Source organism: Zosterops lateralis (genome assembly GCF_965231275.1).
Source record: "Zosterops lateralis genome assembly, chromosome: 2".
NCBI classification, from domain to species: Eukaryota; Metazoa; Chordata; class Aves; order Passeriformes; family Zosteropidae; genus Zosterops; species Zosterops lateralis.
Window position 1 is genome coordinate 64,424,186 of NC_139763.1, and position 72,089 is coordinate 64,496,274.

The 72,089-nt window shown below is 39.7% G+C and overlaps 1 protein-coding gene across 3 annotated transcripts; it reads left to right on the forward strand.

The window, feature by feature from the left end:
• The first annotated feature begins 6,410 nt into the window (after positions 1-6,410).
• On the forward strand, positions 6,411-49,570 carry RNASEH2B (ribonuclease H2 subunit B). 3 transcript variants are annotated; one of them, XM_083855708.1, is made up of 11 exons: positions 6,411-6,499; positions 17,437-17,508; positions 20,419-20,526; positions 22,798-22,874; positions 25,469-25,589; positions 31,545-31,609; positions 32,821-32,926; positions 36,066-36,144; positions 36,938-36,980; positions 42,010-42,090; positions 44,043-44,169. In XM_083855708.1, the coding sequence occupies exons 1-11, from the start codon at positions 6,439-6,441 to the stop codon at positions 44,148-44,150; spliced, it is 921 nt and encodes a 306-aa protein (XP_083711834.1). In that variant the 5' UTR covers positions 6,411-6,438; the 3' UTR covers positions 44,151-44,169. The 3 variants fall into 3 exon arrangements, with proteins under 3 accessions (XP_083711834.1, XP_083711835.1, XP_083711836.1); XM_083855709.1 differs by having other exon boundaries at positions 25,472-25,589; XM_083855710.1 differs by lacking the exons at positions 42,010-42,090; positions 44,043-44,169 and adding an exon at positions 47,367-49,570.
• The last annotated feature ends 22,519 nt before the right edge of the window (positions 49,571-72,089 follow it).

The window sequence follows — 72,089 nt, forward strand, 5'->3', positions numbered from 1 at the left end:
CCTCTCTGAAGACAGCATTATAAACAGTTCTCTTCTTTGAGATTCCACCTGGTGGGTTTTCTGCAAGAGCATAAATGTGTTGGTTTAGACTTGTATGTCTGAAATCAGAAGTTAACTATTTGAAATTCCTTAATTAACCATAAGGGACCTCTGTAATGCTGTCTTAGTTGTTGCTGGATAAAAGAATTATGAATGTGTTGCTTTAATAATAGAATTGCTGTTAGTATACATCAGGGAGGGGGAAAATAAAACCCTTAATCACACAGTGGTTGTTCAGAGAGAATTCCTCAGTGAGAAGAAATAGGAACATCACGGATCAACAGAAATTATAGATGTTTAAAGATGTTTGAGGAGAAGGGCAAGTGGTATTTTCTGAACTATATGGATAGTATCCTAGGATTAACAGTACTTTAGGATGCACTAGGATACTCTAGAATAAATATTCTCACAAACGTCTGAAAATTTTAGACTTCTGTTCCTCAGTATCAAAGGGATGAAGCCTCAATAGAACAACACACAAACATATGCATTTGCATATTTTATATGAAATATATATATGTAAATGGCTGTGTCAGTATACACAGATATATGTACACTGTATGTATCCATTTATATAACCTGTGGTAGAAAGGTATTGTTAACATTTTTTTTATCTTACAGATATTACATTTCTAGCCATCGATACTCTGGAAAGAAAATTGCAGCATAAAGACTGTCAAAGTACTTTAATAACAACAACAACAACAACGATAACACCAGCAAAAATAACAATAATAATGCCAACACACAGCACTTACAAGGTTTACTGTAACATTCAATCTCAAGTGTTACCTTCTTTCTTACCATCACGGACAGTTTATTTCAGAGCTTTCATGCTCTGGTTTTCAAGTGAATACCCACTTTCTGAGAGTGTCCCAATGGGGCTGAGAAATCTGTTGAAATTTTGGTAAGGAAAGGCAGGCAGGGTTAATATGGCTGCTATAATGCTTTTGATGAAGCAACTTTTAATCTGAAAATATTAGAAAAGTCTCATATGTTTAGCTTTTTTTAAAAAAAAATATTTGCTTCGTAGGTTTTTTGGTGGTTTTTGTGGGTTTTTGTTGTTGTTGTTGTTGTTGTTGGTTGGTTAGTTTTGGGTTTTTTTCGGGGGTGTGAGGGTTTTTCTGTTTTGTTTTGTTGTTGGGTTGGTTGGTTTTGGAGGGGTGTTGTTTTTGGTTTGGGGATTTTGTGTGTGTGTGTTTTGGGTTTGTTTCCCAGTGTCTAAGTCATAATAAGCATATTTTGCAGTAAGTTACTGCTGTGGATAAATGTATCAAGCACATTAAACAAGTGTTGCTACTGTTCATTTCAAGCCAGCTCACAATCTGTATACTCATTCAACATTTTTCTCTAAACAGTATACATCATTCTGAGCAGCTTCTATAAACAGTCCAAGGCCTGCTTGCTATAGCAACACACCTCCAATAAGTGAATTTTCTGGTTGATTAAACAGAGGAACAAGAACATTTCTTATATCCAGCAAACTTGTGTCAATAAATATCTGCTTGTGCTAACCCCACAGTAAGGTCCTCATCCATTGTTAGGGTGTGATGGATGCACCAGAAACAGGGGGAAGGGGAGATGATCACAACTGTATGCAAACTAGGGCCTATCCCAATGCAGGGGGAAAAAAAAAATAAAAAAAAAATAAATAAAATAAAAAAAAAAGTGGAGAAAAGTTCAAAGTTCTTACCTTTCATCTGAAGGTATCTTCTATTTGGATATCTGGATATCTACCTCTAGATAGGTGAGCTCACTCTGACATAAACTTATGAAGTAGGTCAGATGGAATGGATGCTGTTTCTCTCCCTTTACTATAAAAAGACACTATATAATCACATTGAAACTACATATTTACAGTATAAAATTAGGCAATAAGAATCTCATGATTTCTGTGGGTGTGCCTACATTTTCCTATCTAATTCTGCTTTCTTCCTTTTCTCTCTCTTAGTGCTATTTGACCTGATATACGGGCAAACTCTGGAACTCAGTAGGTTATTTCTATTAAGGCCAAAACCCATAATTGTTACCTACAGGTGCACAAGGTGATGCAACCTTGTTTAGTGCAAAGGACAAAATGATTTCTGCTCAGAGCTGGTTGAAATATTTTTCACCATTGCCTGTATGGTTTTAAATGAATACTGTTTTTTTCCTTAAAATGGACTACTTTCAATAAGAGAAGTACTTGCTTAGACAAATGCTGTCATGAACAACTACTGAAAATAATTATTTTTCATCTTGACAGATTGACTTGAAATTTCAGTCAGAAATTCAAATGAGGTTTGCAATGCCAGTATGTGTTCTTTCAGGTCAATGCCATCTCTGTGTCTGGCCCCATATTTTCAATTTGTTTCAATGCCACACATGCTTTGTTTTTAATAAAGCCAAACAAAGCAATAATTTGGCCTGTGATTAACTTAGAACAGTATTTTAAACTAGATAACTTAAAATGAATCATAATTATCGTAGTACATCAGCTAAAGTTACATGTATATTAGGTCTTTTACTGGGATTAAATGTAACCCTTGCATCCCTAAATACAAGTGACCCCTAAATGTGTAGAGCAATGGATTTAAAGCCATGCATGTAAATGCTTGAACCACTGAAGCATAAAGTCAATACACTTGGCTCATATTTGTTGAAACAGTGTAAAATGAATCATTATTATGTGGAAATATTTTTGTCTTTTAAACAACAACCTTTACTTAAGAATGAATCATACTTCTTTCTGTACGGTCTTTTGTTTCTTGCTCCGAGCAAAGTTTAAAAATGCCTTCACTTAAAACTAGTGTAGGGGAGGAGGAAGGACTACGTTCTGCAGCTGAAGGTGAACAAGAGGTAGCATTTCTTTGGCACCAAAACTAAGTAATTTTATTTTTTGGCAAAAAAGGATGCTTGCGTTTGCACAAATATTCAAATTATAAGAAGCAGGCCTAGCAGAAAATGAATGAACAGACAGCATGCAGGTGAAGTCTGAATGCAAATCAAATGGCTCTGAAATGTGGAAAACAACTGTGCTCAGACTGGGTTAGGGTTAGTCTCATATTGGATGCATTTAACTTTCTGGACTTAATGAGTCATATGGACCCAAATGAGACTACCCATGTGCATGAAATTAAGATTTGAGTATTTAAAATGATATCACTGCAGCAGTTCAGATCAGTCTAGTGTTTTAAACGTCAGCATTTCCTTTCAGGGAGACACCACTACGGTTTAAGTGTTGGCAAGCCTGAAGGTAAAGTATTTAATTCTTAAGCAAATAAGATTTTAGTATCATCAGCTCTTGACACAAATCCCTAATTAGTTTATCTTTTGCTTATAATGATATAGTATATCCTCTGTTTATAAAGGGGAACAGTATATATCAAGTGTGCATGAGCAACAACAGAAAGTTTTAAACATTTAATATGCATAAATTACTGCATTATTTTTATTCCAAAACTGATGTCATTCTAGAGCCTTGTCCAGGCCTATTTGAGAATTTCCGTTTGGGGCATTTCAAAGTATCTGAGAAAAACATTTCTATCTGAAAGTTCCTGGAAAAGGACATTAGAGATCCCAGGGCCAATATACATCTAGAGATTGTGGAGATGCTCATAAATCAAAAGAAATCAACAGCTGAAATGTCCATTCCGCTCAGTTAATGGTAGGAGTACTTAGCACCTCTGAAAATTAGCTTGCTTACCAGGTGTCTAAATAAGGATGGATTGGTGCTTTGAAAAATGTTAGCTTAATAAGTCAGTTTTGTAAATATACAGCAAGGTTTGCTACAACATTTCCATCATGCTAGTTAGGTGTTGCTCTGATCTTTTTCAATCTTCTGATGTTTGTATTTTTGTAGTGGACTTTCTCACAGATTGTTACATAAACAAAATGATTGTTTATCATTCCTCTCTGGAGGAGGGACAATTGATGGACTTTCAGTTTGACCAGTGTGGTGGAAAAGGTGGCAACCTTATCCTCCAATCTCTAGTCATTGTCCAGAATCTATATATATAGAAGTCAAAAATAAATTGCCCCTCTTTTTGCTCTGACAACTGACTGCGTGCGTGTCCTTCATTCCGTGTCCTCTTGTGACAGATAGGGATGAAATAGGAGCTCTGGAACAACAGCAGCTTATGCTTCTAGACTTGATCCTGACACACGTTGCATGTAGAGGCTTGCAGACTTGGATTCCTGGCTCTTCCAGAGCTTTGTTAAGCTCAGTGGTGTACAGCATGCTGAGACTCATCATTTTCAGGATTAGAAGCCAAATCTCATGGAGAACTCTTTTTTTCCAAATGGAAGGCTTTCCTTCCAGGAAGGTTTCAAACACATCAATCAGCTCTGTTCTTCTCTTCCGGTGGTAATGTACAAATTACAGTGGAACTGGTAACCTTCTTTTTCTCTTTGCTAACACAAAGTGAGGAGAGTTTTACAAGACCCATCAGTGAGCGTTGCAATCCAGGCATACACCACAGCAAATTGCAATCACTCTGAGAGCAAGTGATTTCTCCAGGGACTTCCAAACACATGGTGCAGTGCGGTCTTTGGCACTTAAATCTTGCCTTACTTCAATCAGTGGAAAAAAAGTCAGAAAAAATTAAAATAAAACAAATTTAGATTAATGTAATCTCAGTGATGAAGGTATATGCTCAAACTTCAGGAAATTAATTTTTTTCAGCCTTACATCAGCTCAGCTGTTTTGCATATGCTGGCCTTGGTTGGTTCTGCTCTGTTTTGGGGAATAGATGTTAGTATGTTTTTAATATTTGCTTCATATCTCTGAGATTTACAAAAGATATGCATACTTTAATGCTTTTGATAACATAATATTTATTCCTAAATCTCTGGGAAGGTGGCCATCAATCCAGTCTTGTGTGGGTAAGGCAAAGTTCATATATATGTGCATGAAAATAGGCATTTTGTGTTGTGGCTGTGGCTCCTCAGGGCGATCTGGAGGCAAAGAACCTGTTTACCAGGATCATGTTGTACACTGGGTAGGATGGCAGCTATGAGAGAACTGTGGCTCTGCCCTCGACCAGCCTTGTACGACTGAGGTTCCACTGAACGGCCAAGGCTGGCAGGCACCTCTGGAGAGGGATGAGTCCAGCCCCTTCTCAGGGCTGGGCCAGCTACAGTGGCTCCTCAGAGCAACACCCAGTCTGGTTTTTAATACCTCCACTGACAGAGAGGGTCATTCAGAACAACCTGCTCCACTAAAGATGCATTTTGTTACGTTTAAGTGGAATTTCCTTCACTTTGTGCCGCTTGTGTCAAGCCCTGTCACACTGTCAGAAAGAACTAACTACTACAGTACTGACATGTCATGACACAGAACAGGGTGTGGCTGGAGAAGCGGGCCATGCAGAGGGAGGGCATGGACAAACACCCTTGCTCCAGTTTCTGGAGATGAGCTTAACACGGCCCAGGGAATAAGCACAGGAATATTGAAGTCGAGAAGTGGGCACAGACTGTAGAGGGGGATCAAGATCACCCAAGCCCCTCAGAGCCCTCCAACCCATTTCCAGAAAGATCGGACTCCACTTGGTAACTAATTTACAAGGAAAATGGGAAATCTGTCTTCAGGGTGGAGAAAACCTACCCATAAAAAGGTACCCTTCCCAAGCCTGGGCAGCGGCCCTGAGGACCATGAGCTGGATCACTGCTGGAATCAGGACTAGCGAGCTCTTTTCCTTTCTTCCTCTCTCATTCTCTCTTCCCCTCTTTAACTCATCTCTTCCTTTCTCTCTTCCCTTTCACCCTACCCCTTTATCAAAAACCCAGTGCCGTGTCCTTACATAGTAGGGACTAACAAAACAATCCCCCCGCCAAGTGTGCAATTCGCTAAGAAAACTTTCTGATTGTTTGCGGACCCTGTGACTTCTGTCGCTCCTTTGGACCTTGAGTGTTTAAGAACCTGGGGCGCTGCTTTCTCCCTGCGGGTGGGACATTCCGCCGGCCCGAGTCACGCCAGGGGACAAGAGAGACTTCCCGGCCGGCCCCCGCCTGCCCCGGGAAGGGAAGAAGCGGAGTGGCGGCCCGGCCCGCCTCATGGCCGTGCCCCTTCCCTTCCCTTCCCAGCCCGCCTCATGGCCGCGCCCGGCCCCGCCCGGCCTTTTCCCTTCCCGGCCCGCCTCATGGCCGCGCCCGGCCCCGCCCGGCCTTTTCCCTTCCCAGCCCGCCTCATGGCCGCGCCCGGCCCCGCCCGGCCTTTTCCCTTCCCGGCCCGCCTCATGGCCGCGCCCCTTCCCTTCCCGGCCCGCCTCATGGCCGCGCCCCTTCTCTTCCCGGCCCGCCTCATGGCCGCGCCCTGCTGCGCCCGGCCCCTTCCCCTCCCGGCCCGCCCCCCCGCCATGTTGTCGCGGCGGCGGCGGGAACGGGAGCGGCGGGATTGCGGGATCGCGGGGCGCCCGGAGCATGCGGGGCGCACGGAGCGGGCAGGGCGCGCCCCCCGCGCAGTGGGTGCTCATTGCCCCAGGTAACCCGGCGGGGTCGCTCCGCGGACGGGCGGCTGTGCCGCAGCGCCCAGCTCGCCCTGCCCCCGGTGGCTCGGGGAGGAGGAGGGCGCTCGGCGCCGGGCCTGGGGCAGCTGCCAGGGCTGCTGTGGGCCCGCCCGGTGTGCTGAGGCCGGCTGGAGACACGGCCCCTACACCAGGCCCCGCACGTTTCCCGCCCTCCCCTCTCCAGGGACCCCGTTCCCCTCGCTGGATCAGTGCGTTTAATTTATGCGTGTCATGAGGGTTTGGCCGAGGGCTCTTGTCCCGATGGGGTGTCGCTGTCCCCTGCCCGGAGCTGGCGGCCCGCCTCGCCCCCGTCCCCGCAGTCCCTTCCTGCATTTCTTCAAGGAAACGGTTTGGTGCCCTAAACCACAGCTGTCAAACAGATTTCAGTCCTAAGCCAGATTAGATCTCCTCAACTCTTTATTGTGAAGCAGCAGAGCTCCACATGGCAGCTCTGCAGGTGCAATATCCGCTCTGATGTGGAGGCTCCCTCTCTCCCCTGAAGCCTTGCATCAATGGGAGGATGCCTTTGCTCCTTTACGTGTATTTCTGCCTGGTATTAGGTTTAAACAAACAGATGACAAAATGTTTTGCAGTTAAAGAGGATGAGTGAAACAGGATGTGTTCAAATGTCAAGGCATTAAGAGGAAGGAGACATAACTGTCTTTTTCTAGTTTCGTTTTTAAAGAAATGGGACTTCCCATGATTATCTGTGGGCCAGCTTTGTACTGTGGCTATTTCTTAGCTCGCCCATAACTGAAAAGTGTTAATAACCAAACCTGATAAAAAGGAGGAGTTCTTTGGAGTAATTTTCTGAGCTTTGTCTGTGATGATGTGAGAAAATGTAAATGGCACAACTGAAGGAAAGGTATAGCAAGAGCTTTGTTCAGCAAAGGTTGAAAATAAGGCAGGAGCTCAATCTTGAGACATGCACCCGTAAGAAACCAGGCTTCTCTAGTTACATAAGAAACAGAACCAGTTGTTATGATTTCACTGATTCTTCCTCTAGTTGTAACTTTTCAGTGCCACCCTTTGGTATCTGACATCCTTGATGCCTAAGAAAGTAATTCATAAAGTGAGGAATTCCTTTTTTTAATATTGACTCCAGGCAGACTAGGATTTAAAGCCGAATCTTGTATTAGATGACTGACTATGCCAACAGATGTCCATACTGTGCAAATATTTACAAATATGCTTAGCTTATGCATGAGAAGTCAGTTCTGTGCAGTACGTTAAATTCTTCAGTAAGTGTTTGCAGGATTGGAGCCAGAGCTTGTAACTTTCATGAAGCCAGACAGTTTGTATTACCAGTTATGCCAGCACAGCTCTGACAAAATTTATATAGTACTCCAGACCTGTAAGAAAGTTTATTAAGCCTTAGTTGAACTTCAAAGCACATAGTGATTTTTTTAAAAAAAGTGTGTGGCTGATAAATTCAGAACTCCACAGCTGATGAGACTTGCCAGCCAAACGAAACATTGCATGATTTTAGCTTTGTTTTAGCGTTATTTTCAGAAAAGCTTTTTTAAGTTAACACGTTGCCACTTTTCAGAATTCTGCATTTCATAACTGCTCTGTTGAATGAATCACAGGAATTTTTCATTGGCTGTTTAGCAGAATGTGTAGTAGGAAGACCTGATTGCTTTCAGGAATGAGGATGGTTGCAGTTGGATTTAGAACAAAAATGTCCTTTGACAGTAAAATTCTGTTCATACGACAAATCTCTATCTTCATAATACCTGTATGGTATTATGATACATGCATACCTAAAACCAGCTGGTGCAAGTAAGTGCAGTATCTCTTTCTGGGTGTGAGTTCAATGCCATTTGTTCCCGAGTCTACTAAAAAAAGCTTGTCTGATTTAGTATTGAAGGTTATGAAATTACTATTAATTTCCTTGTTTAAGTACACATTTATATGCTGTTATATTGCATGGACAATAAATTGCTGCTCTGCCATTCAGAGCATGTGTGATGACTGAGGAGACAAATTTCAGTTTTATTTCTGATTTTGTAGTTTTTATATCGGTTTCAGTGTTCTGGAAACAGTTCAGAAACAAGAAATCTCCTGTCAGGTAGAACTGCACATCTTCTTTGTTGAAGTCGTGATTCTGGCTAGAGGAATGCAGTCAGAGTGGATTTTTTTTTACTGATGGTGTGAACTGGTTTTAGAGGGACAGGCTGTCACTTTCTGTAGCAAGTGATTAATTCTGTCATATTTCCAGTACTGTAGAAGTTTGGTAATTAGTGGTCCTCTCATGCCTGCACATCAGAGCTACAAACCGTATGCTCAGCAGTTACTTTGCATGGTTTGTAGAGGTGGATGAAGGCAGGAGGGGAAGCACAGTTGGCTGAGGCAGTCTTTGCCCTCACCAGCCCTTCTGGCACACCAAGACACTTGGGCTCTTTGGCATGGGAGAATCCCACAAAGCAAAGTTCAAGTAGAAAAGGAAAAGGAGACCCTCAGACAGCCATATCTTAGATGACTGCTAAGCAACTTCTGGGTGAAATAGCAAATTTTACCTTTAGAGATGGTAGCCTGCCCTTGGCCTGGCAAGAGGTCTTGTGGTGGTGTTTCTGCTGATATTTGCTTTTTTTGCCAATAAAGGTGGGGCAATTTGACATGCAAATACAATCATATTTTTGTTTTTATCAGTGTAATGGTTTCTTGGTTAGGGATTGAACCACGAAAGACAGGACAAAGAGGGAAGCCAGAAGTAGTGGGAGGGGAGTTACGAAGTGCTGCTCAGGCAGGGTGAGAAGAGGGTGGTAACCATGGTTAATCACTCTGGAAAGGCTGGAAGCTGCTGATGTACATTGTGCAGCCTTATGTAGTGAGAGCTTGAGAAATGGATGTGAGTGGGCAAGAGAGAAAACAATGAACAAACAGGAAGAGGGTAGACGGAGGGATTGGATGTTGTGGAGAAAGGATAGAAAACTTGGTCATGTTGGTGGTAGTGGAAGAGCCGTGCATGCTGGGCTTGAAACAGAGTCAACTCTTTGGGCCATTTCTGCAGTTGCAGATTAACTGTGCAGTGGATATACAGGCACCAGATTTAGCCTGGGGCAGACTCTGCTCAGAGCTAGCAGTTTATTAGTTCAAGTGCTGTGCCATGTTAACACATCTCTGCTCTTTCCAGAACCAGCTTTGCAGTGCAGCTGCTTTCAGACAGTGTTTGAACTAATAAGTCCTGATGGACCAAGCTGGCTCTGTGTAGACCCACTTGGGTGTTTCTGTGCTGTGCTCCATGTTCCAGGGGATTTTATTAGCTTGGCTGGGAATCTGGATCTGAGATTGCTTTGTGCAAAGTCGTTGACGTCGATGGTTAAGAAGACCTCCCGAATCTGGAGTTCTGGAGGAATCATGGTGCGGAGACACCAAAGTGCTAACGAGTCCTGAAGGACCACACAGGTTTCGTTGGTGGATGGCTGAGTTTCCAGATAGTGCTTTCCTGCATTTCTAGTGGTAGCTGGGTAATCAAGGCTGTTACATTACCCATGTATCCAAACTCTTTACCCCTGAGAATGTAGAAATTCCTGTACTGGTGTTCTGTTGTTGGTCTAGCTACTGAACAGGTACAAGAGAAAAGTAGTAGCTCCTGGGGATTAAACTGTGGCTCTCTCACGGCTACAAAGTTACTAATGATGTGCTTTAATAGAGCAGATTCTGTCTGTATTTACTGAGTATCCATGTACTTTAAAAAAAAAAAAAAAACAAAACTGCTTTTAATGTGAATGTAGGAAATTTCTACCTACCTTTTGAGCTGGGCCCATGGAGCTACATTTTTTATGTGTTCTCTGAAAATCATGAGAGCTAGAAGTTATTTTCTAGACTGAGAAATACTGCTGAGACCCTGTATTGTAGGGCTATCAAAATCTAAAGATTTTTAATTTTAGGACTATTTAAATCTAAAGGCAGGGCTTTGGAAAACTCTCAATTACTGTGGTAAAGTCACTATATCTGACATAGATGTGATCTGGGCTCTGTATAACAAATAAACATTCTTACATAATGACCTCAAACTAGTCTTCTGAAAATCACACTAGCTGTTTAACAGGATTGGTGTGAAGGACAGTCTCTTTTTCAGTACTCCTCAGGGATAGGTGTTATGTCAGAACTGGAACTATTTATATCCTTCACCGGTTTTAGCAAAGAGGTCAGGAATTGAAGGCAGTTTTCTAAGTGTGGTCCATTCTACACCCAAAGTTCAGACTGATGTATTTAATATGTTCTGTCTTTGTCTGTATTAGGAAAATAAGTAGGGGTTAGCTGCATGCTGAAAATTATTCTCAACCTTTAATTTTCTGCACTAGACAAGTTTAGCTGAGCACATTTTTTCAGTCTGCTGTTTTCTGACACAGTAAATTGATTAGCTCTTTTATTGTTTTATGGGAACTACCATATGAATAGAACTGGAAGGGTTGCAGTGGAGGAGGGAAGTTTAACAATTCTATTATTTTTAGGAATTACTTATTCAAAAATAAAAGGAACAGTTTCACATTAGACTTGGCAAATTGTTTGAACAAATCTCATATATGCCAAAAGACAAATGGAGGCAGAAATAAATGGACCGTGATGGCAAACCATGGGGCATCAGCACACATTAAATTAATCCTCCATCCATTCAATTGAGACTAAGGAACTTTTGTCTCCATGCAGTAACCAAAGAAGTATTTGACTTGAAAATTTTGAGTCATAGTGAGAGAACATGTCAAAGTAAAAGAAGCTGTAGAATACTTAATTTGTGAAAGTAGTTGGTTTTAAAAACAGAAGTAGACAGGGTTTGCATTAATTTTTTTTCCATCCTTGCACTTTGATACATGCTTTCATTTATTGTTTTAAAAAAAGTTCAGTTTATCTGCTATGAAATAGATCACACTGCTGGGCTATCAGGGTGCTTGAATCAAAAATTGTAATGAGTGTCAAAATTGAGCAGAATAATTGAACATTAATACTTTCCAGAATAATCTAGGTAAAGAACTTGGAAATAATGTTTGCAATAAACAAATATGTATTTTTTTAACAGCTGAGTGAAAACATCAGAAAGCCTATATAAAATATGTGCGCATGTTTATATACCTTTTTAATAAGGTGAATGTGAATATGCTTATTTTAGAAGTTAGCACTCTGTGGGTATATTTTACTATACCTCTCCCTAAACTGGCATTTGCATCTCCTGAACAAAGCCTCTTGCCTGCAGGTAATTTGCACTATTTCTTACATGTCATCTCCTAAAAGGCATACTGAGCTCTGCTGTGAATAAAGCAGATATAACTGGCAAGCTAAGAAGCCAGAAGGAAGTGTAGCAAATAAAATAACTGAAAAGAGATGTTTTAATGTGTAACACCATCTCCCACTTCTGCTTTCTGCCATCTGGCTTGGAAGAGACCATATTATGCCAACTTAGGCCTCTCTGCATATGGGAATAGGGCTGATTCAGCCAGTAATACAGCTGCACCAGTGCTGACCCTATAAATATTGAGAAGGGAAGTCTGTAGTTTTTATCCTTTCAAGTGATAACCAGTTCTTGAACTTCTCAAGATTGACCTCTCCTTTATTCAGCTGAAACTCTGCACGTTCTGCCAAGCATCTAGACTTCAGTAATGGATGAATTAGTACTGTCCATTGCTGCTAGCAAGTCCATGAACGTGGGGGGAGGGTTTGGCTAAGAAATGAATTGTGCCAGCATAAGAGGAAGCCAAAAGATGCTCTCAGGCTTAAGTCTTAAAATTTAGCTGTATTGCCTAGCTATGTTCTGGAGCAAAAGACCATTCAAACTGTCAAGTAGCATTTTTTTATGAAGTTGTGGTCAAGATAGAAAACAGTGCAATTTTTAGATACTGTGTTGTATTGTAGAATGTTCTAAATTGTGTCACGCTGAACGTGGTTTCCTTAGGGCACCAAATAATAAATGCCATGATTACCAAACTGACAATCATTCTGTCTTTTACGATAGGCCTGGCAAAAGTCCCCTTACTGAAGTGAGTACTATGTACAGTCAAAGAAGGAGTAAAGTGGTGAGGTAACATCAAGTCTACATAAATGAATAACGATTAAGATTATTTCCAAAAATCAAGTGTGGGCATGTACAAATCCATACTCTCTATGTAAGCACCTGCAAAATACTGGCTGTTTGTGGAGGTGAATCGAGCTGTGTTCTGTTTAATGCTCACCAGAGTATTGCGAGTCAAGGAAGCAACAGTGTAGACCTATAGCTCATCTCCTGCTTTCTCAACTCTGTAAATTCTTTTTTTTTTCTAGTTCATGTGCACTGGTCCAAGACACCTGTGTCACTTGTGGAGAGGATCTATTCCATATGATCTGCTCCTGCTGTGGATTCTGTCTTTTGTTCCAATAAGCTTACTGGTACGATTGAGAGTTTTTTACTTCTTCGTAAAGCCACTTCTTGTGGCTGGTTACTTTTCAGCTGGATCAGTGAACTGAGCTGCCTTGCTGTGAGGCTGTGTGATTGTGTTTTGGTGGAAAAAAGCGGCAGAGATGCAAAACAAGAAGGGAGCAGAGTTGGGGACCCCAGGACTGCACTTATCTATCGCCTGTGATCTTTGGTCATTTAAAGCCATTTATGAAACTGAATTCAAAAATGCCTATGCATACCTGAATTCATTTATTATGTTTGCAGTTAATGACCTTGTAACTTAGATAAATTATGAAAAATTTGAGTGATACAAAGTACCGAATTTATTAGTTATTTTTCACTGGGCTTTTTTCAGGGCATGATGCACAACAAAGGACATGGACACTGAATTAAAGCCATTTTCATGAGGGTTAAGATTCTAAAATGAATGCAAACAAAATGTTTATTAGATCTAACCTATCTGTACCCTTAGGCTACATAGTTTAAAGTCTTCCATAAAATGTCTATTTAATGGGCTCCATCATAATGTCTCCATCTGACACACCTTTCATGCAGTTAGAAGTTAAGAAGGGAATGGAAAAGACTGGTGTAGGTGACGTATGGTTTAATATCTGTTTTTAAATGAAATCTTAACTTTATATTTCCAGACTTAAATAGTCCTTTTTCTTTGCAGGATGGTGGTGGTTGGGAAATTTGTGCTCTCTGAGGTTTTTTTCCTCTTACGCATTTGACAGATATTTACAGCCTCTTTGCTTGCTTGACTGGCAGCTTTTTGCATGGGAATTCCATATAACTTGATATTTGTCTGTTATATAGAGTATTCTATAAGCACTTTTTTTAAAAAAGAAGGTGAATAGACTTTGCATCATCCATAACAGTTTCATAGCTCTTAGTGGGAATTTTACACTGTTTTTCAGTTTATTTATGTTGCTATGCTAGGTAACACTTTTTTGTTTTAATGATGAGATTCATTAGTGCCTCATATCTATCCATTGTGGAAGAAATTATTGCCAGAAATCCTTTGAAAGCTGGTTCATTTTTACTTCGTTGTGTTTATGTATCTTTTATAGAATTTGCCTGATTGTATGTCTGTGCTCCATGAAACACAGTAATCTTTTCTCCTTTTCTTCAGCTGCCTCCTGGAATTATCTGCCTTCTGTCTTTCCAGACAGTTTAAAGAGTGACTGAGTAGTCAGTAGCTGGCTGAGATGCCTCCTTGAGACAGGATTAGTTGAGCCTATACCTTCTATCAGTTTTCTATATCACTGTTGTGTGTATTGTCCTAGGAGAAAAACATGCTGTAATGACACATGTTAGTAAGCTGACCTGACTGTGGGTCACTGTTGGTAGAGAATGTACTGTTCAGAAAGGTCTTGCCTCTCTCCCTCCAAGTATTCTTGTAGATGAACAAGTTTCTCAGGGCAGAGCTATGGGAACTGTTACAATAAGCATGGTGGAAATCATCTGATATTTTCCTTTAGAATTTAACGAAACAGCTCTTCTTGTAATGTTACTTTTTTTTCTGTTTATTTTCTGTAAGGTGATTTCTTATCTGGAGGTGAACCTTAAAATTGAAAAAAAAAAAATCCCAACCTAGTTAAACTCTCAGTTTTGCTAGAAAATGGCTACAGTACTGCTTTCTAAGAAGTCTGTGTTTACTTAGCTATAAGAGATCCTTGCTGAAATACAAGGACTGATAAATGTAATGGCATTAAAGAAATCCAGTTACCTTTCCTGGCTAAAGTCCAGAACTCAAATAAGTTAGGTTTGGACACCTAACATCAAAAATCCCTTGCTCAGCATTTTCCTAGTCCTGAAGTATTTAAATTCAGATAAACAGGGCCTTCTTTGCCCTTAAGGCCATATTAATCCTGCATCCAGTTTTCCAAGCAGGCATTCTCCCAATTGCCTCTTTTTTTTGTCTGCCAACTTGACATATAGTAAAGCCAATCTATAACAAAAATATACTTCAGATGCCCCTGGAAATGGAGTGGAATATTGCCTACATTCGAGGAAACTGAAAGAAACTCAAATAAACCACTTTTGCCTTTGCCCAGTCCTTCCCTTTTCCTTGTGCATGTCCCTTCAGGCAAACTATTTTCCGTGGCAGCTGTGTGGAGAGTGTTGTGTACACTCTGATCCCATTGTCATGAGATACTGGGACAAGCCTGCAACTTGGACTGTTTGTTAGGGTTTGATGCCCTCTGTGCAGAGGTGAACCTCTTGGAGCCAGTGGAGCATCAAAGCTCTCTGTGGGCAGAGCTGTGCTGCTCTTGGCATGGGGAAGAGCTCCTGGCAGGGCCAGAGGGGCAGAGGAGAGTGTGGGGCAGGCCTGGGTGAGGGAGGGTGGTTTTCTGGGTTGGGAAGGGAGAGGATTGTTGAGGAAGAGTTGGGACACTGTATCCCTTGGGTTTGTTACACTTAGTGCTCCCTACCTATAGGTGTCTCCCGGGCGTAGCAGAGATGGATAAATTCGGTGCGCTACTAGCAGGTTAGGAAGAGAACGTCTCAACCCAGTAAAGATGCAAATGTCAATAAAAACAGCAAAAATTGAGGAAGGATTGTTGATTTAATTGCTGACAAGATGCAACTTCAGGCTCAGCTGGACTCATTCCCAGGGTTCATCAATCTATGCACGAAGAAAGCAGAGCAAGTGAGCGCTGAAAGTTCCTTTGGGGTTTTTTTTGTTTTGCTTTTTGTTTTAAATTTTGAAACTCACATTTACTGTGTATATTTTAACATGTTCATGTGAAACACATCAAAGTAAACACATGCAGTGTGTTTCTTTCACTATCATTAATCACTTCAGTGTTTTAAAAAGTAACAAAAAATACACTAATGTTAAACTGTGGTCAAGAATTGAAATATACACAGCTCTAGAAACTGGAAAGTTGCCTTTGCCAGGGCAAATGTAGCTTGACAACCTTGCGTTTATGTATCAGCATATGAAGCAAATCTGGTTAGCAAATACGGACCTTTTCCATTTAAGGCCCTCAACTTATATTGAAACTTTTTGAAGCACTTTTTCTAGCCGCCTGAAGACTCAGTTAAGTATTGAGGGGAAGAAAATTACTTTAAATTACCTGAATAACTGAGAATTATTGCCCTCTCACACTTTTATCACTAAACACAGTTGTTTTTTGTGTCCTGTATATGTCTTTATCTGGGCAACTTCTATTGGTGACACAATTGAATAACAAGTAGTGGATATGAAGGCTGAGAGTTATTTGGGCCTTTTTTATTTTTTTCTTGCCCATGAGGTGTTAGTGAATAGCCAAGTGTGAGAAATCCACTTGTCCTTTAAAGGTATGTTGGGGCTTTCAGCTAGGGTGGAGGACAGCTACTTTTGGTTGTTCCTACTTCCTTTTTTGCCAAAGAATTTTGCCAGCTCCCTCTTCCCAAACCTGCTGGATGTTATTGAAAGGGGAAGGACAATGTGGCACTTCTGTTTCTTTGAATAATCATGCAGTCTGCCTCTACTGCTCCTCTCTGCTTTCCTCAGCAGCACCATAACACAAACATTAGCCTGATCTCTGTCAGCCCATTCTCTGGGGTCTGGATACTCATTATATATGTGAAATGTTGTAGTAATTTTCCTTGCTCTGATGAATGCCTGTATGAAAGGAATTGGGGCAGAACTGGCAGTGTGCAGGCTAAGAAAGATGATGCTGTCATGGTGCTCTTTACTGAGATGTGGGAAGTTGTTTTCATAAATATAAGTTAGACTTTCCCTACAAAGAGAACTTGGCTAGAATATAATTAACTGGGGATACTTATAGATGTGGTTTTTTGTACTTGAGTCAGCGTCCTTGTGGTAGCTGTTTCCTTCTTTTTGCAGTTTCACAGAAAAAAATATACTTTTGTGGCTCTGCTTTTTGTCTTCTGTTTGTTCAAAGATACAGGAAAGAGAATAACTGTAAGGGGCTTCAGCCAGAAGTGCTGCATTCTCTCAGTGTCTTTTTCTTATGGGGGGAATTAAATGCAGTCTTTATTTTTGAAGTTTATACATAACAGATAAATAAGTGTGCATGTTTTTCACAGAAGTAACAACCAGAGTAGGCTAATTCCTGCATAATCTGACTTTGCGAAAGCTTTAAAGGATAGTTTCTTCCCGTGTGTATTTTACCTTTTGCAATTTTTTAATGTCCACATTGTGCTTGGCCTAGCTAACCAAAGCATTCTCATTGTCTTTGTGACTAATCAGGGCAGCATATCAGTTCATCTTACTTAACTGGGATGTCAAATTTAGGAGCTCTCTTGCCTGAAGGCTCTCTAGAGGGAAGTGGTTTTCAAAATCTAAATCATCCCCAGGTGCGTATCTTTCCTGTGACAGATAGAGAGTGCCAGGAAGTCTGGAATCATAATTAAGTGCCTTGATCAGGTAGGATGAATTTGGGCTGAGGCATATAATTTTTAGGCAGATGTGTGTGTGTGTTTTCAAAAAGTGTCAATCCAATTAATTCTGAATATCTTGGAGAAGCAGATGTGAAATGCTTCACAATTTACAAGTTCATAACTTTTTTTCCTCTCTCTCTACAGAGGCTGCCATTGATCCCCCCAAGACACCTGAGAGTGAGCCCTTGTTTACAAAACTGCGCAACCCAAGCACAGGCAAGTTCTGGAACTGTGACATGAGCCTCTAAAAATTCTGGTTGATTTTCTCCACCACCAGAAGATTCATATTTCACAAAGCTGAAATAATGATGATAGGTACAAGTCTTAAGTGCCAAAGATACTGCTGGTTATGCCAGATGGTTAATGCTGTGCAAACATTTAGGATTTCTTTTATAATTTTAATTGGTTGAACTGTTTATTCATCAGGAATATTGGCAGCACAAAAAACAGGGTGTAATTTAAGTTCTGTTTTTAAGTGCATTAGTTTTGGGGAGCTTACAGTGTTGGGTGTTGAGTCCAAGTTTTTTTTTTAAATCCAAATATAGGCTTCTTAGCATTCATCTTATGCTATAAAATAAATAGAGTTAGAAGTGATTCAGTTGTACTTACCAAGCTTTTTGGGTCTTTTCATTTTTAAATCTGATTTTCTTTTCCTGGCCCAGGTCATGGTGTCTCTTTTCTCCTTAACAGAGGATGAGGCATTTTGAATTCAAAACACAATGGAAAGAGCAGCAAATGCAGGCAATACAATGGTGCCACAATCCCACGGTTATTTTCTTCCAGTCAGATTGTTCTTTTTGTCAAGGATTTGTAATTATTCTGTGATTAATTAATAATTGGAGTATGTGGTACTGCAACAGAAACTTGCAGTAAGCCTTTATTAGGGTTAACATTCTGTTTGACAAACATTTTTCATGCTGCTTTTTTTTTTTTTTTTCTTTGCTTAAAGCTCGTTTCTTTTCCGTAGATTAAAGTTTTATGGTTTTGGTCTGAAATTGTCTGCTTGTATTTATATGTATTTACATATATATGTGTCTTCAGATACATTTTAGTGTCACAATATAGGAACCATACTTGTTCTTAAAAGAGGAAAATTGTCAAAAATAATAATACAGAGTGTAAAATCACTTACTCATCATGTTATGTGTTTCTCAATTGCTCAGATTTACAGTGGGAATATAAAGCCACATATATTTTCCACCTGTGTTATTATTTCCTGCTGTAGCATATTGGCTTTGTAATTTGTTATGTTTTTAAAAGCATAGATGTTAATTTGTTTTTCTCTGTGTAAAAAGAGAATCTGTTTACCTTGCAGAATCAGAGATCTTGGGAATGTTTTCTGGGGAAAACCTAAAGTGCAATGATTGCCTGGGTGTGTTCCTTCAGAATTTACAGGACCTTATTTATAGGCCTGCATAGACTTTCAGTTATGTAGCCTGTTATAAATACAAAGTCTGAAAATGGAAGAACTGAGAACACACTATTAATGTATTTTCCTTACCTTTGGGTATAGCAGATGGATTGTTGATGCCAGATACTGTGTAAGTGGGCACTGAAGGATTCGGCACACTATAGAATTCATGCTAATCACTTTATTAAGTAAAAGCATGCTTTGTCCTTTATATGGATAGGTTAAAAGGGCAAAATTTCTAGCCTTATAAAGACTCTGAAGCAAGATCAGACTGCAATTCAGAAGTACCACAAGAAACATCAGTGAAGCTGTGAGCAAAACTGCCTGGGTTCTCTCTCCACCCCCTGGAGTTCCTGTCTAACAATACTGTAGGGAACCTGTGGTGACTGTCCTTTTATAATGACATAAATTAAGGAGCTGTACTTAAGTAATAAGAAGGGTCCTTTTCCCAAGATTTTGTAGCTCACCACTGGATTTGGCTAGCATACTCACTGGTAGGAGTTTTAAGTTGTTCAGTCAGCACTTCTGTGAGTAGTTTGATATGGTGCTGATCAAACTGTGGTGTAGACCCATGTTGAGGGTGCACATGGTAATGGTTTAAACCTTTGCTCCCCCTTATGACTACTTGTTGCTCCTCTCCTCCCCTACCCAAAAGAAAAATTATCATAGTACTGAAATTATATCCTTAAGTGAGGTTAAACATCTGGTCAGCCTTTTGGATAAAGGGAAAAAAATGCTTTATCAGTAATTTTGGGGAATTCATGTATCTGCCCATTTTTGCTGAGCTGCCTCCACACCTGGGGGTGTCTGCAGACTGAGAAGAGCAGTGCTGATGTCAGCTTTCAGGGCTTACATTGAGGCTTCTCTGAGCCAGCCCGTAATCTGCAAGTCACTGCAGCTTTGCAATTTATGTGCTCTGAGCAGGACAGCCCTGCTGTAGTTGCTCCTGTTTCTTGAAGACGGATTGATAACCAAGATAGAAGCAGTCCAGCCAACAGACTCAGCTGACCACATTTCAGTGGCCCCTTCTGTAGTTGTGGCAACTTCCTATTTCAGATATGGAAAATGCCACTCCTGTTTGCAATGCGTTGTCACTCTTTCATTGTAACCCAAAACTGATGTGAAATGGTAGAGCTGTGTTATGGGATCACCTAAAATAAAGCTTTCCTTTTCCAACTATTAAGGTTCTGATGGGCACTTCAAACCAACTTCTTCTACCTTCCTTATTTACTTCATATGTCTACCTATACAGAGTCATCACAATCCATTTTGGTGCACAAAAGAAAGAGTATTTCATATTGTCCATGAAAGGTTTGAGACTTTTGTTCCCCTAACCCAGAGTCCAATATCCTCAAGACAAACAAGATGGAAGGAGATGGAATTCTCTTGTTTTCCACCTTTCCCCTTCACTGCAGAAAAAAAGCTGATTCCTTAAGTGATTTTGATTTGCGTTTGGATCAAAGGCTTTGTGTTGTAAGATGAACTATTCACACATCTTATTTATTGATTCAAATTTAGTTTCGTTTACAGAGCTGGTAAATGAACATCTGTATATAATAGTGTTTTTTGTCTGAGCTCTCTTTGTAGTGAGTTTATGTAGACTGTGTGTATGTTTGTGTGTCTGTATGTATATAAGGCACATTCTTCAAACATATTGGGTATTCTTTTGATTTTTCTGAAAGCTTACAAACACAAACCAGATTTCTTTTCAACAGGGGAAGCAACCCTTTACTTATTCAATAGTGGTGCACAGCAGCTGTTTGAAGTAAAAGCTTTTCACGAGGAACGTCGTTCCTGGTTTATAGGTCAGACTGTTCAGCAAGGTGAGTTGGATAATGTGTCTTTCCCCCATCTTTAACCAATGTTTGTACGCAGACCTTCCCTCTCTCTCCTAGTAAATTTACAGGTGTTTTTCCTAGTTGTTTGAGACATGCTGCATCATATCCCCATCTTCTGATAGACTCATTTGCCATGTGGATTTAACCAGGGCTGGGGGCTTTGTCATTTCTCTTTAAAAGGTTGCCTTTGGCAGCCTCAATTAGATGGATGTTCATTTATCATTTTTTGAAGGAGGAGTAAGTAATTCAATTGTGTTTAAACTGAAGTGCCATAAAATAGTTAGCTTTCCTTGTCAATCACACTAGCAAGTCCTCTGTGTAAGTTAATAGGACTTATCCTATGGGAAGGAAAAGAAAGGGCTGGAGGGCCTTAGCTAGCTGAGCAAAGTGGTGTGGTAGAGTTCAAAGCACTGGAATATATGGTCTTGCAATCTTTAAATTACCTCTGCAGTCTCCAGCCTAAGTGCTGGGTTCTCAGGAGAGGCCTGCTGTCTGAAGCTGCTATTCCAGTGTTCTCTCTGAAAGGAGCTGGTCTGTACTGCCCCTGGACATTTTCTGATCCTGCTCACCTTTCAGATAATGAGGGGAAAACTTGTGTAAGTTGTTTGTGGCAGCTTTCACAATCCTTTTTCAGTAAGGATGTTATTGTAGCAGTGTTTCTCTGCCAGCATGTCCACAGACCAGCATGTCCATAAGTATTAATTCTGGAGATTAAGGTATATTTATTTTATTCCTTTTCATTAGAGAAAAGTCCGTTTATAGCAATAAATAAAAGCAACCCTTCCAGACATATGCCTTCTTTAACAGTAATATCCCAAAGTGTGTGCTAACTTTTAAACATCCTCTGCAGGCACATAAAGCTATGCAAGCAGTATGTCTCTGAGCTTTTCCTTGCTCTGTCTTGGGAGTGAGCCAGCAGCCTGGGTCTGCTCCTTGCTCTCAATTAGGTCCATGTTGTATTCTCTCTCTCCCTTTCTAACCTTTATTTTGGCCCTTGGGAAACAGTTGCCTTAAGAAATCATGCCCTCAGTTTTCTTTAAAAAATACAGTGGAAAACTTGTTCCTGAATGTTAGGGCTGCTGTATCTCTGAAATGGTCAGGAGAATAACAACACAAAAAAAATCTTGTGTGTTTGCAGTTAAAACAAATTATCTGGTTATCCACAGAGAGGGTCAGAGGTTTTTATGCACCTATAGTGAGTCTGAATCTTTAGAACAAACCAAAATAACTCTTCCTGGAGGTTTGGTGGAAAGCATTTAAATGGAAGCTTTCAGAAAGTGGCTGGTGGGTTTTTTTCCTTCCAATTTCAATTTCAAAGCTTTCGTGTTTGTAAGTAGTCCTGATGCTTGCTTTGCCTCACATGGAGCATCAAGTTGGTAACACACGGTAGGTTGGATATCAGCTTTGCCTAAACCACATTCTTCCCACATGATCTTTTGTTAGTTTTAGGGCCATCATAATAGGATTTCCTTTCCTTTAATTATCTTAATCATGTGATTTAAAACAAAAAAAAAAAAATACATTTATTTGCTTTTCATTTGCTAATTACTGTCAAATTGTCATCAATTATTTGGTCTCATTAGTGAATTTCCTTGATGTTACATTGTTTCCAATTACGTGCAGTTGTACAAAAAGCCTGACTAAGCCATTGTCCTGCAATGAACTCCAGATGGGCAGAGGTGTCTGTTTCAATGGGAGACCAAGTTTTTCCTTTGTGTGTAACCTTGAATGCAACATACTGAGCGTGTTTTCTGACCCAAGTTTATTTTGTTCCATTAGGAGACTGCATCAGATTCTCCCTTTGGAGATGAAGGCAGCTCTCACTTAAGTAACCCGTGAAATTCTTTCTTGTCCTGCCTTTGACTTCTGCCAGCAGTGTTGCCTTGCCCAGTGTTAGAGGGGGAGTATTGCTGAATATCTCTGGTATCCCAAACCAATTTCTGTTGCCCCCAAATCTTCCAGCAGAGGACAGCTTCAATTTTGCTGGTTTTAATACAGGCCAGAAAAAAGGCAAAACTCGAGGGTACATGAAGCAGAAGTCCTAAAGTGGAGCTTGTGCTTTGGTTTGGCAGGGTAGAGAATTAAGTTATCTCTGCATTTTTAATATAAAATTACAAATACAATTTTCCTGTTTGTTTTATTAAAATATTGGGATACTTACTAAAAAAAAAATTTGTTCACTCTCCTAAAAAATGTCCCAAAGCCCCAAAAAGTCAATATATTGTGTAAGCTTACTTTTGCATGTCTGTCACCTAGATGGGCGCCTGCTGTTCGTTACACCCATGGACCCCTTATTTCTGATACTTTACTACCTCATAAAGGCAGACAAAGAGGTAAGCCTGCTTTATTTTTTTCTCTGAATTCTCAAGAGGAAACATTATTTCTGACTTCAGTTCTGCAGAAGTTATGTTAATTTTACAAAGAGTGGCTTCCATAATAATGGAAATTTATTTGCATTTAAAGCAGAATTATCTTAGTACCTAGAAGTATTTTTGTTTGCATCAAGGTTTTGGTCGGTAAGTTAGGTTACAAGAGTCAGATTTCAATCTCAACAAGCACTTATCACCTTTTTTAAGAGAAGTGAATCTCTTTTGTCTTTCTGAGAGCCTGTCCCAAAACTATTGAATTTAAAATGCTGATGTGTCATCAGATCAAAACAAACTAGTGCACTTTCTGAGGCATCAGTAAAATGGTTATTTTGGGAAAGAAGGGAAAAAGAAAGAAAAATTAAGATGCTAGGGAGGAGGAAGGAGAAACATTTCTCTGGCAGTTTGAACTTGAAAGGAAACAACAATAATTTTAGAGACACCATATCATAAAACAGCAGTGGGATGATCAAGTATCCAAAAGTTGGGAAATTAAAAAATGGCTTCTTTGATTTATTGGGGGTGTAACAAAACTTCACTTAAGTTTCTGAAATATATGAAAAGTTATAGGCAAATTTACTGATTTTTTTAATAAGCAGCCTGTGAAAAAAGGGACACAAAATAAAATGGAGGTGTTGAGGTGTTCTGTTGTGGTGGGTTTTTTTTTTGTTTGTTTGTTTGTTTGTTGTTTTTTTGTTGTTTGTTTGTTTGTTTGGGTTTTGTTTTGTTTTGTTTTGTTGGTGTTTTTTTTTTTTTGTGGAGACAATGGTTTCACTTAATGCATTCTAAGAGTTCTTGTTTTAAAACAATTTCTACAAAGCTATTTTCTGCTTGCTATTTAGATTGCAAGTAGAGAATACAGGAGAACAATTTTCTTATGGTGAAGAAATAAAGTCTTCCTACACCTTTGTAATAGTAACTTACTGTTCTGTAGTGATTTTTTAATTATTTAAGCTGTAGGGTGTGCAGATGTATTCTGTATTTCTGTAGTCAGGATGGTCCATCAGAAGAGGTCATTCCACAAGTAGTTCAGCTTGTTCCCTGGGCACTGCACTCTGAATTTATCATCCCTTTGAAACCTTTATGCCAAACTTAAATTAAGGAAGTAGTAAATCTCCTCTCTTTATGTGGAGGGGTGTTGAGGTAGCCTGAGTAAAGGACAGCTACTACTGCTGTTCCTGTGCATGGGAAGAGTCCTGTGTTGCCCTTCACTTTTTCGTTACATTGTTTTCTGGTTTTCTAGGCCAGGCATGATGCCAGATAAATGCAGTTCTGGGTCCTAAAAAAGGGCAAATGCATTCCTGCAGTGCCTTGCCTAAGTTAGTGTATTCTACAGTCTTGTGGCAACATTAGCCTGAATGCAGCACAATCACTTCCAGCTTGAACTAATGGATATCATTGGATATCATACAATCATCCTTTGCCCTGTCCTTTGGTTTTGTTAGTGTGAGGCAGGATTGCTTGGTGTGTCTCTGAGCAGAGCCATCTCTTATATAGCACCTTTCTTGGCTTAAGCTCTGTGCCCATGCATGATGTAAATGTAGCTGTCTTGCTTTGGACACAAGCAGGTAAGCTATCTATAAGAAAGAGCTTATTGCAGTTTTATTTTTGTGTTTCCTAACTTACTTTTGCCACCGTTATCATCCCTTTTCCCTTTTAAGGAGAAAAAATCTTCTAAATACTTTCTTGGTTCTCGTTTGGGTTTTTTTTCTTGTTTTTCTTGTGATTTAACAATAGATGGTTACTTCTATTAAATCTGTGAGTGTCTAGCAAGAGAATTAATTAATAATAAAAGCAGTGTACCCCAAGTGGGTTTTTTCATGCTGACCAGTATAATGAGTTCAGCCTTGGCTCCGGAGACCATGCACTCTCTAAGCGTGAGAAGCTCACAGAGTCTTTATACTGATACACTAAAGGATCTTTCCATAGGGAAGGTTGCCAGTTGTGCCAAACCATACTGAATGATTATGCATTGTTTGGCAATGGCAAAATTTGTTTGATGGTTCTGTCACGTGTGGGGCTATTTAAGTTGTGCCAAAATCACTTTATATCCTTACTCTGGCCAAACTGGAATTGACTTTGCAGAGGTGAAAGGTTAATACTGTGTTCCAGAAGCTGCCCTGCTCCTTTGAGATTTATCTTTGTGGAAGGAAAAGCAAAATTTGAATGGAAGTTATGACACTGGGTTTAATCCAACAGGTTTTGGTTTAAAACACTATTGGCACACACTGACTGCTGTGTCTTATGTCATCTTCCAAAAAATCCCTCTGTACTTCACATTAGTTTCTCCCCATGTTGTTTTAAATTTGGCTTTTTAAGTGCACTGTTTGAAGAGTTCAGCATTTTGCAGGTATTTACTGGTCTGAAATAAATATTTATAGCTTGCTTTGTAATCAGTTTCTGAATGTGTCATATGTTACCATTCAAAATACGATCTTCTTTAAGTCCTTTATTTTTAAACTATGGCTGTTGCATGCATATATATTTATATACATATGTGTATATTATATGTGTCTTAACATTTTAGTAATGCTTTTGTAATCCCTTTGATGTATTTTCAGCAGCAAGGAAAGTTCCAGCCACTTGATCAAGTTGTGCTAGACTCAGAATACCCTAGCTGCCCATTGCTGCTGAAGTGTGCAGATGTTAAACAGTATATACAGCACGTAACAGAAGAAAAAGGTGAAAAAAAGGGGTGAGGGGAGGGAAGACAAAAAAAAAAAAAATACTCAATTTGTTAGTGTCACCTCATTACAAGATAGATTTAAATATTGTTTTTTATTTTACCAAACAACCAAAGTGCTGGACACAGCTGTACTTCAGAAACAGAAGCTTAGGCTTAGAGCTTGTAATTGCAGATTTATTAATAGAAATGTGTGGATCTCAGATTATCTGCTGCAACTGTGAAAAACTCACGCAGTCTTGTTGCTAAGTGTCATACAAATGGTAAACCAATCAGAGCTGGCTTCTTGACATTATTGTATATATTGTGAACTCTCTGACTTGGATCAGAATTTCACATCTCTATTTAGTGTAGGATAGTCTGGTGTGGAAGTGGTCCGTTTTACTTTTTTTCCTCCTTTGTCACAAAGCATTGAAACAGTGAGTGTAAAAAACCTGGAGAAGAATAAATATGCTGCTTAGAAAGGAGAACACAACTTTTCTGGCTTTGCATAATTTAGTGTTGTGGGTTAAAACTAAAGACTTTATTGTTTTAAAATACAAAAATTGGGATGCATAAGTATATGAGAGAGAAAACTCAAATGGAAAAAGTTAGCAAGCTATCAATTCTGTACATAGTTTCCTCAACCTTTGCTCAGAATTCCCATTGGTGTGGGGGCTTTCATTTTATTTGAGGACAATATATGCTTTCTAGGGAAGGGACAGGAGCATGACATTATTTTTGCAGGTTTTTAGATATGCAAAATGTGCAAGACCTCAGTTTTTTTGTCAGTCCTTTAAATAGTATTCCACTTAGGCTTGTATTTGAACTTCAGGGCAGGACACGTTTCCATTGAAAATGCTCACTTTTACAAGGGAGCAGAAAATCTAGGTAGAAGGGCTGTTGTCACATTCTGTTTGGGACTGGGGTAGTTGGAATTATGTGCTTCCATAAACATTTAATTGTGGAGGAATATTATTATTCCTCCTGCATTTCCAGAAGAACTTACAGAAACATTTAGTTACATTTTGTATGATGTAGACCAAACAATCTTTTCCTTCTGGTGAGTCTGACTTTTGAGAAGGCTTCTTTAGGACAGGTGCATATGAAATGCGAAACCCCTTTTGCCTTCTCATGAGGTGGCAAGTATTTCCATTAAAAAGTATTTTTAAGCTTTCAGGGCATTGCTGTGCCCTGCAACTTGTCTAACATGGGTTAAGTAGCCAGGGTGAGAGAAGAGCTATTAAACTTCTGTGTACAGAATGACACAATCATCAAGGTTGGAAGAAACCTTCAAGATGGTTTAGCCTAAGTGTCAACCTAGCACTACCATAATCACTCCTGAACCATGTTTCCAAGTGCCACGTCCAGACTCCTCTTGAACACGTCCAGAGATTGTGATTCCACCACTGACCTGGGCCCTTTATTCCAAGGGGAATGACCACCCTTTCAGTGAACCGATTTTTCTAATATCTAATGTGAGGGTCTGCTGGTGCAACTTAAGGCCATTTCCTTTTACTTAAGACATGGCAGAAGAGACTGACCCCCACTTCAATGCAAGTCCTTTGTGTTTCTGTTAGGTGTAGAGAGCAATAAGGTCCCCCCTGAGCCTCATTGAGGGTAAACACCCCCAGCACCTTCAGCTGCTCCTCATCAGACGTTTTCCAGAGCCTTTACCAGCTCCACTGCCCTTCTCTGGGCACACTCCAGCCCCTAAATGTCCTTCTTGTAGTGAGGGGCCCAGCACTGGACACAGAATTTGAGGTGTGGCCTCATCAGTGCTGATGGGAACAATCACTGCCCTGGTCCTGTTGGCCACACTGTACATGATACAGGCCAGGATGCCACTGGCCTTCTTGGCCATCTGGGCACACTCTAGGTCATGTTCAGCCACTGTCAACCAACACCCCCAGGTTCCTTTCTACTGAACAGCTCTCCAGCCACTCTGCCCCCAGCCCACGGTGCTGCAGAGGTTTGCTGTTTGTTGACCCAAGTTTAGAATCTGGCATTTGTCTGTGTTGAACCTCATGCCATTGGGTCTTGGCTCACCAACTTTTCCAGATCTCTCTGCAGAGCCTTCCTGCCCTGCAGCAGATCAACACTCCTGCCCAACTTGCTGTCATCTGTGAACTGACTGAGGTGCACTCAATCCCCCCATACAGATCATTGATAAAGATATTAGATAAAGAATTGTCCCTGGGGTCACTAGTGGCTGGCTGCTAGCTGGATGTAACACGATTCTCTGGGCCTGGCCATCCAGACTGGTTTTTACCCAGTGTAGAGTGTACCTGTCCAAGCCATGAGCTTCCAGCTTCTGTAGGACAGTGCTATGGGAGACAGTGTCAAATGCTTTCTAGAAGTCTAGATAGACAACATCAACAATCTTTCCCTTATCCACTAAGTGGATCACATTGTAATAATGGAAGTCAGGTTGGTCACCATCAGAGAAGGTAAAAAATGGTGTCACACCCTTTTGGGTGCCAAACCTAAGTCTGCATAGAAATTTAGGACAAGGTCTGGATTATTTTTTTGAAGGGGCAATTCCTCCAAACAACAGTACAGCCTTTGGGCAGTATTTATGTTCCCAAAACAAGAGTTAAAAAAAAGATTAAAATTATTTGCTATAGACAAGATCTTGTCTCTTGGACTAATTTCTCTATCCATTTTGATACTGTATTTGTAGTTGTTATCCATAGGAGCATCCTCCCATAAACTGTATTCTGTTAGACAGTGAAGAAGATGCTTCACTGCTTGCTTTTTTTTTTCCATTTTAAGTAATGTATTATGTACACCTATAAGTTTGTGTTGTTTTGCCAACAAAGTATATTGGCTGTTATAAAGGTATGTTCATTTCCTGGATTTTGTTTTGAAATGTGAGGTGAACAATGCTTTTGTCATAAAAGCTGTACACACATGCACACATTAGCTTTATGTGATGTTCTTGGATTTTCCCAGGCATGTACCTGCATATACATGCTACTTTTTTTCTTGTTCAGGTTTGGATTGGATTACAGTGGGGCATGTTCTTAGGATTTCTTTATTTTTTTTTAGAACACCAAGAGTACTGTTATGCAACAAACCCATTGGCACTTGCTTGCCTGTCATGCACACATCACCTTTCTGTTTAATCCACTTCTATGTGTTTCATATTCTCGTGTCTTTTATTGCTTGTAAAAAATTCCAGCATTATGACTTCAGGTACTCATTCTTTTCTGGCTCTTAAGAACTGTTGTCCACTTTGTAGCCTTTCTCATTTAAGGAGTAAAGCATTAGGCAAGAAATATCAGTTGTGTTAAGGCTTCTGCAGCTCTGTTCTGCTTGACAGAACTTAACAACATAATTATTTCACTCTTCATTTAGTCTTAAGACATTTAACATCTGTCTAACAAATTCTTACCCCAGAGCACTCACAGTTTACACTTAGTGAATTAGCAGAAAATCCACCTTCCCTGGCCTCATTCTTGAAGGGCACTGAAAATTCATTTAGCTGAATTGAATTCTGAATTACTTGTTTTAGTAGTTGTGGAAAGGGTGTGTTACAGCTCACTAAGTCTGGGTGAGGCAGGTTGTTTGCTAATAAATTCCGACATTGGATTGAATGTACAGTAGAGAAGGTTTAAGAAAGGGTTATGAATTCTACTTCTAGAGTGTTACTCTTTGTTTCATTTTGCAAGGGAAAAGCTGCACTGTGATCTTGTCTGATGTGATTAACATGAAGAGCCAAGAAAACTTACCTGATTAGAATAACTAAATAATATTGCCAAACTTGTATTCCCAGAAGGTAGGAAAAAAGGGGCCATATAAGTTTCAGAGTTATGGAAAACACTGAGAAAATGGATTTTAAAATGTGCTTTAGGCAGTTTGCTCAACAATACATCAGGGAAACTTCCAAGTCTACATAGCGATTACCCGATCACTGAACATATTATTTAATTGTAGAACCACTTATATTCCATCTGTATTTCTTGAACCCAATCTTTCCAGATGTCTCAGACCAGTTTTATAGGCACCAGACACATTAGGGAACAAAAGGCTTTCCAATATATACTCATATTATCAAATGTAGTCACTAACTCTCACCAATATCAAATGTGCATCACATGTTAAATCCACGTTCCAATATTGAATCCTTTTGTCAGCAGTTTGTGACTTTCATAACTCACTTTAATTCTTCAGAGGTCTCAAATATTGTCAGTTTCTAGAGTTTAATAGTCAAAACTGTCAAGCACACAAAATATTTTCAAACAAAGTGATCTCTGAAGGGTTCAGTGTAATTATTTTTCACATGTTTTAATGAAAATGGCTTCACAGTTATACATTTCCTTTCCCTGAGTCACTCTGAATCATGCTGTTGTGGGGGAGTTTGCCTGAGAATCCAGACTAGAATTACTTTTCAGCATGGGTTGGGGATGGTGCCCAGAGGATGTCCCTTCGTCAAACTTTCTTAGATAAGAGAGGAATCCATGAATTGCACTCACTGTATTTGAACCCAAACCATGTTAGCCCTTTGAGTAGCAGGTTCAAGTATCCGGAGTGTTTCTCCATTTTCTGCTTCTCTTTTTTCAGAGCCATTTAGAAGCTTCTAAGTTAAGCCTGCAGCCAACAATGTCACAGCTAATTGTTTTACCTGCAGCTCATCATAAAGCAAAGTTTTATTTTTGCTCTGAAGAATTTTTGTATTTTGCTATTGTACAACTATTGAGACAGATTTAAACTTTTATCTTGCAAACAGCTTTCCTCGACCTCTCCATACCCCCTGCCATGCATACAGAAAGAGCACGTAATAGTTCACTGTTTATGTGCAATTTGGAAGAGCCAAGATAAACCCCAAAGAAGGAAATGCTGAAGGAATCATAAATAATATGTTGTTGTTTGCCAGGGGAGAAGGAAAATCCATGAAATGAGTGTTGGAATATGACACTGTATCAGTAAATGACATGAAACAGATGTAGGTATTTATGGGAATGGTATACAGGAGATTAAAACTTATTGAAATACCTGTTAAAGAAAAAGACTGAAGCAGCAGGCTCCAAAATCTCTTGTGAAATCTTATTAGGCATCTGATTCCATTTCCCAAATGTAGCTTTCTGTGAGTTGATACTGAATTGTTATACGGAAATTTCCCGAGCCTTCGTAATTTTCTCTTTTGTCTGGGTGTTTTGAACTCATGTATCTCCAGATAACTGATCACATGTGAATGGCAAATGTTCATGCTGCCCTTGTTATCACAGGGGAAGCACACTCTGAAATTCTTATATCATCAAGTTAATTTGTGTTGCTCCATAGCTCATGAGTGAATCATAATGCCTCCCACAAGGAGTGAGTTTTGCTATTTTGGATTCTGTATTTTTTTTAATGTTATATTGAATTATGTAAAAAGGGGATAGAAGTAAAAATTCTGCTTTAGTCACTCTGCCATGAGAGAGGAGAACAGATAAGGAAAAGGATTATTTAAGAGGTAGATGGTTTAGCTTCAGTAACCAGCTCTTTGTACAGGCCCCTTACTAGGTGCTGGAATTCAGTACATAAAGATTTAAGATAATCTGTTGTTAAAAAAAAAAAAAAAAGAAAATCACAGAACCAACATTTTGTGTTGTGAACTATGTAGTTAAAATCACCCGTCTGATGACATAGTCCATTGAAGGTGAAGTGAAACTACAAGGGCTTGAGAAGAGCCTTAATGAATTAAGGGAACCCAAGATTACGCATAAATAAATAAAATCTGTGCTTGACTGGATTAGGTCCTAATTAAAGAACTGTCAAATTGTTCAGTCTTGTTCCTATCAGCTCGGTCTGTTTATTTTTTTTTTTTTTTTTGGTTCCAATATTTTTGGAACTTATTGCCCTGATATCAAACATGTGCAAGATGCAAATTAACTTCTATATTGTATCTACAAGTTAAAAAAATTTAAAGGTACTAAAAATGCAATCCAAACCAGACGTAACTTTTTTCCCCTTGCTTGTTTTTTTCTCAGAGATTGGCAGTCAGAAATTCCACAAATACAGCCAAGAGAAGACACTGAAGTGGTTAAAGAAAAAGGTATTGTGTTTCTCTTTTGCTTTAAAAAGTGATATATGTTTAAAATGAAAATGCTTATTAGCTTGTCCACGTTTGCATTGGAGCCATGTGCTGTGCCTCAGTTCAAGGTATGTGTCCTGTCCAAGAAGGACAGACATCACAGTAAAGTTGCTCCACTTGGGAATGTGATCAGGTGTCAGGGATATTAACAAGCTTGTTGCATTTCTCTTTTTGACGGGACTGGCCATGAAAGAGGCCTATGGGGTGTGGGTAGGAAGAAGCTGTCAGCTTATTGCTGTAGGCTTTGCATAAGGTGAGGAGCTTGCTTTTGCTTTGTCCTTTTCCTGAACGGGCTAGAGGAGAGTTTTGATTGTTACAGCTTCTAAATTCTGCCATGCTTTGAAGCTGGACAGAGCTGCCTTGGTTTTGTGCTACAAATGCATTTCCTGAAGTTTTGGCAGAGTTCACTCAGAATGGTCCTGGTTTGGTTGCTATTATCCTGATCCAGTCATGCTGTTCAAGAGGTCTGTATGCCAGAAATAAACTAGTGTTAAAGCTAAGCTTGATGGGGTCTTTGTTTTGGTGTAAAGTAAGTGAATTTCATTTTACTCATGCACATGTGCCCTTAATATGATTCCATTCTATAGAAAAAGACAGTATGCATCACATGATGCCTTGTCTTTTAAATTAATCAATACAAGCACAAAATCTGGTTTTGCACTATCTGCAGTGATGGGGCATGGGAATGAATACCTATTTTGCAATGATTACCTGAGTATTTACATGTGAACAGGTACCTGTTTGTGTAGTTGAAAATACCTTCGTCTGACAGTTCTCTCTCTTGGATCCAGCACAGCAGTGTCCTGTAAAGTCCTTAATCTTTGATTTCCATCAAGGTCTGCCTTTGCCATCATGCTGAGCTCAGGAATGTTCTCTGAGCAGGTGTATTTCTCACCTGTATAATCATGGCTGTTGGGTCTGAGTAGCTCAGCTCATCTTAGGGTGCTGCAGAAGTGGTGCTATGTTGCCAAGGAAACATATTCAAAGACAGGCTAGTTTCTTTGGGGTTTTTGAGCTCATCTGCTAGTCATTACAAATGTATATTAAATTTCACCACAGTCCATAACTTCAGTGTTTTATATGCTTGAAACAAAATTACAAGAGCTTTGTCACTGTATTAACATGTGCATAACAATACTGATACAGGCATTTCATTCTTTGGTTTTCTGTAGGTTAATCAAACAGTGAAAGCACTTAAAAGCAACAATATATTGGTAGGTGAAAGGGTGCTTGCAAGTACATTTATCAACAGTAAACAGATCACAGATGCTCAGGAAGGTAAGAAAACTAAACATGGTAATGAATTCCATTTTTGTGAAGTCACATAAGTAGAGATAAAACACATGATTAGAAACTAAAATATATTGAAATTGGCCTTTGCAGTAAATTTATACCCTGTACAGAAAATTCCATATAAGCTATGACTGTGTGCCTTGGCTTTTCCAGGTTCTTTGGTATCTTCATCAGATGATATTGTAATTAACAGTAGGTTTCAGCTGGGGTTCCCTTAACTTCTCTGCAGTTCAAGGAGGAAACATTTTTTCTCACTGAAATATATGCTGAAGTGCTTTGCTGGACTGAGACTGTGTTCAAGAATAGGACATATTTATAATATAGACAAATTCTCACCCAGTAAGTGTGTCTGTATTAGAATGTGCTTCTTTTCTTTTTTTTTTCCTTAGTTAGGATGCATGGAATATTAGTACATTAGCATTCATAGAATTCTTCAAAATGGTGAAGGGATCTTAGGAAGTCATGCTTACAGAGAAAAGGCTCCTGGTCCAAACATTACTTTATGCAACAAATGTATGAGTTGGATGATTTTTGTGGGTGCACTGGTGTTTTACCAGCCTCAAAACACTATAAATACACAAATGTGTAATTATTAAGGGCAAAATTTTAATAGTCTGTGTATTAAATTGAAACAATCCTGTTACCAAAAAGTCTAGTGGGATCCTGTTTGCTTCTATTCACCATTTTGCTGGGGAGGGCAATGTCCTGAATGTTACTGATACAAAATTCTATAGAGAAACCTGAAAATGGAATAAAATCTTCCAACGTTAACGAAAATTAAGAACAGTTTAGAGCAAGATGAACCAAAGCAAATTGTTTCTTATTACATTCAGAAGACATTCAGAAGTCTCCATGCTGTTGAAAATTAAGGAGAAACAAAGCAGCTTGCTGACAAAGTGGAAAATGAGCTACCAAGTAATGATATCAAGGAAACAACATAAATAAGATTTAAGAGGCAAATGGACAGTTTTATAGAACAGAGATTGTAATATATTGTTTTAAAAAGAGCCAAAGTTGCAAAACTTGTAACTTTAACTTCACAGTAGCTTTTCATCTTTATCCCAACCCATGCTTTTTTTAAAGAAGGGGGAAAGTGTCCTGGCAAAAACCATCTTGACTATGCTTAAATATTTTTTTCTCTGAAATATATAATTAAATATTACATCTACAGTGGGTTTTTTTTTCCATCTTGCTCTTTATTTATAGTGATATGTTCATAACAGTCATTTTAAAAACCTTGGGTTTTCATATTTGAGAGAGCAGCATTGAAAATTGGGAATACTGGGGTTTAAAATAAGTAGGAGAGTTTTGGAGGTAGTCCCACTGTATGTGGCAAGGTGAATGACAGGAAGTCAAATGGACACATTACTCAATACTTACTTCTAATAAGACTCATTTTCTTGTCTGATCCTTTCATTGCTGTGACAGTGCAATTTATTTCTGTAGAGAATTGCCTTCATAGGGATATTATGAAATTTCAATGTCTTAAAAATAGGTGGGTATATGTCGTTAACGTCTACAGATGTTGTAGGGCAAAAATAGGGGAGGATATAATGAGAGAAAATAGAGAAGTAGGGGAGGTTTATCATATGAAACTTGACTATTTCATTCAGAAGACAAGGAAGGGAGGTGTGCAAATATTCCTTGTGTTTGACAAAAGGTTAATAACAAAGGTAGTCTAGGGTGAGAACACAGACTCCCTAGGAGGCAAATAGTGGTATTTTTAAATTGGTAAAAGAAGTCAGTGAAGATTGCTTTGAGTCAGAAATGCAAAAGGAATGGATTTTTTATTTAGTATGAAATGATAGTAGTTGATTTGGACTCCCCATTCAGTGTCATAATGCAAGGAGTGAAATGACAGGAATATTTTTCTTAAGCAATAAATTAAGTGCTGAGGTGAAATTGTCTTGGGCTGGAATTATTTCTCTTTCTCTCCTGACCCTAAAGTGGGCTCAGAGAGTGAAAAATCTTTGATGAATCTAGGCAATGAAGGAAGGAGAAGAGCAGATAGGTGATAGTAAGAATTTATTATCAGTGTAGTTGAAACATGTTTGCTGTTGTTAGTTCGTTGATGCTTTCTCCTTCAATGCCAATTTCCATTGCGCTTTTCAGGTTAAAAAAAAGAAAATGGGAAAGAAAAAAAAAAAAAAAAAAGAAATTTATCTCTGGCACTAAAGAGATAGTTCTTTGCCACCTTAAGGCTGGTGTACCATATGCTTCTTAGTACGGTATACCAAAGTATACCATGCTAAGTGCATAGGCATATGAGCAGATAAACTGGCCTTTTGGAGTTGGAATTCAGACGTGAATTTCTTTAATATCTGTCTGGCAAATGCTTCCTGTGCATGGGTGCAGTTACTCCCTAGCAGCCTCAACAACAGCAAGTTTAAAAAGTCCAGCCCACGATCAGTGAGTGCTTGTGTAGAACGTGACCGGAAAAGATCTGGTTTAGGACTTCATGTTATAAAAGGGTCATTTTTTTTTTCCCCAGTCTCTCAGAAAAACATTTATAGCAGGAGTGCCCTGTACTGAAAACAGCTTCTAGTAGTTCATATTTCCACAGATAATTATCCTGTCTTGCCAGTGATGTTTAGGTAGGCCTTGGCATTTTCTATAAAGTACTGAAAATTAAGTACAAGACTTTGAAATAGACTCATTGTCTCATCTAATTGTTTTCAGTTGAAGCCAGAAAATGTTCTTTAGTACTGAAGCCCTTGCCAAATAATTGTAAGATCCAGATGCTTTAAAATTAATGATTGCATTTTCTGTTGAGTCAGCTTTTTACTTTGCAGGTTTTTAAAATTTAATTTCTCCGGAAAAATACATGATATCTAGTACTCTCAGAAAGTGAACAGCTTTTGTAAAGTACATGCAGCAGATATTAATAACATGTGCTGAGAAAGTGAATGTAGTAAGTCTTTACTTTTTAAATAAACATACAAGTGTCATATAACATAAACTACTCGACACAGAGAAGCATCACAGTGTATCCATTAGGAGTCCGTTACTATTGATTCAGCCTTGTGCCTCATGGTAGCGCATGCAACATGGCTAAAGCAACAGTGACTATGTAACATGAATATTCTTTTTCTCCTCCTTCCCATTCCCTGACCTCTTCCTGAAGACTATGTACGGTATGCCCATGGGTTAATATCGGAGTATATTCCTGAAGATCTGAGTAAGGAGTTGTTAAAATACTTGGGGTAAGTATTGTTCCAGCTAGCCTATAGTTTACATAGCATGGATTAATGTCCATTTGGTCATTTCTGTTGAACACTTAGATTTTTTCATCAAGCTTTCAGTGAATGACACAATGAGATTATATTTGCCACACTTTAAATGTGATTTTTGAAATGTAGATTATGGAGAGTTTTTTTGCTTTCCTGTGATGTTAAGGAGTGTGAGGTGGGGGAGATATAATATTAAAGTCAGATATGTCTGTTACCACCATTGTGTGATGAAACCCTGGAGTAATGTATCCTATTTTAAAGCAATGGGAAGAAAATTCAATAAAGCAGTTTGTCCAGAATTGTCAAGCACAAACATCAGAGCCAGGAATTGAGTCTTCATCCCCAGTCCTCCTTCCTTTTCCCTACTCACTCAGTGCTGCTTGGGTCTGAGTTACTTATCTCACCTGTTAGTTTGTATTTAAATCTGGAAGGTGTGCCAACATCGTCATCCTGGTGTTCCCTGCCAGCAGCAGACTTGGCTTGGATCATCACTGGGACTCTGCACCTAGTCATCAGTTCAGTTCTGTTCAAAGGCTTCACTTACGGTGGCCTTTGGAAAAGTGTTCCATTTGCAGCTTGAAACCCCATAGCAGAGCAGTTTCATAAGTCAGAAATACAGTCCATGAACTGTTTTTTTTCTTTGCAAGTACTTGCTATGTGTGAGAAGCTGATAACCAAAGTGGCTTTCATTAAAGAAGGATTTCCAAACTTTAGGTTGTGCAATTCATCTGTCTTAATTTTTCATTTAAAATCTTTTGTTCTTCAGGCTCCCAGAACGTAGAAGCCCAGCACCAGAGCCACCACTGAAGGTAGGAGAACATTAAGATATTGATAAATATGTTGCATTGTAAGTTAACTTTTCTGAGTTATTATTGAAAACTAGCCCAAAACAAGCACTGGATCAGTACATTAAGTAAGGTGGCTTGTGAAAAGCCAGTCTAAAACAATGCAAGAAACTTATCAGGTAACTTGTATTTTTAATAAGGAATATTTTGGTTGATTTTCCACTTTAAAAAGGGGGAAGGAAAAAGAGAGGCATATTTTATGGTTTTGGTCAACAGTCTTTTTCATGCGTGTTTTGTTTATTTGGTTTTATTGAGGTCGATAGGACAATATGACCTCATAGGTTTTCTTTCATATATAATTTATGAGGACCCTGAAAGGGACCTCCTGGGTCATGGATTCCCAGACAACCATGTTGGATAATCTCTCATACAGCGACCATTCTTCACTGTAAGTCTCATTAGGAGTTTTTATTTCCATTACTTCCCTTGGAAAAGTGTTCTATAACCTCATTCCTCTGATGCTCAGAAACCTTTCTCTAAATTCCACCTTGAATTTATTCATGGCCAATTTATTCCCCTGCCCTTTTATGCTAACTTTATCATTGTTTTTGAAATTGAAATGGCTCTTTTCCCTCCCTATCATTAGGTCTCTCAGTGTGTAAAGGGAAAACATATATGCTTTGTGTTTTCATTTTGAGAAGCCAGTTTGGTTGTGTAAGATGGATTCTCCATTCCCTCATTGTGGAAACATTTCTTTACGCCTATGCCAAGATGAATTCAATTGTTTCAAAGCAGGTGACCAGAAAAATGTGTAATTATTTCTGATAAAACCTTTACTCATACATTATGATGACATTCTTCCCTTCTTGTCTTAACTAGAAATGCTTTGTCCCATTACAGGCTAGAATCCCATTTGCCTCTATTGATGTGTGCTCAGATAGCTCTCTGGTGTGAATAGTTGAGAAACACAGTTGTGGGGTTTTTTTCCACTGCAGTTTTTACTTGATCAGTTCTCAGATTTACAAGAAGCTCATGCAGTTAGTGTCTGTGTTCATGACTTTTTACTTCTTCTGTACATTTAATCTTGTTTTAATGTTTCCAGTCTTGAAGGTTCCCTGACTTTTTTCACAGTGTTAAAAGTTCTTTAGGTGTTCATAATGCTACTCAATGGTGCACATTCAGCAAATGTTAGCATTCTATTATTTTTAATTAGTAATTAACTATTAGTCTCTATCTGATCCAGTGACATCCCTTTCTGCATTATTTGCCTATGTTTCTCTTTTTCCCAGTTTCTCACCCACCTCAAGCATCTTATGCAGTATTTGTTTTCTGTCATTACAGCTGCTTAAGTGGCACCATGTCAAGTTCTCTGGCAATCCTTCACATTCTGTCACCAAAAGATGTGTTATTATTTGAGAAAATAAAGACAAGTTAGTAGGCATTACCTTGTTTAGTTTTTAGGCTGAGACAGGCTGAGAGAGTTGGGGTTGTTCAGCCTGGAGAAGAGATGGCTCCAGGGAGACCTTAGAGCTCTTCCAGTTCCTAAAGGGGGCTACAGGAGAAGCTGTGAGAAACTTTTACAAGGGCATGTAATGACAGGACAAGGGGCAATGGCCTTAGGCTGAGAGAGAGGGTGGGTTTAAATTAGATGTGAAGTTGGTGAGGCACTGGAACAGGTTGCCCAGAGATGTTGTGAATTCCCATCCCTGGCAGTGTTCAAGGCCAGGTTGGATGGGGCTGTGAGCCACCTGGTTTAGTGGAAGGTATTCCTGTCCATGGCAGGAGAGGGTTGGAACTAGATGATCTTTAAGGTCCCTTCAAGCCTATATCACTATATGAGTCTGTCTTTCATTTACTCTTTAATTATTCTTCCTTCTTTCACTTTTTTCTCTGCTCTCTTCTCCTGAGTCCTACTATGGCATTCTTTCCTTCTTACATTAGAGGTGGGTCCTTGGCTATTCTGCACTAATATGGTCCCTGCCTGATGGAACATATGCCAGGTTCTGCCTTTCATCTTGTAATTTCTGATATGGTCTTCCAGCTGGATCAGCATATTGAGTTTTACTTCTGTCTTGAATAGAGTGATTTCTGTTCTCTCTTCTGTCCCTATGCTTAATTTCTTCATCTGTATTGAAAATGATTTACTGAGGCAAAGGAGTTATTCCATTTTGGGTGCACACATAGGTTGCCTTTAAAATCTATCCAATGCCTTCACTTTCTCTTTTTTTAATTCCTTTTTTTGCCTCTGTGTCTAAACAGCCTTTTTTGGGTTTTTTAACCAACCTTGTTGTTTGTTTTAATTTCCTTTCCAAGGTCTAACTCAACTTGACTTTTTGGCAGTTTTTAGTCCCAGTATTGCTTGACCCCTATAACGATCTTTTTTTTTAATATTTCTTTTCCCCCAGTCTTTTTTTTTCCCCATCCATTGCAGAATTCTGCTTGCCTCTAGTGTCACTTGGACTTTTTGGGGGATGGATGGAAGGTGGTGGAATATGTGTGCATCTGTGTGAGCAAGGAGCCGCATTTATTGTGTTTAGTCTGAGAAACTCTTTCCTCCAAGATTTTCACCTTGTTTGAATTAAAAGATCCAAAATCACTTCTTCATTCTTTTTCTTTTACCATCCAATTGTCTTCCTCACACATCAAGTCCCTTTGCTTTGCCTTAGACAAGTAAGGCATACGGTTTGCAAAGTTTTCCTTGCTAGGTCCAATAACTCCACTTTTGATTATCCTTTCCATTTAATTTGAACTGGGCAGCCTATGTCGACTGAAACAAGATTACATACCACATTGGCTTTTCCTGCAATGTCCCTGCTACTTACCGAAACAAAGTCTAAAATAACCTCATTTCTGGCTGGTTCAGTGACTGTTCTGTTTAGCAGCATGTCAGCTAGCACATAGAGGAGTAATTGAGCCCTACTGTTATTAATAGCATTTGTTCTCCAATGGATATCCATAGATATGTTATTTCCATGTGGCTGGACAGTTGTTCTGGCTGCACAGTTACTTGGCCCTTTGATTCAGTTAAGAATTATCTTTATGCGTTGTAAGAAATATTAAGCACACATCGGGAGCCAACTGATAGTCATTAGCTATATAAGCATGTTAAAACAACTGTATTAAATGCATGTGATGTACATTCCATATTGTGTAGGAATAGCTTTTATACCGTTGGGATAGTTCTAGGAATCTATTTTTAAAAACAGTTTTATTTCAGCAGTTTGGTTGCGGAGGAAATGAGGCTTAGAACTGTTCAGTTGTTGGGCAGTGAGATCTTGCTGAGGATCTGATTAATTTACAGAGCACTGACCACGGTGTGTATGATGTTTCTGTGTTTAAGTCTTTGCAACTTCAGAGATTAAAGCACTCCTTTATTTCACAATCTCAGAGAAGCAAGGTAGGCTTACGCATGAAAACTTCTAGTCTCCTTCAGACCATTTTTAATCACTTGTGTTGACATTTCTCTTCATGAAGACACATCGTATTAACAGACATAATAAATGATTATTGCAAAATAAGAAGGTTCTAACATGCATTTCCTGTTTTGGAAAAATAATTGTATGTTTGGACATTACGTTAAACTCTGAAAGGAGGAGAAATGTAGAAATTTCAGTGATCAGCTGAAAAGCAATGACACATTCTCTTTCTTGAGCAAGAACAAGCTGGGTACAGCCTGGACTTTGTGATTTGATGATTAAATTAAAATTGCATGTTCTTTGTATTAATTGTAAGCCGTTGATCTTGTGTTGCAATCATCGCACTGTCCAGTTTGTCAACACAGGGAGTCTGGCCATTGGCAGATGATGAGAGACATTTACAAAGAATATGCGGGCTTTGCTACAACTAAACAGCAAATGTTTTGCTGAAATGCAAACATTTTTGTTGCAAGTTTTAAAAACTTGTTTATCAGATTCCAAAAAGAGGAGAAAAGTAATTCTTCATTAGATTGTCATTTGAAAATGTAATCACAGCACAGTAAACAGCCTCCTAAAGAGGCTGATCCAGATTCCATTGAAATCAAAAGAAAAGGCTGCAGTTGGATTTGGTTCTAAGAGCTGAGAAATCTAGGCTGCAGACCTAGCTTCTGTGCCAAAGAGAGAGAGGGAGGGGGGGAGAGAGAGATATCACAAGCACCGTAAACACAATGAATAAAACAGGATCTTAAAATGTATGGTACCATCCAAGTTGCTTGCAAAATCACTTTCTTTGGCACAAAAGCTGGGAAGGCCGCGGTCTAGATTTCACAGGATATTAAGGACAGGGTAGTAATATCAGATATATAATAATAATAAAAATACAGTGTAGTAAAATACTACATACTTTTTTTTTTCCCTTTTGGAAACATACCAGAAAGTTTTCACCTTTAAACTAAACACATGTTCACAGTTTATGGAAAGAAATATTCATTTTTATGGCCTGATCATGTGAAGTGCCGAGAACCGTTCGCATGCATTATTTCTGAAGTTAGAAGACACACAGCACATGCAGAGTCAAACTTCTTAATATACTGTTGGATTTAAGTGATGAAGCAGTCAGTGGAGCTATGGCAGTGTTTCCCTGTTGCCAGCCTGTAGAAACTAATTAATTCTAAAGGCTGTGAACAAACAGACAACAGACTAGATGATGATCCACTTGTGTTGGCAGATAGCTACAACACTGGAGTTGCTGCACAGGTCCATGAGATCATGAGCACCACAGTTCCTTGACTATCAGGTGCTAACTTCCAACAGCTGCTCCAGAAAGTTCTCTAAATAGACTGACACCAAAGTCACAATCATGGCTGATTTCTAAGAGTCATTCTTCAGAAGGCAAGGAAGAAAATGCTTCCCCTGACACTGAATGCTCTCGTCTGAATGCTGTAAAGATCGTTTATATTCACATGTAGAGAAGACGATTGCAGACAGAAATCTTCCACTCTTGCTGCAGATTCTTCTCTTGATTGCCAGTCCTGTTTTGGTGCTATGGTTATGTTTTAAAGCCAAAGCTTTGAACTTCCATGTCTGTACATCATAAAAGTGGTTGACAGAGCAACTTCCTCACTCTAACATTTCAGAAAAGGAAATTGTCAGATGTCCCTGTGGAACCAGAAGAAGACTATACTAAATTTAACAGCGACAATCTGAAAACCAAAAAGGTAAGCAAGCCTTGCATTCATACATGTTTTGCTGAAGTGTAGATTAATACCAAATACTAGCACAGAGTGCTTAACTTTCTCCTTCAAAACACATCACAAATGCAAAACAAATACAAAATTGTCTGACATCTCTAATTATATCTCTTTGAACTTTTCTTTCAGGTTTAATGTGACTTTGACAGTTTTAATTTCCTATTCTGAACTGTTTTGTACTATTACTGCTGGGCTGTATTTCACCATGGGTATTCTAGTGAGCCTTGCAGACTCAGACACACATGTTAAGGTGTTCAGCTAGTGTTTGGAAAGCTCTTTGAGATCTTTAGATGAGAAATCCTGTGGCTTAATGATAGCAACTGGTAAATTTCAGTTACTCAAAAAAGAAACAAAGATGGCAGGTTTTGCTTAAATTCCACGGGATGCTAGGACAGGCTTTATTTTTACCTAGAAATATTGCTTGTGCACTTACTTATGTCAACTTAATGAAGTTAAATCAACACAGAACTTACTGATTGCCAGCTCCAACGCATGTTTGGAGGCCAATCCAAATCTGAGTCTAGCTTTGCCTGCCACTGTATTATTCCTAGGAGAGCAACAGAGATGTGAAAAGAAATAGATCCTCTCTGTGTCTGCCAAAGCTGTGAGGCTTGTACTGGCTTATTTCTCTGAACATTGAAAGAAAATGAATCTTCCTCCAATCCGTGGGGAGCTGAAAAGGACCGCTGTGCTGGTCTTGTGACCTTCAGTCTAATGCTGACTACTCGTTATCCCTTTGCAAAGAGAAGCAGCTGGTGACAGATACATTTTTTCCTCCCCCCAAAACCCCAGGTTTATTTTTTTTGCACTCTTTGCACATTTTAGTTTGGAAGTAAGAGGATTGCCCCCTAAGTGAAGGTGATAAATAGTTTAAAATATGCATGTTTCCCCCCTTCCCCACATTATATACTATAGCTTTTGAACTTAGCATAAAGATGGAAATAAACTGAGGAGAGATAATTCATTTTAACATTAAATATGATTTACTTCTGAAATAATGAAGCACATTGATGAGAGAATCTGGGAAAGAAAAGATAGCCCTTGGACTCTGTACAGTATACTACTCTTTTTAAAATACTTTGGCAGTAGTTTTGTTTGTAGAGTAACACAGACAATCATGCAGTTGTTGCCTATCTGCATCATATCCATAACCATCTAGCTGATCCCAAGTACTGTTATTGTGAAGTGCTGCAGACTGAGGAGTATCATAAAGAAAGGTCAATGCAAAGTTTTCTTAATAGAGAAAGCAGCTAGAGATTTAAAACATAATGCTTTAAAATACAAGAAAAGAGGTCAGCTCTATAAAATGTGGTTCATAAAATGTGTTTTAGGTGTAGAAGTCTGGGAAGTTGTCCCAGCGGCCTCAAAAGTGCCTTGCAAATGTTAGTTACCTTCTTCATTCCTAGTTCTTCTGTCTCTTTTCCCTTTATTTCACTGTGCATAGAGTCTTTGATAGTAAATCAGTGTGAATTATTCATCATTCGTAATGCAGGTCTGCAATTCAGCCTGCTGACAGCATAATCATGAGATTGAGTTGGAGGGTACAGAATGCATCTGTTCTATTGCATGCATTATTCCTCTTAATGTACATTCAGGGATTATCCCAAAGTAAACGTTTGATTTGGGATACCTCATTCTGCAGAAAGGAGAGATGTTTCACCTCCTTGTCCTTGTAGTTTGTTTTCTGTCTTTGAGGTTAAGTAATTCATGACAAGTGTTCTTCAGTTTGAATAATCTCAAATTTGTTTTTTAATGTTTTTCTCCTGCATTTCAAAGCTTGCATAACATTATCTTTACAGCTGTATACTAAAAAAACAATTCAACTTACTGCTTGACTTCTGTATTTAGGAGTTTGTAGCATCTGTTTCCCCCCTATGGAGATGCTGTTTAACTGTTTCTGTTTATCATTTCACTCACAGGCAAACACCAAGATGTCTGCAGCACAGAAGGCTCTTGCCAAAGTTGATAAGAGTGGAATGAAATCCATTTCTGCTTTCTTCAGCTCCAAACCTAAAACATCAAAATAAAGACTTGTTCTTGAAAGAATTTTATACAGTGGTTATTTTTATGTTAAGCTAAAGATGTCTCCTGGAGTTTTTTGTTAGAATAGTGTATGCAGGGCATGTCTGGGTACATGGTGGAGTGTGATGGAGAGCTCTGTGAGCTAGCAGAGCACAGAGCTGTTGGGCCTTAGTGGGACAAGGCAGTACCATGATATCAGATATTCCAGCCTGGCTTGGGAAGATGGCTCAGCTGCATTAACATTGTGCTGTGAGCAAGGCTTAGCAGGGTACCATACTGTGCTGCTACTCCTTCTAGAGCAAGCCCAGTCAAGCCCACCACAGAGTTTTCTCCATTACACTTCATTCTAGACTGAAAACTTGCCCAGCTTTGATGATTTTTTTTAAATTCATAAGGAGCATTGTTTTTTAAAACTTTTTGAAGTTTTTTTACCAGTATTACACCAGAGTAGGATGGCATAATTGCATTTATATTTTGACACAAATATAAGTGCTGACATAAGGATTGTCATTGGTGGCATTTTATTGAGGCAAAGATACTCTCTGTATTGGGATTTGGGTTATTTTCAGTATGCTGGAAACAAATGGCAATGAATATCAGTGTACATGTAATGCAATAAAGTGCTTTGTGTAACAAACTTGTGCCTGTTATATTTGCTGTATGTAGGTTGGGTTTCAGCACATTTTTAAGTGGTTTTGGTGTTTTCCTGTGTATATATTTTAATCCTTTAAGAGTTCTGGCATCTCTTTGGCTTTATGTGATAAATCTCTTAGCACATAGTAATATAGGGGTATTTTTATGTTTAGTTCCAAGGTCAAGAGGTCCTTACGAAAATAATCAGAGAAAAATTGATTTAAAGGCAAGAATGGGTGGGGCTTTTTTTTAAGAAGCCTGTTTGGCGTTGGATGCAAAAGCTTAATTATCTTAGATAAGGTTTAGTTTTACAAAGTTTTGCACAAGGTAGGACTTACTTAAAGTGCACTACCCACTCTTTTTTTTTTTTTCTGTGTTCTTTCATCATTACAGAGTATTCCTGTGTATTTAGAGGGATAACTGATGTTGCAGCTTCCCTCAATCACAGAATTGAAAAAGAGATGAAGTCACTGGGATCATTTGTACAGATCTAGCCAGTTCTTGACAATACTCAATGTCATCCACGACTTGTTTTATTGAGCCATTGCTGTAGCTCAACTACAATGTGTGTTTTTGAAACACACTCTTAAAACACATAATTCTTTGCTACTTCAGCTCAGTAGAGAATCTGCTTGTATACCTTGGTAATGTGAGTTTCAGAGAAATTGGGAATTCCCTCTTTTCGAGTAACTATGCCATTTTTCTCCTTCCAACTTCCTTGCTGCCATTTACAGCCCTTGGATTACAATGGTGTCTGTTAGGTTGAAAAGCTCTTCTCTTCCAACCACAAATGAGAGAAAAGCTTTGCTGTGTGTTCTGTGCAGTTTTGTAGTTGTTGTTGGGTTTTGTATGCCTTTCAAACTGTGTTTTTTACAAAGTGTCAGATGTAGTTTGTAAATGTGCAGAGGGTCAGCATGGTTGGAATTCCAGATAGAGGAAAATACTTGGAAACCTACAGAATTACTATCTCTGATAATAAATAGTATATGATGAGTCCAGAATGAGCAATTGTGGTTGTGAACTGGAAGGGCTATATTTTGAAAAACATTAAACTTCCCAAACTCACGTCAGTAGAAGGGATGCAGAAGTGATGGCTGTTTTGAAAAACACCTGTCAAAAATGCAGGATAATGGTACGGGGAAAAAAAGGAAAAAGAACAGGCACATTTTGTCATGTTAATGGAGAAGTTCTGTGCAGTAAGCAACAAGTTAGGGAGTGTTTTGGTAGAAAAAAGGAGTTGTGTATTAATGAAAAGCCAGCTCTGAGCACTAGAAAATGCTGAGAAAGCAGACAAGCATGGGATGTGTGCTTGTTGGAAAACTGAGAATGGGAGAGAATTATGTTAGATACATAATTAGGAAGTATGGGGCAGAGCAGATACATGATCGAAGCTCTTCAGGATATTTAAATATGCTAGTTTTAGGGGTTTAGGTTTTAACAGTTCAAAGGTTTTGTGAAATAAATTTTGAAAATGCACCTTTTCATTGACTGAACTGTTCAAGAACCTTCTATGAAGAAGTCCCGGTTTCTCTGGTCAGAATTTGGGACAGAGAGAGAACAAAACTGATGGAGATGAGAAGCCTTTGTGCTGACATCTGATCTAGGGTACCAGGTTGTTTTCTTTTCTTGCTCTGGACATGCCTTTCACATCTGCTGTGCTCAAGGACTAAGTCTAGAGTTCTTTCTCTATGCAGAGATGCATTTTGCTTTAGTGCCACATCTCGACTTCAGCTGTCAGCTATGCTGTAGCTTACCACAATAGTAATTTTATTAGTGACTGTGCTTTTGGTTGAGCAGGAATTTATGCATGACAAAAAAAATAAGCCATTTCCAAAAACCATTAGAGCTTTCGCATGAAAACAAAAACTCTTTTCCCTTTAGGAAAGCATGAAATACATTTAGTAACTTTGAAACTTCCTCAACTTGTAGCTGTAAGAAGTTATGAAGAACATATGATGCCAAGTGCATAAAACAATATTTCCTACCACAATAAGGATTTAAATATAGTTACCCTGCCTGGCCAGCAGTAGCAGTAGGTCATTATGAAGTGCTGCTTTGCTATTTCTTCCTTGATTAGCATAGTATGGAGCAATATGCCAGCACTATTATAGAAATGTGGTCTTACTTTATTCCTTTTTCTGGGTTAACATGACATCTTCTGCATGTTCATATAAATATCTGATGAGCTGTGATGCTTTAATAGTTGTTTATCTGGGATTAAATAGCTGTTACATTTTCACTTTTTTAGACTTTGCATAACAAATGGGTTGACATCAGTGGGCATGGAAATCATAGAAATAAAAGCACTGACTTAGGGATTTGTAAGGGTCAAACTAGCACATCATTTTCAGTCTTAAGTAATAAACTTCTATTTGTAGAAGTGATTGGTGATTTAAATATTTTCAGTGGAAGAGGTGGCATAGTTGGCAGAATTTGCATTCAGATCTGAAATCTGGAAGGATTCAGTGTGCTTGTTTTCAGGTGTTCAGTTGCATCTGAGGTGATATTTACTGGAGCAAAATTAAATGTGTGGATGGTTATTTGAATAAAGTAATGTTTTTGACTAGGGTTTTCTCTTTCCTTTGTAGATGCCTGAGAAAAGACGTGCAAAGAAGAAATGAAAAGAGCATAAGGAGACTCACTTATATTATTGTAACTTGCCATAATCACAAAGCTGCTTTTGAAGGCTTTTTTTTTACGCACTTTCTGAAAAATAAACGCTTGACATCGGACATGCCCTGTTCCAAGAAAAAGCAAATCTCAGCAGATTAGCATTGTTAAATACGCGGTGTGTTAAACATACACTGCTTCAAATTTTATAGCTTACACATGATTGGTCTATCGGGCCCTTCCAGGAAAGCACTTACGAGCACGCCTAATGTTAAGCACATGAGCAGTGATCTTAAAGTCAGTCGTGTTGTTCATGTGAGTAAGTGCTTTGCTGGATCGGTGCCTGAAGCCTTGTTAGGTGCTGAGCATCCTGATCCATATCCAGCAAAGCACTTAGGTCCATGCTTATCTTGAAGTGGAAGACCCAGTCTGATATTTGTGCATTAGTGTTCACCATAAAATCTCTCTTGGCACAATGACTCATATGCTTAAAATTAAGCACCTGCCCAAGTATTTTGCAAGGTCAGACCAACTGCATCCTTGAGCAAAGTCTTAAATACTTGATTTTCTATGATTTTTTTTTTTTGTACTCATTTTTGTAATTAATGCTTTTAGTGACCATAATTACAAGTTTTAGAAGCTGTATAGAAAAATATGTTTGTATAGCATGTTCTATGCAATTTACTTCTTTCTTTTTCAAAATCTATCCAAATTCAGAAAAGTGACCTTTTTGGATGAGAAGTCCAATTTTCAGTCATAAAATCAACCAAAATGGAAAAACACCCCAATGTTGACTCTTTTTAGGACATTTGCATTTTTAAAAATTATTTCACTGCATTTGATTTACACAGTTTTGTCCAATGCTGACCTGTTTTACAGGTGCCACTTAGCTCAGGTTGTGTGGACAGTCTGACTCTTAAGTGCTAAACCTTTGAGTAGGTTGTGTGTTCAGAAGGGCAGATGGACAAGCTGTATTTTTTATTTTACTTCTTTTATTCTAAGGGATTGAAGCCTTACAAACATGTATAAAATAACATGTACATTTTGTGTTAAGAACTAAATCAAAACTTATGTAATTCTTCAGGTTAAAAAAAAAAAGACCTTATTATCCTTTTTTTATTACTGTGAGTGACACTTTCTGTGGAGTGAGCTTCAACCAAAATGTCAGCCTGAGTCTACATAAAACATGAAAACATGTGGAAAGTGGATGCTAATGAGATCCTGAAGAGGTTTGTGTCATATGCAGTCTGATGTTCTTAACTGCATATATATATAATACATATGTATAGTTTATATATATATATATATTTAATATATAACTCTTTGCTGGAGAACTTTCTTAAGTTAATAATCGACAGGATTTTGAACAGAATGAATGTTTACTTCTGTAAATTCCAACTCTGACCCCAGTTCACAGATGCCTACAGCAAATGACCAAAATGCTTGGTAAAGCTTGAATGTATTTGAAGTGTTCTAGGTAAAATGTAAAGAAATATTTTACATCAACTCTAGCAAATTTTGCCTAACTTTAACTAAAGAAGAGTTCCAAGAAAAGTTTATTATGACCTCGCTGAAAACTAAATTCCAAGACAGAGGCAATAGCTTATTCAACTTTCTTTTCAACTGATTCTGTTCATCTCTGTTTCAGAATATGAAAAACCTGAACTGTTAACTGTTTAGGAGTCATATATGAAAGGAAATGTAATCTGAATGCCTATTTTAGGAATTTGCACTGACATATTTTTGTTAGTCTGAACCAATGTGCACTTTTTAAGGAAAAAATATTTATTTTAACATCATTTTTAGGAATACTGCAGGAATATTATATGGGTCCAAAATGAAAATTCTATTTTTCTAGCTTACATTAAAAACTGCTTGATGTATGAATTAAGATGATATATTTCAGTATGTGGTTCCATATTTTTGTAAGATTTTTTTTTTTTAATTCATGTACAAGAAAGAAATAAATGTCTTTGGAATAATTTGTTGATCATTTCTTCACTAGTGTCACAGAAATGCAAATAAAAACGTGGTGCAGTCAGGCTATTGATGCTGTTACACTCAGCGGGGTAGTCGGTAATTTTTGGGTTCAGTTGGAGGAAATAATGAATCCTGATATAAATAAGAATGTGAAAATTCATTAAGACAGATTCAGTGATGCAATTAGGTTAATCCTTGAGGACCTTATTGTACAGGTGTTCTAAAGAGAACCCATCTCTGTACATACAGTTGCTGGCCTACATACTCTGGATATTTTCATTTTCATTAACATCGTGGTGAATCTTTGAGTGATGGTGGGATGAAGAGAGGAGATGAGGAGAATGATGTGCTTATTTGTGTAACTTTTTACACAGTTTGCATTCTTCACCGTCACATATGTGATATATGGGTGCTGCATCACAGACTGACACAGAACTGATAAACAGTTATTTTCCATGTTTTTTTAATAGCAGACAAGTAATAGAACACAGAGGAAAATGGTGTGTCAAGTGAAGCAATGCTGCAGTGAGGCTCATCAGTTTTTAAAAGGGGAAGGTAATAGAAAGTAAAAAGTTCTGCTTTAAAATTTTGCTTTGGATTCTGATTTGGAATCATGGTCATTGTTTTGTTCACCCTTCCTCTTTTCAATCTGAGGACCAGATTCTTTTTCAGAAGATGCTAACTTGTTATAGCCCTATCTCCTCTTGACTTCAGGCCACAGGAGCAAACCGTTTCAGAACAGAAATCCACATTCATAAAGACAGCCAAAATCAAAGCTCTCTGCAGTTCTAGTTGTGAAAAGAATCATCACCACTTCCTCTTGAGTAACTTGTGCAAGCTCACATTGCTAGAGATTCTTCTACAACAATTCAGACTCGATTCAGTAGGGGTGAAAGTGAAAAAAAACAAGCCTGACCTACTTTCTTCCCATGCAGTCAATCCTATGCTGGAGAAGCTGAACAGTAAGTTTAGAGAGACAAAAATGAGGAGAGATATGAAGAAGAAGGCAGCAATACTGGGTCAAACAAAAAAAAAGGTGATGTTGAAAATGAAGGAAATGTAGGCAATGAGGACAGAAATAGTGGAAAAAGAGCTCATTAAGTGAATGTGGAAAAAGGCCACAATGAGGCTGGACATGAAGAAAATGACAGCAATGCTAGTGTAAATGAAAAGGACTATATTTAATTTCTGCTGAATTTTTCTACCTTTATTGCATCAGCTACGATGTGACCATGCCAGGGATCTGGTGACACCTGAGTGGGCACACTGGATACAGAGATGGGACTGCTGTTATCAGCAGTGAGATTTGCTGCTGCATCTTTCCTCCAGATGCAGATGACGCAGCACTGAGCTCAATCCTGCTGTTTCTTCCATATGAGGTAGAACCCCAAATGTTGTGGCTTTTGCAGAGCTCACATCATCTCCAGAGAGCAGCAGATGGCACTGGACAGCTTATGTGGTGTCCTCAACTCCTTACATGTGTTTCACCCTTCTCCTGACTTCAATTCCCTCCCCCAAGGTCATGTCCCATCACACCCTCTTCTTGATGGTGCAACGACTGGATCATGCCTTTTCTCATATTTCAAAAGATCTTGGTTTCACCAGTGCTGGTAAGGCTCAGAACTCGAGAATATCACTTGCATTAGCTACTGGTGCTGCAGAGACACATTCCCAAGAGAGAATTGTGGCTCTCTTCCTGTGTAGTCACATGGAAAAGGCAAGGGGCAAGAAGTATATATTGCACTGGGTGACCTTTTGTCTTGACATAGAAAGAAATTGTTTACATTAGGTACAATCATTCACTGGAACAACCTTTCATGGGTTGTAGTAGAGTCCCCATTAGTGGAGGTTTTCAGGATTCAGTTGGACAGGGTGGTAGATAATTTTGTCTCGGCTCTTTTTCCATGAATGTTTGGGCCAGGCAATGTTTTGAAGTCTGTTCCAACACGGGCTGTTCTATAATTTTGTGAAACCTGTAATGGATGTGCCACCACAGGATTGCAGAAAGAGTGAGTGCTATGTACCTTTTTCCCAGCTTATTGGTTTGAGAGTGCAGCTTTGGCAGAGAGGAGACCTGCGGGGAAGATTATTTCCTGTGGTATTTGTTTCCAAAGCAAGTTGTCCCTGTATGCATATGCCTGACTTGAGCATTCCCCTTCTGGAACTATTGTTTAGTGACAAGCAGCATGGACTGAATGATCTACAGAGATCAAAGGGGTTTGTTGTTGGTTTGTTTAGGGGTTTTGGGTTTTTGGGCGGGAGTTTTTTTGTTGCTTTTTTGTTTGTTTGTTTTGTAGGGTTTGTTGTTGTTTTGTTTTGGTTTTGTGAGGTTTTTTGTTTGTTTGTTTGTTTTTTGGTTTTTGGTTTTTGGTTTTGTTTTGTTTTGTTTTGTTCTGTTTTTTGGGAAAATATGGGGAGAAAAAAAGGCTCAAAGGTTGCCCAGGAAGGTTGTGGAGTCTCCTGCTCTGGAGATATTCAGAACCCACCTGGATGCACGCCTGTGTAACGCACTCCAAGTGACCCTGCCTGGGCAGGGAAGCTGGACTAAGTGATCTCCAGAGATCCAACCCCAACAATTCTGTCACTCTGATAGGATTGGAAATAAACAAGTAGAGGTAGGAAGGGCAGAGAGAAGAGAGAGCTTGAATAGCACAGGGAAGCCAAGAGGACCATGGTTCAGCACTTTCCCATGCTCTCAATTTTTCTGGAAGTTGTGCTTTAAATGTTCTTTACTTGTGCCAGTGGTATGCATAAACCACTAGGTAGCAAGCAACTACTAAAAAGCAGCAACTCGTTAGAATGGACATGCTACTCCATGACAAGAAGAAAATGTTACTGGACCCTTTTAAGAGAAAACCACCATAGAAATGAGTTTGCCAGTAGCACTTGCAAGGATCAGAAAGATTCTTGGTGCAGTTTGCCAAGGTCTTTTTCAGCAGTTCTTCATAGAAAACTGTTTATTTTTACAGTGTACAAAAGAGTCCTACTTGGCTTTGAAGCCACTGAGAGATGAGGTATCTGTCCCAGTGGGCTTACAGAGTAACTACAAACAGTGACATTCTCAGATGTCCTCATACTTGTGTCCATGTGTTCTGTTCTCTGTGTGTGAGTATTTTTAACTCTGCTAAAGTGCAACCAGACAAATCCTATTGGGCAGAAAGGGAATTGTGTATCCAAGTTGTGTCACGGGGTTTGGAAGCACTGAGCTTAAACTAACAGTGTGTATAAAAAGTGTGGTTTTTGGTTGACATAACTCAAGCCATGCTCACAATACCTGGTCACCCTGAGTGAAGGGAAGAGCTTGGGAAGGAACAGAGCTTCAATGGGTAAACACCTGGCTGCACATCTGGTACCAACAGGAACCAGGCATTGACAACTATGGAACCCATTCTGAGGACTGAGACCTGCTAGGAACAGGTTGGACCCATTAGACAAAGTGGAGAGATTGCCCAAGTGGAGAGTTGTGAAGGATTGATACAAGCTCAGGAACAAAGCAGAGAAGATGCAGAGAGGAATTATTGTCTATGTGAAGGAGCCTTTTGATGCATGAAGCTCCTCTATGGAAAGGATGGGCTTGCTCTCTTCCTCTGTGAGATGGAGAACATAACCACCATCTCTACCCCAAGTTGTCAATTTTCAGGGAGGAAAGTTGAATAGATTGGAGTCTTCCATTCAAAATCTAGATCCTACTCAGGATTTTGCAATTTAATATCCAAGAACCACATTCTCCCTGTTGGCCATGGTATTGTGGATGGCGAGGGTGGTCCATCAGTAGTACCCTGAGGCCACATCATGCCTTTTTCTCACATCCATTGCTTTCTGGGATGGCCTGTGCTCTTTACACCTGGGTTTGGAAGTGCTTCATGGATTGCTTGTGGCCCACTGTCCTGACATTATTGCTAGCCTGTTTCCTGTTTACCTCCTTCAGCACCCTATAAGCTGTAAGTACTCCTAGGAAACATTTTGTCAAGTTGTTGTAAAAGATATATTTGCAGAGGGCCAAAAAAGGTCATGTGTCCTTACACCCAGCCTGGCTTGACAGAACTCCAGCTGATGCTGATACTGATTCCCCTTCTGCACCTACAGGGAGCTCTGTAATTTGTATCTATTGGTTCATTTTTCCCACCTCATCTGTGGGACACTGATTTTTCCCTCTTGTTGACGAAGCTTTGTGGTATTAATCTACTGGTGTTGGAGCAGCCCTTGTTTGTCCTGTGATCTTCAATCTCTTCAAGGAGCACTTCCAGGTCTCATATGGTTTATCTTCTGCAGGAGATAGAGAAAGAAATAAATGAGACAAGAAGAAGAATGAGGAGTGGTGTATCTTAATGAACAAGAGATGCCTTCCCTGGGGAGCCAGGAAAAGAACTAAACTAGAGCCTGCCCCCAGGATTGGTGAGTGCAAAGGAAAAGGTAGAAGACAGGAAAAGAAGGGTTCATCTCCTGAAGCAAATGACATCAACACTGCTTCACAGCCCAAAAGCTATTGCAGTAGGCACAGTTGCCCGCTGAGCCTTCTTGCACAGCAGAAATGGTGTAGAGTTTCATGTTCAGCAGAAGTGCCCAGGTGCCAACAAGTGTTTCTGTTCTGCATCTCTAGGATCGGCAGACACAGGATATCTGCGGCCAGCTGGACCCAAACAAACATCTGTGGGCTTTATTCCACTCTCACAGAAGTAAAGGTGACCTGAACAGCCAGAGGAGGAGCTTAAAAGCTCCCAGTGCTACCTGAAAATCTGGTTACACTTCTTTCCTTGCTCCAAAACTCCACTGAGACCTGGGATGATAAACATACCTTTTTTGCCTCATAGAGGAGAGGAAGAATAGAAATTTCTACTTTTCCCCCATCTCAGTTGTTTTGTGGTGCCTTGTATTTTACTATGATCTCCTTGAGGCAACAGCCATTTTCTCAGCCATCTTCATGCAGCTCTTGGCTTACAAAAGTCTTGATCATTAGTTATTCCTCTCAGTCTCAGTTGTCAGAATTTTGTTTATTCAGGGCTACAGGATTTGCCCATCTGAAATATCCATGAAACAAATAAATTCTCCTTGAAGAGTCCTAAGTGCTTTTTGATCTTTTCTAGAAATCCATTTAGGTGAAGGCTTGGTTTATGATGTACACTGCTGTGCTTCTTAACAGACCATTTTGTAAAATGTGAGGATTTGATTGAAATATTTTTAAATACTTCATTTTTAAAAATATTCTCTTCCTTGGGCCCCAGATTACTATTGCTTTCAACTGGGCAGGAGTACAGCCCTTTGCCTGAGCTCACTGGCTCCTGGCTTTGGACTGCTGTTGGTCTGTTACACCCGAGGGAGTAGTATGAAGCTAATGACCAAGGGCAGAGGAGAGTTACACAAAAGGCTGCTGAATAAAGCCTGCAACAAGCCAAAAATAGCTAGGGGGAGGTGGGAGGAGGAAGAGGGCAGGCAGGTTGTGCTGCAAGAGGCTCCAGATGGGCCCTGGGTGCTGCATTACAACAGCAGAGCCACGGGGGACGAGTGGAAAGTTCCCATCCCTAGGGGATGTATGGCACCAACCTGCAGCACGCATTCCTCACTAGGTGAAGGATTCCCCAGCTCCCCAGGGACACCACCTGGCCAACTCAGCTAGAGGGCTGATGTTCAATAAACTGGGAACCAGCATGGCTCTTTGCTCCTACAGCACTTGTCTTAGTAGCTAAATAGACCAATTCCTAAATAAATGCTACAAATAGCAAACATGCAGTAGCATCCCTGTTTAACTAGGAGTTGAAGATAGTGTTGAAAGCATTTATTTGTGTTTTAAAAAGCTACTGGAAACCTGCTTTTCAAGGATGAGTTAAGTAGCCTCGTTGTCATGTTGCTTCTGCATTTTGAAGTTAAACAGCTCCATGATCTATGAACTCAAATCACACAGTTAATTACCCCACATTCCCGCTTCTTGCTCCCCTCCCTCTCCCACTTTGCTCTTGAAATACATTATATTTCTTTGGCAGTCCACTGAGAACAATGTCTGCTTTTGTGACAGCAACATTGCCAGTGGTGTAAAAATCTATGCGTCTGTCAGGTTTCCCCATGTGAAACATAATTGCTTAATTTCCATTTGAAAGTACATCCCTGACATTAGAACAACGTAGACACACCACCGATAACAATGATTTCCTGACACCTACAATGGGGCATAATGTGGTAATAAATATGTGTGCAAAATGAATGCTCTGCACACAGAGGGAGCAGGTCTGAATTTACAGCTGCAGATGAAGTGTTCCTCAGGAAAAAAAAAAAAAAAAATAATAAAAAGAAAGAAACCAACAGATTAGCATCAGTGTGAGTCTATGTCAACCAGATGGCTTGCTATGGAAAAAGCTTCCCTGCTTTATTCCAGTAACCCTGGCTAGCAGGCTGAATGTCTGAGATGAGAAGAGAAAAATGATCTCATTCAATTGGGGTTTTTTTCATCCTTGCATACATACAGTTTGAGCTGGAGCACAGTAAAAGCTCTGAAAAGAACACAGAAGTTGTCCCCTAATGGTAGCACATGATGGACCAGGAAAGCTCCCAGACATAGGTTCAAGCATGCCAAAAGCACAGTGGACAGCACTGCCAGCTGGGAGGAGGGGAGCCCTCAGGGGACATCCACTGTGTCTAGCCAGGCATCTACTCTGCACCCTGAAATGATGACATGCTTCTCCCTCTGACATCTCCCTGCTTCAGATGGTCTCTAAAATGGTTGGAGCAGAGGTTATCTCCCCAGAGTCCCAGTTCCTAGTGTCCTTAGATGTAGTGTGATGCCAAGCATGGCCTGGCATGTTGGTCCTAGCCTGCCAGGACTGGGCTTGGACTGGAGAACATTGGCAGTTCACATGGAGGCAGCTAAACTGGGCTGCTGCCTGGTTCAGGCTACCTCATCTCATTTTAGGCATTTAACTGAACACTTAGTTAGGAGCAGTTTCCTTCAGGGTCACTGGGGACAAAAACACATCTTCATTTGAGTGTTGACAAGGGGTCTGGTGGTGCCTCTCTCTACAGACTGTGGGAAAAAGTCCTAGTGTAATAAAACTCCCAACTTGGCCTGAAGTAAAATGGGATGAGTCCAGGCTCAGATGTCTCCCTTCAGGCTGGTGAGTAGTGTCTTTTGCCAGAGCAGCTCAGGACATCCTCACTGTCTGACTATCTGCATCACACATGGCTTTTCCCCAGAGACACTGCAGTTTGACAGCTAAGGGAGGGACCTGTAGCTGACAGTTTGAAGAAGTCCAAGTGCACTTATCTTTACAGGCATTTGAGACCCAATATGAGATTTACAGTGTTGGCTTGCTGCTAAAGTATCATTTTGCAACAGCTCTGGTACAATGGTTCCTAGGACAGACATCACCTTCGAACAATGTGTTTCATGCAGCAGGCAACTTTGCTCGGAGTTTCTGGATTCCAGTTAGAACTAAGGGCATTTCAGTGAAACTGCGATGAGGGTTGTCCTACAGAGAGGTTGTAAAAATAATCAGAGTGATTTGACCTCTCTTATCTGCAACAAATGATGAGTTCTGACTGTGCACCAAGAAACAGGAGACGAGAATCTTCATTTTCTTTGGAGAAGTTGTGACACCATTTGTTAAGACCTCCTTCAAGGCTAGGGCACTATTCACAGGGCAAAAACTGAATAGCTGTTTTTCAGTTTTCTTTGTTTAAATTCTGTTCCCAATGGAAATTTCTCACAGTAAGAAATGAGGAGGATGTTTAACTTTGATTTGGTCTATGGTAGAATTAATGTGCATGGAATATTGAGTCCTTGATTCTTTACTTGTCTTTGGCACAGAATGAATGTCTGTCATTGCAAATATCTACAAAATTACTGTTTTAATGACCTGTTTGCTTCAATTAAGGCCTGGCTATTATCTTTCCAAGAGGCAGAGGGTCGGGGAGGGGGAGACAGAACAGGAGAAAAAAACGATTCCTAAGATGTGTGAGTAGAGCATTTAAGGGGCCAGCTGAAACCGAGAGTGGATTTGGAAAGGCTGTGTGATGAATCTGTGACATTGCAATATTTCAATCATCACATTTCAGATTCTGGTTCATGCATCATTTGCTATGAAAGTTTTGAGATTTTAATCAGTGTTTCAAGAGTAAATTGATACAGCCTAATCATTTAGAATCTCTGGCACAAGACCAAAGCATATTATGTTAAGTGTATGTTATGTATTATAAAAGCTGCTTGCTGAAAATTAATTGAGTATTCCCGTGCTAGATAATGTTTCTCCATTCCCCAGAGCCCATCCCTTTGCGTGCGAGTATTTTCCCAAGTGCAATGCAGATGCCAGAGAAAAGGTGAATATGTAACACATGTAAAAGACTGGCTCAGTTTAACATAGCACAGTATCAGGCCTGCTGACCTCCCTGACTGGATTGTGGGGTTGTTTATTTGTCTGCACAATGTGTAGGAGGAAAACTTCCGAGTACAAAATGACAGAAAAATGTATTTTCCATAGAAGCAAAATATAAGAAAGCCTGCAAAAAAATGGAAATGTGATTGCATTTCTACTGATGACCTATGTGGACTTGGCAGAACAAGAAGCCAAGTAAATGACACAATTAGCAGCCAGTGGGTCTATGTGCCATGACACTGCATATGGAAAGGCTCACTAAATTCCCATATTGTTCTTGTCCTGCATGCTGCTTGACCTGTGGCAATGCTGATAAAAGGAATGAGTTCCAAGATGAGGAGCTAGGCACGCCTTTGGTTTGCCAAAAGACAACAATGGGTGGCCACCAACATTATTTATCCTTTGTGCTGACATTTTTGCTAAAAAACATTCCTATCTGTTGAGCTTGGTTTCTCAAGGGGGTTTGGGCTCCGTTTGCAAAGGGGGGTTGTTTATGCAGCTTTCCCAGTCTACCTAGTACAGAGGAAATAGGCTCAAATACACCTTCTGCCTCATGGGCAGTTCTGTGCAGGGACTCCCAAGATGAATCTTCCCACCATCAACGTGTTCTCCCCAGCATCATGGTGGAAACTGTCCTAACTAACTTAAGGGTTTTGGTCATTCTCAATGTAAGGCAAAAGCAGACAGGTGTTTGCTGTCTGCAGTTGGATCTCACTTCCTTCAGCTCCAGTCTCAAATCCTCCTCATTACACATTTATTTCCTTTATCACCTTTTAGAAAGCAGAAAAACATCAACACTCAGAGCATTTGTCCATCCTCTCATCTTCTCGTAAAGAAGTGCAGGTGCATTAGCCTCAACTGAGCAAACAAGAGTTTGAAGCCAATTTGTACACATCCCAGGCAAGAGGCACCCTCTTCCCCTCCACATTACTGTAGAAGTCCTGCCACAAAGTGAGGAGAAAGGCAGCATTTGACTTGATAACTTTGGCTTGGACACCTAGCCTCCCCCTTTGTCTGTCTTTCCTTCTCTGACTTTTTTAAAGCCCCAAGGCAATTGTTTGGGGTCACTTCAAATTCTTCAGTCAGTCAGAATTAGTAGTTTCATTCTACTGGATATTGGGAATTTCTTTATTTTCTCTTTCAGTTTAATGGTTAAGTCTCCTCCCCAGGTGGAAAATCAATAATTCTCAGTGGCCTGATTTAGGTACATACCCATTACCAGTGTTCCTGGTATCAGATATAGTCCATAAGATGGAGGAGGGAGATAGTTGGAAGGAGGTCATTCAGCTCTCCTGAGGAAAGAACATCTCAAAGGACTCAAGCAAGTCCTTTCTGCTCAGGTCTGTAGTCTCTAGTTTACACCCATGTTCTTGGTTTGGATCACAGAAGTACATGTGCTAGCTGCACACAAAGCATCTCTCATGGACTGAGCAGGGAGGTCCCACATCTGGCTTCCCCCTCAGGGCTCTGTTGCCCTCATCTCTGGATCCCCAGAAGAGATGAGATGGCATCAGAACTTCCCTTCTGTAACCTACCTGGAGCTCCTACAATGAAGGATCTAAATGGCTTCAGGGAGCAACCAAGCTACCATGAACTCTTTATAATCTGACCTTGAGAATGCCTGCAGCAGGAAAGGAAGGAGTCATTAGCAAAATATTTACATGAGTCAGCGTTGACATCAAGGAGTGACAGAATCCATTGCCATCAGATGCAGGTGTTAGGGCTAGAAATCATAGCTCTACGCAATTCTGTAGACTCATAACTTCCAACTTTTTCTTCCCTTTTTGCAGATCCTTCAAAGTTTTTCTAAGGGAAAGACACATTGCTGTATAGTGAAGTTAAATCCACTAACAAGAGGTATGTCTGATCTCAAAGAATTCAGGTAGAAAATCTCTGCTATAACTGTGCTTCTTGTTCCAGACTGTACAGGACAACACAATCTCAGTTTCTTAGCCAAGGTATTACAAGGGTCACCTACTACTGGACCTCTGGCTCATTATGCTTAACTTTCAGGTTAAGCTCTGCTTCACCTGTGAATGAAGTCAAGGACAGTGAGCCAAAGTCCATGGTCAGTGTTACTGTTAACTTTCTGTATCACAAAAAGGACTTAAATTATGGCTCCATATCCAACTTGAAGACACCTGCCCTCATGCTGTATGTTTTTCATTAAAATAGTCTCTCATGAATGTCATATTGGCAAAGTGAAATTTGGGGGCTCTTTCCTCTTTTAAAGGGCAGTCACTCTGTCATGACATTATAGCTCATCTTGAATTTTATATTAGCAGCCAAAGAGAAAGGCTGTAGATTGTATTTGATTTTAAAAATATAGGTAATAACACTTCATCTTTTTTCATTTTGGGACTTGAGAGCAAAAGCACTGAACACTTCTGTTTACCTTTATTACACAGTACTGGCATTCCTAAAGTCTGGACTGAAAACTCATCATCTTTTTTCATTAAAATGCTTAATATCAGGCTTTCTGCAATTTATTGTTCCTTATTTTCCATGTATTATGACAAAACAATAATCCTAGAATGTCTGTTGCCATTGCTAATTGGAAAGCCACTCTTCATTGTTCCTTTTTTTTTTAAGTTCTCCATTAAGGCCAACTGGCTTTAGTTGCTGGCAGATAAAAAGTGAGAACAAAAAGAGGTGTTAAAAAAGTGCCAGGAAAATCTCCAAGCAGTCCTCAGTGTGAACAGATCTAGCTTGTCAGCCACCTCAGGAGAAAACTCTGGTAAGGCTGACAAGACAGTTTCTTGAGTGCTTCATCTAGCTCTGGGACCACCAACACAAGAAGGGCGTGGGCCTGCTGGAGCTAGTCCAGAGAAGGGCCACAAAGATGATCAGAGGGCTGGAGCACATCTCCTATGAAAATGGGCAGAGAGAGCTGGGCTGTTCAGCCTGTAGAGGAGAGGACCTTCTGGCATCCTTCCAGTACCTGAAGAGGGCTTACAAGGAAGCTGGAGGATGATTCTTTATGAGGCTATATAGTGATAGAAAAAGGGGAAATGGCTTTAAACAGAGGAGTTGGGTTTAGATTAAATATTAGGAAAAAATTCTTTATTGTGAGGATAGTGAAGTGCTGTCATGGGTTTCCCAGAGAATCTGAGGATGCTTCATCCCTGGAAGTGTTCAAGGCCAGGCTGGATGGGGCTCTGGCCAACCTGGTCTAGTGGGAGGTGTCTCTGCCCATGGCAGGGGAGTTGGAACTAAATAATCTTTAAGATTCCTTTCAATTCATATTATTCATTGACTCTATGATGATTCTATGCATGTGCTGTCCTGTGGGATTCACTTATTCTCCTTGGCAGGGCTGGTGCATTGCATTCAGCTGTGTCTGACAGAGCTGCTACTTTGCATTTGATTTCTTTTGTCATCCTCCATATCACTAATACTACAGGTCACATAGCACAAGCAGCACACCCAAAAACCTCAGAGCAAAACTGTGCAAAAAAAGTTCCTTATGGAAGATGGAGGAAGACAGGTGGAGAGGACCATAACCAGGCACAGCAAATGTATGTGAGGTGGCTTGAAGCGCCATATCAGATCAAGGAAGTGGAGTGCAAAACCTAGGAATGATTCCCTTCTAGTTCATGACCATCACCCAGCAGACTAGAACTGAGGGAGTAATATTGTAGAAGAACAAGGTGTCCACATTCTTAGACCCATTTTTTTTTCTTTGAACTCTCTGACTCTTCTAACTTAATTCCCCATGTAGCCAATATCAACTTTGTTATGTCTCCAGGAAACCCCAAAGTCTTCAAAAACACTCTTGAAAACTCAGTGATGAAGGTGCCTTTGATGTGAAGCTGCTGCAAGGCAAATGGCTAATGGAGAAATGGGTGATGCCTTGTTCTGCATAGTGTAAATGACCCTCAGGGTCACTTACCATCAACCCATAAAGGTGTGAACTCTGCAGTGACCAGACCAGATTAGTAGTGCATTTAATGGAGTATGGTTTTATTCACAGTGTTCAGCATGGATAGGGACAAATCAGATTATAAAACTGTTTCAACCTGTGGGTCCTACATGGTACAAAATTGGAAATCTGGTGTTTAGCATGGCTTCCTGTGGTGGGGAGATAGTAGTGGTGCCCTTTAACTATAGTTGAGTTTAGCACTAACATAAATATATCTGCCAAATCCCACTGCTGCTGTGCAAGCTTACCAGCCTTGAGCAAAGCTTTCCACTGGCATCAGCAATCAGGAATGTCTGCCCTGGAAACAGACAGGGCCCAGGTACAAACCAGGTCAGCAAACAAAGCCACAGCTTACACCTCCAGTCTCTCAAGATGAGGTAACTCATTAAGGATGTGGGGACTCCAGTAGTAAAGCCAAAGGGACAGATTTTAAAAGGGCTTAGTTCCCCCTCTCCCAGGTTAATAAGGAGGAGTGGAGCACATAAATGCTGTAGAAAAAAATTTGGCCCTCGGGGAGCTATTTGCTACAGCATCCAGATGAGCTTTACATCTGACCTGGCTTTACTAGGCTCATCTGGATCATCCTCAGCCCACCTCCCCTTGTGTGAAATAAAGTATCAGGACCATCTCTGATGAGATCCCTGCCAGCAGTGCCACTTGTGGTGAGCAGCTGCTCATCTTCAGGGTGCTCCATAACAGTTACCACCTCTCTGCCCAGGCTTCCTACAACATCTGCCTCCTGAAGGGCTTAGAGAAGGAAGAAAGCAGGGGTGACAGTACACAGTGCCTTGAGGAGCCAGGAAAACATGGACTCAAAAGTAGGAGGGAAGAAAGGCTTTTAAGAGCCAAGTTTTCTTACATTTTGTTTTTCTTTAATGAGTACAGGCTTGCTTGGATCTTCACAAAGGCATGTGGGTAGTTGCCAAGTTCGGTTTGTGTGTGCAGCTATCACAGAGCTTATGGAGTAATGGATCCAAAAACGGATTAGGCAGATTCAGAGAGGGTAAGTCCATGGTGGCTGTTAAACTTGGTGGTCTGGACACAACCCCAGGTCTAGAAAGAATAAGTTGCTAATTGCTGGAAGCCAGGACAGGATGCCAACCAGAGCCTGAGTCTGCATTTCCCATTCTCAAGGATTTTCCCTAAGGATTTTCTAGTGCCTCCTGCTAGAATGCTGACCTAAACAAACCTTTGATCTGACCATGTTCTGCCAACTTCACATTGTTATTCCTATTTATAACATGGGCACAAAGAGTGGGAGAATGAGCTTAGCTGTCCTCCTCAGTCCCAGCAACATGCCCAGCATGTTCAATGCTTCTACAGGATATGCATTCTTCACATGTGCTGGCTAAAGGCTGGTGGCTGCATGAACTGAAGAGCAATTCATAAATCTCTTACTGTTTTCATAGTCCTGAGGTTCAAAACGCAGTCTTTGCCAGAAACAATAGCCTTTCCATCTCTCTAGATGTGAAGTGGGATCCTGCTGACTTGCTTTCTGCCATGAGTGCTCCTGCTCTGTCAGAATTTCACTCTAAGGTGAAGTCCCATCCCTGCATGCAGTGATATATGAGCCAACAAACAGGCAAAGTGTTTGCAATCTGGACCAAGGTTCCTGGGACACTTCATGGTACGTTGCTGACATTTGTTTGATTTACTGCAGGGTGGGAGTCAATGCATCACCCATGAGTCACTAAGCATGTGAAACAGTGAAATCCTCTCCTCTTGGGGGCAGAGATGTGTTAGTCACAGATTTTGTCTGCCTTCCATTGGCAAAAGGTAGGGTGTTCATGCCCCAGTGAGACACACCTGCCCGTGAAAGCGTAGGCTGATGGGTGTGACAGTGAGGGGCAGTCCATATTCCAAATCCTGGGGCTGGAAAAGGGCTCAAAACCAGCCATTTGAGCCATGTTTGTAAATTTAAATTACCTTTAATATTCCCTCTCCTACCCCCCTACCCCCAGAAAATTTATCTTTGTGTTCCTGACCCACTGACAAGGTCTTTGCCCGCCCCTTTGTCCTTCTGCATGTCTTTCTACTGGTTTACCCAGATTTTTTCAAGACATGTTCCCCTATTCCTTCCTCTGAGTGTTTGCTGGCTCTCCCCTTCCACCAACACTCTCAAAAAATATTGAAGTAACTGCAATAAAGAAACTTCAGCACTTATGTAATTTGATGTCCTATTCACACAGGTTTTGTGTTGTGTCCTCCAATTCCAGGTGCTTGGTCACTATCTGTTCTGGGCCAGGGCAGTATTTTACCCCTTTTTACATGTATGGTTTCCACAGCATGGTGAGGCATAGATCGAATTCTATGTCTGCTGCATCAATTTTCCTCTATATCTATTTTCAAAAGACATCCTGCTATCTCATTTTCATATCATCCAGGATGATTTTTTAGACAGTCAAAAAAGAAGCTGTAGTTGGACACTGGGATAAAAATTGAATTTCTAGAGGGATTTTCTTTAGGCTTGAAATGGAGAATGGCTGAATTACTTGACACTTCAAAATAAATTGAGTTTGCTACCTTTTCCCAGAATTCACAGCAATATTGTTTTAGCTGCTTTATATTGGGCCAGCAGGCCTCGTGTACGAACCTTTCTGTTCAGCCTGGCTGCAAGGAGGCTTTGATTTCATTCTCAGTTGCACGCATCTACTTCCCTGAAAAGTTCTTTTCCCTTTCACTTCCTCTCTAGTTTCTCTTCTTTAATCTATTTTAAAGTTTATAATTGGCAGATTTCTGCACCAGAGAAAATGTGGAAGTTAGTATAAGGAAGCCTATGTTAACGTGGGGACCAAGAATTATTGAAAAGAAATTTAAAATCTTAAATGACAGTGCACCCTCCTTACTGCTGCACACATTCTGATGGCCAGGGCAGTGGTACCTAATAGTTTATTGTTCTAGCAGTTTGTGCTGTGATTGGTTCTGGGTGAAAACAGCTTCTCGTGTACTATGTTCTTTTATATGGCATGGCAGAAAAGCACCTGATAGTGTCAGCCCCAACAGTCCAAGGAGCCAATATACCACTGTTTGCTACTTCTGATAAGGATCTACCTGCAGTGGAAGAGATATCAAAAACCCCATTCACTTTGAGAAAAGATATCAAAAAGTTGGATGGAAGATAAGATTTCAATATATTAAAGAGCTGTACAGAAGAGTTCAAGAAGAATTCAATAAGTAGAATTCAATAACCCCTCAATAAGTATTTCCTAATGCACAGCACATGGGTAGACAGTTAAACCACATGGAGTTCTTCTGTCTCCCTCCCTGTACATGTAGCACTCTGCCCAGGCAAGTCATGTTGCTGGATTGGGGTTTAGTGAAGCCTTCTGTAATTCATATTTCATTTAAGTATCCAAATTTCACGCATAAACTAGAAAAAAATGAGCTGGTAAAAAAGGGAGTGTGAGTGTCCATATTTGTGGATTCTGGTCTGATTTGTTCAGTTTCTACCAGGAAATCTCCTTCATGAGTGCCAGCTCTGCAACCATTTGGCCTCTGCTCTTTTCTGGCTTATACATCATCACCAGGAAAAAAATCCTGCAACTGGAACTTAACAATTCCACTGTGAAGCATGAATCAGAAAGGAATCCAGAGTTCTCTCCTACAGCTCCATTAGCTCTACAGTGCTAGTAAAAATTATTTGTTGCTAGCAATTTTTTTTAGTGGAAGAGAGCTTTGCAAGACTTCTCGGAAAGGAATCTGCTCTAAAAAGTTAAGATTTTGTTTGCACACTTATTTTCCTGTTTGTTATTGCACTTTGCAGTAGTTATTGATGGTGTGAAATATGTGAAGGTGTTACATGTCAAGCACAGCAAGCAGCATTTTTTGACTTTATTTAATGAGTATTTCTGTCTGTTCTTGTGAGATCATGTGTCAGTAATGCCCAAAGCAAGTCAGAAAGGTTTCATGATGCTCAATTCTTAAAGTGCATTACAAGAGCATTTTTTCCTCCTTTCTATAACAAGTAAATTACTTTATCTCACAAACTGGGCACTGTTTCTCCAGCAGATAAACCCAGAGTCGTTCTGTGTTGCATGACATGAAGTGATGCCCAGAGTGACTAGGTTGTAAGAGCCAGATGAAAACTTCACGTTTACACAGGGAGCAGAGTGGAGCATCTTTAATCCACTGTGTCACCACCAACTGCAGACCAAACTTTAGGCTCCTGAGGGAAAAAGTCCCACTAACATCAACAGAAATTTTGCCCAAGTGTAGAATGCAGAGTTGGACTCTATTTATTCACTAGGGAAGGAAGCAATGCCACAGTAAGAAAGCTGTTCTTATAATTTATTTATTGGTGAGTTTAGGGTTGGTTAGGATTTGTGCCAAGTACTAACTCAATGCAGGTCATGGAAATTTTATTTTTAAGCATTGCTCTTTTGGATGCCCCAAAAATTGCTTTATCTGTGAATTATTCTGAAAGACCATGACCAATAAAAAATGTGCGAATCATAAATCAGAGACAACATGTTCCTGCTGGAGACCCTGAGAATATAAAGTAGGAAACCAGAATCAGGACTACTAGGAAATAGCTTCCTTTTTCTTCTGCAGGTATGGGTTAGTGTAAATCCAAAGTCCTTGTTTTCAAAGGAATTGCCTCAATTATTCCACAAAATCTTTATGTACCTGAAAGAACCTATGATTCTGTGCCCAAGCAACTTTTCTGCATCCTGTATATGTTTTGCCTTCTTTACCTCTCTCTTCTGTGCTTTCCCCTTGTTGGATATCCATAGAAAGCCTGGTTCCAACTCATTTGTCCCACATTCTGCACCTATCTTGCAGAACTCCTTCCCAGCAGCACTAGAGAGGACAAGCCTAAGATACTCAGGGAATCTTTAGATCCTGTGTAGCTCAGATTTCTCCAGGTAGAAGCCTGAGCAGCAAGAGAAGAGCCTGCCAGCAAAAAAGTCCAAACATGGAAGCCAGTGGAGGTTGCACCCTTTCCAAGTTATTACCTCACTCAGTACACCCTGTTGCTCTGAGGGGCCTTGAGCCCATGGAAACCTGTCCAGGCAGGGAAGCACGCTACTGCTGAGAGTTCTGGATCTGTCTGCCAACAATTGGCTCTTGTGTGAGTAAAGCAATTGCTAGGATTTTTACAAGGTGAAGGTTAGGAGAATCTTACTCCTCCATTTAAGCACCTGGATTTTAGGTGGTGGGTGGAAATATTAAGTAATGTGAAAATAATTCTGTTCACACGGTATGTGTGTGTGGGTGGCAGTGTTCACACCTCCATTTACAGCTTCCCTTGATGTCTTTCTTAGACATGCTGGATTATTCTTCTGAATCACCTACCTTTTTTCCACTGACTCATGTTGATTTGACTGATTTTAGGCACATCCCCACAATGAAATTTCCAAAGTAACCTGCTGTAGATAATTCCAAAATGACCCTTGATGTATGATTGCTCTAGCCAAAAATGATGGGGAAGAAAATTGTCATGTAGGTTTGCTCCATCTGCACTTTCAAAAGCTTTCAGTCAGTTTTACTTCCTGTGATGTCATCAGGTTCTGTTGGGTTAGACAGAAGAAAGCTCATCATAAACCCAAACAAACAAAATACACACACAAAAGCATCGCCCACCAAAGAAAACAATGATGGAAACATTTACTTTAAAAATTCAATGGACATTGCCAGATAGATCAAATTTGGAATACATCAAATTCATCATATCCACTGTTTGGAAGGCCTCTTAGACAGAATAGATATTTGTGAATGTCATAACATCATTGAAAAATACTGCACAGGAATCAAATTCTCATGAGGAAGTCAGCTCTTAGATGTACATTTCTCCATAAAGGTTTCTATTCTTATTTGACTAAGTCAGTAATAGACTTTGACAACAGATTTCTGTAACTTGCCAAAATTCTATTAATTGGTTTGATAACTGAAGAAAAGCTTTCTGTAAGGATAGGAAAGATTACCATCTTTCCCTGTTTGGTAGCTGAATTACATTGATTGAAGTATGGACATCTCCCTTCAAAGTTTCTTTTGACATCCCAGCCTGAGTATTCTAATATCCTCAGCCATGTTGGATAGAATTTGGGTCACTTCTATTTTGCATCTGTTTGTAGATTGGATTTGCCTGAAGAAGTGCAAGTCCCCAGAGTCACAGAAGGGACCTCCTGCTAAAGGCATAAATTTGCAGCATTCAAACTCCAAATTCACTGTCACCATTTTGTGCAGACACTGAAGCTCAGAATTCTAACACAAATAAACACATGCACACTGGGCAGTAAATTATTTTGTACTAAGCAAGAAGCAGTCAGACACCTCTAGCTGTAGTGGCTAAAAAGGGCTTGCTTAGCAGGTGTTGTACGGGACTTTGTTGTGATGATATGTTTCAGGTTGAAGATCAGAAAATACAAGTGCCAGAAATGCCCTCCTTTCCTGCTACAAACTATATACTTCTACATCTACTTCTTCATAACAGAGTTCTCTTTTAAAAAGCTTTGCACCAGTGGTATCAGGCATGAATTTACGATGCAACTCTCCTAGGTGGAGTTCCCAGGAAAGGCCTGTTCCTCATGTGGAGCCATCTGTTCCCCATCATCATAGCTGCAAGCATCCCTGATGACGCTTCTATGCCCTGGGTGCTGTAATTCGTCATCTGGAGAAAAAGAATACCTTGGAACTGCTCTGCTAAACGCACTGTTACAAAGGGAGCTGCAAAGTTTAAGACCATACATATCAGGAGAAGGAGACGACAAGGAAGGAAACTCCAAGGAAGGAACCAAGCTGATTCCTTAAACTTCCTTACCCTAATGTGTTTTGGCAGCATGGCATGCAGCACATTCTCCATTCTCTGTCTTTTCAACCTCCAAATTCTTGGACCTCTTCCATCCTTCCTTTCCAGATGGTTAGAAAGCTCTATCTCTGTCAAGTGCCACTGGTTCATCACAAGCAGATTTTTTCTTTCTTTTTTTTTTTTTTTTTTTTTTTTTTTTTTTTTTTTTTTTTTTTCATTTTTTTTCTTTTTTTTCCTGCATCATGAGATGCAGTGTCAGGGGGTTTCACCTTCAGCTTCTCTAGCTACACCAAGCTGTAAATCTTGAGGGAGCACAAGTACATCCTACATTGCACGGACTTCACCCAGATCATCCCAGATTATCCTTTAAATAAAAGCACATGTCAATGACACTATTAGCACATACATTTTTCTCCCTCACACCTTCGCATCCCATCGATTAATGTGTGATAGAAAAAAACACAATCTAGCTATGCTTAATATTACTTAGGCACATATATTAGAACTTATCCCAAGACTCCTTGGAAGGAATGCTAATAGGAGGTAACAGGCTAATATAAACAACTGAGGAAAGCCTCCTGTACTGGCTGAGGTACAGCTGTGTCGTCAGCTCATCACACTCCTCCACAGAAAGAGATGTACATCATTCATTGGAGACATTGTATTCTCTCTTTTTTCCACTATATTCTCTAGAAGTAGACAATCAACTCCCTTATGAATCTGGCTGATGCATGTGGCCAGAGAATAGAAGAAGACCATATCCAGCCATGTAGGAAGAGCTCTGTACACCCAAAAGGCTTTCTAGGAAACAATCATATCCTTGCTGCCACCCTTTATCTCCAGTCCCTGCCCTATGACACAATAAAAGCAGGACTTGTTTCATGAATGAGAATCGAAGACACTTGGAAGGTTTTCCAGGCATTTTAATCAACAGCTGTCATTTTCATGGAGACATGGACAAGATGTTCCAAAAGAAGAACAAAAGTAGAGCTAACCTCATTTGCAATGATGCATTAAAGAAAAGATTTCTTTTAATGTGTTTGTTGGCAACTCCTCTTTGTTCCACTGAGATCAGAACTAAAGTTTTCACTGGGAGCTGCCATGACAATGTAAAGAAACAATGAAAAAACTCCATATAATATCATGATATCAGAAAATAATATCAGAAAATAGCATTTAGGATCTCAGGTGCTTGAAAATGGACATTGCTAACTGCAAAAAAAATCTCTAGAAAAGCTGATATTTTGTATAATATCTGAGTGTATATAAAACATATATTCACAAAATCTTCAGTTGCCTAATCTTTTTGTTTGTTAGATTTGGGTTGTTTGGTTTTGTTGTGGTATTTTTTAAAATCTTTTCTCTCTAAATTCTTCCACAAAGACAAAAGCAAAAAGATAATTCTGAGCTTCAGCACAGGCTGTGTCTCTCCCTGTGTTAGATTAATTTTTTCCTTTTGCTTTGAGGACAAAGTTCACAAAACATTTTTTCCTGCTCAAAGTGGGGAAGTAACTGATAGATAGATGACAACAAACTATTTATCTAAACAGGCTCCTAAATTTCATACATTTCATATGAACTCAATATTCATATCTACTTGCTTGATACACAGCTGAGTGAATGAAATTTATGAATAAGGATTAAAAAACCTCTATTTAATAAGAAATGTAAGAAAAAAGTGTGTATTTGCAGATGTGTGTGAACTGGGGAGACTAGGAAACACAAGAGGAGAGGAGAGGAGAGGAGAGGAGAGGAGAGGAGAGGAGAGGAGAGGAGAGGAGAGGAGAGGAGAGGAGAGGAGAGGAGAGGAGAGGAGAGGAGAGGAGAGGAGAGGAGAGGAGAGGAGAGGAGAGGAGAGGAGAGGAGAGGAGAGGAGAGGAGAGGAGAGGAGAGGAGAGGAGAGGAGAGGAGAGGAGAGGAGAGGAGAGGAGAGGAGAGGAGAGGAGAGGAGAGGAGGAGGATGGGACTTCATCACACAATGTGAAGACAAGTGGGTCCCCCTAAGTTCCCTTTGTAATCAACAGATGAAGACAGGCAGGCAATTGAAAAACTCTGAACCTCTGAAGGGGATGTTCTGGAAGATTTTCCTCTCCCACTGACTGTAGAGGGGTCCTCAGCCAATCCTTAACTTCTGTGCTTTAATCTCTAACAGATTTGTGACGCCACAGACACCAGACTTTTGTCAAACTCAGCCCCTTCACTTGGGGCTAATGATGAAGACGACAGAGCCCCAGTCTCCCAGCCATGAAATACATCTCATTTTAGGAATTTTGTCTAAGCTGATTCTCATTTCCCAGGTACATTAATGGAAGTGGCAAGCTTCTCAATTTCCAAAATGAGGTAAGAAAGAGTGCATCAATTTCACAATAGACTGGGGCAATTTGTGAGGGTAAGGAGCCAGTCCATAGACTTGTTTCTCTAAAATAAAGATTTAGTTCCATGTAAACCCAAACATACTGCCCTACTGATTCATCAAACATGGACTGGGAAGCAAATGCACAGCAGAATCTTCTGTCTTCAGCCCCAAGCTTCTCTGAATAACAGAATTAGAAATAAGTTACAAGTTCTCTGTATAATAACATCATAAGACAAAATAGAGATACCAAGACCATGGAGAGGATTTTGAGAGGCATTAAATGGTGCTAAAAAAAGAAAGCCTTGCTGAAGGTCCTGAATGTATTTCTGTTCTTTGTAGTTTCAGAAACCTTCTTTATCTGTAATGAACTGATACCAGAGCCTCAACTGATTAATAGAAAAATATTTTTATTTTCCACAAACCAAAATATTTTAACAAAACTTGTGTAAAAACTTCTCAAAATATTTCATGGGATGATTTTTATGTGAAAATAGAAAACAGTGGTTTCTGGAGGTTGTACTAAGTCTAGAAAATCAGTTTTGTGAAAATGGGGACATAAAAAAACCCCCTTGCACATAATAACAAACATGGTTTTTTATTGCTATACAAAACTTCTTTGTGTAACACTGGAGGCTATCTCCCTCCAGTGACTTGTGAGATGACTGTCTTCATTATAAATATTCCCATGGACACAGAAGAGCAATACTTGTAGTTCATGTAGTTTGGTAGAAATGGCAGTATTTTGGCTGCCATAGCCTATTGAAATTCTGTGGCTGACCAGTGGAATAGTTCAAAAATAAGAAAAAGAAGCCAAAGACAGTCACCCAAAGACACTGAACCATAGCACATCTGGGAATGTATACAAACATATATTGTGCATGAATCCTGGCACATTCTAAATCAACGGTCCTTGAAACTGGGATGTCTCCTTCAGCCAGTGTCCATGTGTGTACAAACACTTGTTTATATGACAGCCATCAGCGGTGCTTGTCTAAAATTCTGAGGAACTACCATTCTGACAAAGAATAAAGTTTCTTCCTCTTCATCTCCATTCCAGACATCAATGTCCCATCTGACAACAGCTATCAAAGATGTGATGCATTTTTTCACCTCAGACACTTCTCTGGAAAGCTAATGGGACCATTCTTGTCTCCTCTTCTAGTTGTATAAGCAATCACAGCAACTATATAACTGCTGAAAAAACAACTTCCTTTCAGGACAAATGTATACAAAATAATTGAAAGAAATGAAGAGGGATCCAGAATACATATTTTTCCTGAGAAGATAACCCAATGCACTACAAACATAAGTTAAGCAAAAAGTCTACGACAATCA

What these genes read in the sequence shown, in the direction of transcription:
- RNASEH2B (XM_083855708.1), top strand. Translation starts at nt 6,439, where the DNA reads ATGCGGGGCGCACGGAGCGGGCAGGGCGCGCCCCCCGCGCAGTGGGTG. An exon ending in TGAAGTGGTTAAAGAAAAAG is followed by an intron (nt 31,610 to 32,820) that starts GTATTGTGTTTC and finishes GGTTTTCTGTAG; the next exon opens with GTTAATCAAACAGTGAAAGC. An exon ending in GATCACAGATGCTCAGGAAG is followed by an intron (nt 32,927 to 36,065) that starts GTAAGAAAACTA and finishes CTCTTCCTGAAG; the next exon opens with ACTATGTACGGTATGCCCAT.